The sequence below is a fragment of the Cavia porcellus genome, unplaced genomic scaffold, assembly GCF_034190915.1.
Source record: "Cavia porcellus strain 051 isolate PalLab524CR breed Dunkin Hartley unplaced genomic scaffold, mCavPor4.1 scaffold_22, whole genome shotgun sequence".
Classification (NCBI taxonomy): domain Eukaryota; kingdom Metazoa; phylum Chordata; class Mammalia; order Rodentia; family Caviidae; genus Cavia; species Cavia porcellus.
Genome location: NW_026947505.1, coordinates 28,074,455 through 28,146,543, shown reverse-complemented (window position 1 = coordinate 28,146,543; position 72,089 = coordinate 28,074,455). Strand labels below are relative to the sequence as shown.

At 39.2% G+C, this 72,089-nt stretch overlaps 1 long non-coding RNA gene across 2 annotated transcripts; it reads right to left on the bottom strand.

The window, feature by feature from the left end:
- Window positions 1-22,755: 22,755 nt before the first annotated feature.
- LOC134472080 (uncharacterized) lies at window positions 22,756-68,739 on the bottom strand. 2 transcript variants are annotated; one of them, XR_010041907.1, is made up of 3 exons: window positions 68,572-68,739; window positions 44,834-45,011; window positions 22,756-24,011 (listed from the first exon to the last, which is right to left on the bottom strand). It is a non-coding gene; the product is annotated as an uncharacterized LOC134472080 (long non-coding RNA). The 2 variants fall into 2 exon arrangements; XR_010041908.1 differs by lacking the exon at window positions 44,834-45,011.
- Between the last annotated feature and the right edge of the window lie 3,350 nt (window positions 68,740-72,089).

Here is a 72,089-nt window from a genome sequence, read left to right as displayed (position 1 = left end):
AGCCCCTGGCTGTAGTAAACTATAAATTCAGTGTGGGGTTTTACTTCAAAAGTGACTTCTTCATGGTGGGATAGAATTGGAGAAGAAATACCACGCATCTTTGAATGAGGAATTATTTTGGGAACAGGTCAATTGTTTAAGACAAAGCCATAGACTAAAGAAAAACTTAACAAGAGGGTCTTCACTGTTAGCCTATTACAAGGACTAGGTGCGAAACAACCACAAGAGGAGTGAGAGTGTGGGCTAGACACAGACTCCCTGAGAATCTGGGGCTCAGGCCAGAAAGGACAAGGGGTCCTGCCCTCTGAGGTGAGAGGTGAGGACTGGAAAGTCTAGGTTTCAGATGTGGTTGAATCCGTAAGTGTTAGAATTAAGTTCAGGGGACTGCTTAAATCTTCACCTACTACCTATAGCTAGCAGGGACCAGTAGTCTGATTGCTTTCTCTGTCTACCAACATGAACAAGCATACACCTCTGTTTGGATAGTAGTCATTGTTCTTGGAGTACTGACAGAGAGGCCTCTGGGAGAGGGGGAAACACTTGGACAGAGTCAAAGCTTGGGTGTGTGTTGGGGAGGGGGTTTTGAGGACACCTGAGGATGTGAACCTGCTGTCTAGTGAGGCAAAGAGTGGGATATAGTTAAGTAACCATGACACATGCCATGTGCTAGTGAGGCCAACATGTAAGATTGTAAATATGTGATGACAACATGCATAAAAATTATACAATGAAAATGCAGGCTGCTCTTGTGCTCTGCTCACCTGTCTGCTACTGCTATGTTGCTGATGTCTTACATACATGCATTCTTCAACCTGGGGGCCTCCTGTGCAACCCTCCCACCCCACCCCAGGCAGACTGACAGCTAGTGTAGTCAGCAGGATGTTGAGGTGAGTGGGTCCATGACAGCTGTGAAGCAGCAGCTGAAAGCAAGGGAGAACCCTGGGGAATGGCTGGTAAACAACCCCTGGCCTCACAGTTACCTGTAGCCACTTTCTTAGCAGCTTAGAAGGACCCAGAGGACTGAAAGGTAGTATGTTTGGAATTCAAGGATGTTTTGCAAGTCTTAGAATTGATACACAGACAAATTCCTCCCCTTCACTGTTTGGTTGTTCTTCACTCTCTTCTGTCCCATAAATCAAGAGGTGAATGGCTTTGTCTGGCAAGTAGACCAGCTGCAGTAGACAGAGGAGGACCTTGAGTTGCTGCGGAGCTCATGTTGTGAGGTATGAGTAGCACTGCCTTCTCCAGAAATGTTTCTAAAAGTATAAGTCCTCATGTCTAAGAAAATCCCTAGGAAAATCTCCTGGATTTGCATAGTAGGCCAGCCATTCACCAAAAGGTAGAAGTAGAGGAATCTCTAGCACAAGGAGGTAGACCAGAGGAGTTGTCTTCCTCTACCTGGCACATAATATACCTGACCTTTATGGAGCTACAGGAGCAGGCAAAAACAATTAAAGCAAAAGATAGATGAAACAGTGCCCACATGGCTACTATAGCAATGGGGTGATGGGGATAATAACATGCATAATCACAAACAGGAGATGCCCCAAATAGTCAGCATAACTAGGACCTCTTCTATGAGTCAGGTCCTGAAGGACTCATGAAAGATGGCCCAAGAGGAAGGTAATCAGTGATAAACTGGTTCATTCAGAGGCTCGCCTCATTTGGGAGAATCTGGGTGACTTGCCACTGCAACTCACAAAGTGGGTAACCTACCTAGAATTGATAACAAGAAATGGGCATGCAGCAAGTGATGTTTGTACTGCAAGACTATAGCCCAGATGAGGAATCACTACTGGCACACATGAAGGACATGATCCTGGTAAGTAGGCTGACTGGAACTGGATCAGGAACAACACTTCTAGCACTCTTTACAGATAACCAGATGCACGATGCTGTGGATGCATTGGCCAGATTGAGACATGTGGAAGTGAAGCTCCAAGGTAAAGTATAATCTGTGAAAACTGTAACAGTAAAGAAGAAAAATAAGGCAAGCTTTAGGCAACCATGGCCATCTTCCCAGGGACCCGCTGTGGATCCCCTGAAGATTGGTTGGTGTCAGGTCTGGACAAACACACTGGCTGCCGGCCTAGCTGCAGACAAGATAGTCTGGCAGCCTTTAGACATGTTGATGACTCTGTGGAGTTAATTATGCCCCAAGCAGTAATACTAGCCCATGACCTTAGGCCCAAAGACCAAAGCAGCCCCAGCGAGGCAGGAAAACATGACACTGGCTTCCTTATACCCCAATTAGGAGATAGGCTGAGGCACCCAGATAAAAGGGATCTTGAGAGACTGGAGGTCATATGTAAAATTGACTATTTAGTGGTTCCCCCAAAATGTGCAGCATATACTGGCATTAATGGGTAGGAAAGCCTCGTTAACACTAACATATAGGACCTACTACAAGTGTAAAAGGGTATATAGGTCACTATATCACATTCCAGAAGGCCCAAGTGACACTAGGTATTGAACGCTTGTCCTAGTACCTTTATGATGTTTATGTTTCCCTGGTTGCTGAGTTCATGCTGGGACAGACATACTGACTGGTACTTGGCTAGACACCAAACAAAGAGCAGCATTTCAGTTGCAAATTTGCATGACAAAAACCTCAGTCCAAGGCCATATACACTACACATACTGACTCTCCTACAGGCTGTGTGGGTTGTGTGTGCGAAGCAGTACCAGCTACCTGCAGCCATGAGAAGATAGGACAGACTGTCTTGAAGTTGCAAGAAGCAGGGCTGATCTACCCTGCTCACAGCCCTTTCAGCTCCCTGTAAAGCCCATGCAGAAGCCTGATGGGACACGGAGAATGACTCTGAATTACTGGGAATAAAGTGACTCCTCTGCTGCATGCAATGGTGCCTAACACTGCCGACTTCATGGGTCACCTCACCCTGACACTAGGTTGATACCATTATGCTGTGGATTTGCCTTTTTCTCCATTGCTGTCATACAGGATATGATCAATTTTCCTTCTCTGGGGAGAAATTCATAGATTAAAAATCACAGGATGGAAAACAATATTCCATACAACAGGAACTCATTATTCTGTTTTCAGACAAAGTGGACTTCAAGCCAAAGGGTGAGATTCCTCAAAAAACCAAAACTAGAAATTCAATTCAACCCAGCTATTCTCCTTCTGTCTTCCTGAAAGACCTGAGAACATCGTAGTCCAGTGACACATGCATAGCCTTGTTTAGACCAGCATAACTCGTAATAGCTACATCTTAGAAGTGGTAACAGATGAATGCATAAAGAAAATGTGGTATTTATAAACAATGGAATTCTATTCTGCCATAAAGAAGGATAAACTTGACTCATTTGTAGGAAAATGTACTGAGACCGTAATATTAAATAAATCAGACACACAAGCTTAAATACTGCATGCTTTCTCTTAGACTAGAAACCAAAAATGTAAACAAAGGACATAATAAAAGGCCAATAATAGGAAAAAGAGAATTCTTTTGCAAAAATGTCCAGGGATCAAGAGATGGAGAGATGATGGGAAGTACAGGAAAGGAAGGGGATAAAAAGTAAATTAGGATGTGCTATGCACATGTATCAACTTCCCACAAGGAATATAATCATTACATACTACACAGATAAAAACTGAAAAAAAATCAAAGGGAAAAAATGATAATTGCAAAACTAGAGAAAATTTTTATTTATAGATCAGGGCCAAATCAGACAGTAAGGCTGATTACGATGTTTTATTTATTTATTAATTTGTTTTGTGGTAAATGGCACAAATCATTAAATTTTCCATCTTAAGCACTTTTCTGAGTATAATTTTGCAATGTTCAGTATATCTCATTGCTGTGCAAACAATCTCCAGAATTTTTTTTATCTTGCAAAACTGAAACCCCAGAACTTGTAGAACACAAATTTCCTTCCCCTCCTTCCTTTGGCCATTGGCAAGCTCTATTCTGCTCTGTATTTCTGTGATTTTAAGTACTGTATTAGATAACTCGTCCAAGTGGGATCAGACAGTGCCTGTCCTTTAGTAATGGGCTGAGTTTGAAACAAGTTCACTTGTTAACACATACTTTCAAAAGTGGACTCTACGTCAGTTCAATCTATTGACAGACAGCAAAAAAGCTCTCATAATGAGTTATTCAGTGACCGGCTGGCCTTGTGGAAGGCAATGAGTGGCAGTCAGTGTGACCACAGGTAGGTGCGGCAATGCTGACCAGAGAGGTAGGTTACCTGCAGCGGTGGCAGAGGCCAAGACTTTTCCAGGTGTTTATACAAGAACAGTCATTTGGGCCTGAGCCTGAGACAAGCTGGAAAAGGTGATGAAATAATTCTTTTCAAAACAAAACAAATGAGCAAATAGTAAACAGACCTTGGGAATACTTTAGTAATGACACCCAAGTGGATCTCAACACAGAGTGACTCTTATCCATGTGACACCTGGGTCATGTGACTGTGACTTCAAGGCTCTGGGGAAGGGCACTGCTTTTTCTCACTGGGTGGCCAGATCACTGGCACATCACAGACCTGACATATTAAAGAAGCGGTCACTCTCTGGATCCAGTGGCATATGTTGCTACAAGGTCACCTCTTCTACACCTATAGTCTGTTTTGGTATTTTGTCAAGAGAATCTGGTCTTTGTGGCCCAAAGAGAGGAAGGCAATGATTCAGGAGTACCTAGGGTGCTTTCTCTGCTCCCCATGACTGTCTGCTTCTTGCTATTTAGGGCTATTTGTGAAATTTTCAGTGCAAATTACTTTGTCACAAGACAGCCTCATCTATAAACTCATAGTAAGCCCCTGACATACAATGCAACCTGCTTTTCTCTGTGAAGCTACCACATTCAAGCTTCCTTGACATGGAGCTACACAGAGGTTGAGAACTGGCAAACTGCCCAGCTCTGCTGTGTGGCATGGGCCCAGGTAGGGGAAAGCTCAGAGCTGCTCTCCCATGTCAAGTAAGGACATAGCATCACTTCCACATGGTCAACCAACAACAGAGCTCTAACCCAGAGCAGGAGGAAATCCTTGCTACTCTATCCAGTAAGTTTCAACCAACTCCTGAAGAAGTCAAAGGGCCGAGATATACTAAGGAGTTTTAGTGTTAGGCATGAAGTAACATAGGGCTGTTTTCGAAACTCAATTCCAATATAATAACTATAAAAAAGTCTTGGAACAGCTGCGGAAATTTAAATATCAAGTGGATATTAATAGGAAACTTTTATTAATTTTTGTTGGAACACTCTTACAATGATGATGTAGAAGAAAATATATACTGTTCCAAACTGTGCAGAAAAATGACATGACATTGGAAATATACTAAAAAACATCCAGAAGAGGTGAGCATGGTAGCAGCAGCACACCATATTCTAGTACTATTAGAGGCTGAATCGGAGGATCCAACTTGGAGCCCAGCCTGAGCAACTTAGTGAGCTTCATCTCAGAATTATAAAATGAAAAGCAGAGCTGGAGATGCAAATTAACACTTAGAACTGGGTTCAGTCCCCAGGTCGGTACAAGATAGATAAGTGTTAGATAGATAGATAGATAGATAGATAGATAGATAGATAGACAGAATAAAACAGGTAATGTCATTTGTAACAACATGAAACATGGCTGGGGATGAATGTAATTTGGCATGAAAGCCCTGAATTCACTCCCCAGTACTATAAAAAAAATGTTCAAGAGAAAGTGTGTGTGTGTGTGTGTGTGTGTGTGTGTGAGAGAGAGAGAGAGAGAGAGAGAGAGAGAGAGAGAGAGAGAGAGCATGAAGATCAACAAAACCCTGGGCTAACTGTTAAAACTAGATAATGAAAGAGTTCACCATGATTTTTTTCTCCTCTTGTCCGTGTTTGGAATATTCCCTAATAACAATGGTTTTCTCTTCTCAGAAATCCGTACTGATTAAATCACATAATAACATCAACATGTTAGGCTCAAGAGTCTCACACTAGGGCCCTCAGAGCATAGCATTCCACCGACTTGACTGAACATACCACACAGAGCACTGTAAACACAGCCGCACTTTATGGTCATGGGAGAAATTGCCTTCGGCACCTCCTGGGTAGGCAGCTGGGAATGCAAAGGCAGCTGGCCATCAGCTGCAGATCTGTTTATTAGGTTTTTGTTCCCTAGGATAAAGATTCCTTCATGACACTTTCTGCTCAAAGGTCTACAAGTTTACAAGCAAAATACACACCCACCCCTGTCGGCCCAGGTGACTTTTCTTCCTCAGGCTACCGTTGTGGCATCACAGACACACTCAGGCACAGCCAGGCACAATGGGAGGGGTATGGGAGGGGTGGGGCTGCAGAGCAGAAGACTGTCCCTGCCTGTTTGGAAAGGGTGTCATCCTGTGGATACAACCTGAGATCTTAGGCAGAACCCTCGCGTGTGCTTGTTTCTTCTTTGTCACTATGATGAGCAAAGAGAAAATTCCACATCCAACTACTTTGATCTCAGTATTTATTCTTTAAATTGCTTAAAATCTTCCTTCTGCCTCTTTTTCCTCCAGCTTTAAAATGTGCTCTCCTTTTTGCCACCTTTATGGGTTTATCTGAGTTATCAGCATCTTGTTCTGATTGCAGAGTCTGGATGAGAAAGGCACAACTATGTGGCTTAGGTGTCAGTTATTGTATTTTCTTTCCCTGAGCATCAAATCAAGCAACTCTTTTAAGCACGCATGCTTGTGAAAATCGATGCACCCTGAGGCCACAATGCCAAGTGAAATAAATCAGACACAGACGGTTAAATATCATAAGGTTTCTCACATATAAGAAAACTAAAGAATAAAGAATTTAAAGAGCAAAGTAAGTGAAAGGAGATAGAAAACAAGAAAATGCAAGGACAGGAGGCATAAAAGGGTAAGTAAAAAGGATCAAGACAGGATATGTATATGTACCAATAGCCACGATGAATATATTCATCACGGACTGCAAACATATACTACTAAAAGAATTTTTGCAAACATACAGTCATCTAGATAAGCACATATGATCTAGAGTCACACCTGCTAAAAATGTGCCAGGTCACAGTAGGTAGGGATTCATATTTTGTTCCCATTTGCAGTCTTTGGAGTGACAGTGGGATGAGTCAAAGCATTTCCAAATCATCAGGAAAATTAAAGATATTTCCTTCAGCACTCCAGCCAGCACCCACATCTATCCGGCATCACATGGAATCCAGTCATTAAATCCTGAACGCTTTCAGTACCTAAATGTCTTTCAAGGGTGAAAATGCTTCTCTGAAGACATACACAGTGGTCACAAAGTGGAACTTGATTGTAATTACGGTGGGAGGTTTAGAGATGCGGAGCCTGAATGCAGAATAGCTCACAGCATAATGGGAGGAACTGAGAATCTTTAAAAAAAATTCTTTTTGCAGGCTCATTCCTTTATGACTGAACACTGTCTGCACAGAATCATCCAGCCTGTCGTACATTTGCTTCATTACTTCTTTCACGGCACTGAGCGTTGAGGTCTGTTGTGTGTCTACATAAAAGCAAAGGCTCTGTCACTTCTGGTTGCATCTGAAACTTCTATAAAACTTCTGGCACTAGCAAATACAATATGCTGAAAAGCTGGTGGAAAGAAAAGTTTTTAAGCAATTGGTTTCTAAACATTATTAAATCACTTGCTTGATAAACTTAATCCAGTAAAATAAACCACATTTTTTCTTGAGTAAATTTTAGAATATCAAGAGGGCAAAGATGTACATAAGCACCAGCTTATTTTTAAAAAGTTTTTCTTTCACTGTTAAGAAACCATTCTGCTCTTTTGAGACAGCTAATTGTTTAAAAAATATATCACGACTGTTTAAATCAAAGCTTCTCTTCAGGGCATGTGTGCATGTGTGCATGTGTGCATATATGTGTGTGTTTATTAGTTACTAGACATTGAATATAGGTCCTCTGCACTGAGCTGTAAGTCAGCCTATTTTATTTTACTTTATTTTATTTTGTTTTGCTTTGCTTTGTTTTTGGAGACAGGATTTCACTAAGTCACTAAGTTGCCCAGATTGGGCATGAGTTTGCCATCCCTCTGCCTTTTTTATAGAGGATGCTGGGATTAGGAATGTGCTCCACCATGCTCTCAGTTCAAACTAATATTTATATTAATTCCCTTCATATTTATTACAGATTTTGTAAACCAGACAGAGTTGAAGCCAGCAAAGTAGTTTCCCTAAAGATTTGCCTGTGAACAAAGTAATTAATATAATTGAAGATGAGAATACCTGTAGATTAATAATTTGATATATTGGTACATCTATCTGATTATAAATTTAACTGTATGTGAACTTTAAATGGGCTGACGTTTATTCTGATTACTATTTTTCTATCCTCTACTTCTATCGCTAGATGACCACAAAAGTTGAAGTGACACCCAATAAAGCCCTGCCAACTGTTAACCAGTAACACTACCCTTTCATATTGATAACACCTTTTTCTCAACTAAAAGTGCGCATATAGAAGAATGGCCCCTAACCCTTTATTTCACCTTTTCCTTCAAATTGTATTCCTTAGTGGGTGCCTCTGTTTCCTGCATATATAGAATTTTGTGCCTCTGTGTGAGTGTGATAATGTTGGATGTCTGCACACGCACGAGAAAAACAAAGGTCTGGAAGAATATTCAGGGACTGTAATCCAAGTTGGGTTTGAACCTTAGATGCCATCCCCAACTGGGTCAAAATATTTAAATTCTCAAGTTCCATTCCTGGTAACATCAAATAATAACACCTAACCCTAGGATTAGTTAGCACACTGCTCCCAGAAGGTTACACATATCAAGAACATGATAAATGACCTCAGTCTTTATTATGATGGTTATTATTTTACAGTATCATCGCCTCAGTTCAGCAGACATATATTGAAAATCTACTATATGTAAGGCATTGTGCTAGATTTTGGTGATAAAAAAGATGAACCACACAAAATCTTTGTATGCTATAAGACTCTAAGCCTTTGGAGAAGACAAAAAAGGATGACTGTAGGGTCTCCAGTGATATGTTAAGTGGCACACCCTTGAGAATGTGAGGATTGGGGCATTCAGAGTAGTGGAATAATAAATCAATTAGAGGCAAGATATCAGTGATATGACTGGTGCCAGTATCTCAGAGGAGAAGCCCTACACTAGGACTGACCAGCCAATACCAACATCATGAACTAAGGTACCAAAGGTGCAGAACAAAGTGGCATGTGACTTCCAACTGAGAGCACCATGACAGGTATGTGGGGGAAGATACTGAGGGATTAGGCTCTTCATGGGAATGATCTCTTCCAATGAAGTTGTCCTGGGAAGTTCCATGAGGGATGCAGGAATTGAGTTGAGTTTTCAAGCACAGAGTTCATGTCAATATGTAGGAAATGGTATTTGTGCCTCTTATCAGTGAGATGAGTGGAATGGGAAAGACAAATGAGAGGATAAGGACGGAGTATGGGGCAGAAAGTTCAGTTGGCAGGGAGTTTTGAATGATATTGACTACCTGGCTAAAAATCTTGGATTTTATTCCTTGGGTAAGGAACAAGAATGGCTGGAGAGAAAAGTTCCAGTCACAAGGCTCCAAGGCAGACCCGTGACACCTACCAAAGGAGGTGTCAATGCCCAAAGGTAGAACAAAGACAGAGAGCAGGAGAAGGAAGGAACAGAGACAGGTGACATTTGGAGAGACTAAGCAAACAAGCTGGTTTTTCTTCAGAAGTAGCAGGTCAGAAGATGAAAAGGAGGGTTCAGATTTCTCACTGGTAATTATTCACAAGAGTAGCATCTTCAACATGAAATAATCACTCTGAGGACAAAGAACAGGTTTGGAAGTAGGATGTTAACAGACTTGGTTTCAGTGTTAAAGAGATTACAAGGGGAAGACTGGGTGTGAAATTCAGATCCCAAAGGAAGGTGATGTCAAGGGTGACCTCACCTGCATATGTTGGCACCCAACTCATTCATTCATTTATTCACTCATCCAACACCTTCTTATTGGAATCCCTACTCAGTAATAGAATCACAATGCCGCTGATAAAGCAGTTCCTGCCCCCAAGGCACATCCCGCTGAAAATCCCCCTTTCCTCTCGAGCATCTTGATTTTCAATGACTGCTGCCTCAGTTTCCTTCTTTGTAGATACCAGCTGCCAGTGTCAGCTAAGGAATCAGATGTCTCAGGCTTGCTGTGAAACACATGGAAAGGAATGAGGAATTACATTTTCTGATCATCCTGTGACATTTACTTCTTTTAAATTTAAAACAGATAGAAAAGACATTTGCCAGGACAGAAAAGCTAGTTTTCCAGATGGTAATCATATCTGAGCTACACTTCCAAGACAGTGCAGCCTGAGGGTCCTACCTTGCTGGCAGCCAGCTATTGAGGACACACTGTCTTTGTGCTAAATTCAAAGCCACTTCATTAGGCAGGTGTGACCCTAATCTCCTTGTGGGGTGAGGGGAAGGCTGGGACTTCAGAGCTACTGATTTCCACACAGCAGATTTGTCTGTGAAAACTTTCCACATCAGAACCCATCTTTGTCTCTGTGCTTGTTTTTGCACATGGATCTTCTCTTCATGCATCTGGTCAATAGTTTATTCCCAGGAGTGTGAAGTCATTGTTGGCCAGAGAACCTCAGTCCTTGGAGTTTGAACTTTAACTCCTGCATTAACAGTGATTATCTGAATTTTTTGAATCTTCAGTGGACTAGGGCTCACCTCCAAACAGGCAGGTTTGGGGGCAGGACCATGGGTAGATTGGGGTTATGAGGGAGCGTCTCTCAGGATTTTCTGTAATGGTATTATGATTTATAAACATGACCCTCATTTGTTCCATGTGTTGGCCGGAATGTCTATGGCGGGGCTTTTTCTTGTCTTTTCTAACTTCTTTTGCGTGCTTCCTATGATTAGTCTCTGCCACCTGGGAAAGCACTGTGTACTTTCCATTATGACTAGAACACTCTCTTAAAGAGCTTTTGGAAGACCTCAGTCTCTTTGTGGCATTTGCCAGGGACAAAGCTGTCTACTTCAGAGACACAAATCACTCTAAGGTGAGTCTTGCTACCTTGGAACACAGCTCCCTGGAGTGGGAAGCACTTAGCACCCTGCTGCTGTCGGATCTGAACACAGTGGGGAGATCTTCCTTCTACACCCACCTAGAGCATGAAACTTCCTCCTTAAATACCACTTCTATTTGTTCATGTGCAGGAGGAAGTACATGGCTGTGAATCAGTGTCTGTCTCTCTAGCTCAAGAGCCCTGGAGGCTGGCACTTAAACTTCTAGTCCCTTTGTCCCCACTCCTCACACAAAAGGCTCAGCACATGAAAGGCAAATGCTATTGCCCACCGTTTGTTGAACCTCAGGAGTATGTGGGTTCTTTGTGAGGCCTAGGATGAGAGAAGCAGCTTAGCACGTACCCTATCTGGCACTGTGAGACTTCAAGCCTCCGAGGCCTAAAACAGTGAGATTTGGTTATGCTGATGAATTCTAAGGATAGAAATTTGAACATGGCACAGCATAAATAGCTTATCTCTTTTCCAAGAAGTCTGGTATGTCATATGGGAAGAGTAGACTGTGTGAGACTAACTCCAACTGATGGGTTAGAGTTATTTGGGACATCTGTACTTGTATGTTTGATGTTTGGGCTTGGGTAGTACTAGCTTTAAATTTTCAGCCTCCTCAGTGGAGTGCTTATAAGAGGAGTCACATGAGTTTAGGCTTGTAATTCTCCACCAGAGTCCCTTACATGCCATTTTGGGGTACAGCTTAGGTTTCCTCCAGCATGGAAGTTCCAGGGTGGGTAGACTTCAGAGCTCCAAAAGTAAGTGTTCCAGCAAACATAAATTTTTATACCCAGCTCTAAAGATCACAGAGTACCACTTCTATCATGCTCCACAAGTCAAAATAGTCATAGCTCTCCTGCTATCCCAATCGAAGTGAAACAGAGACCCTCACCTTCGATGGAAAGAGAGCCAGAATATTTGATGGCATGCTTTAGGGCAGTCACAAGTCCAGTTTGAATGGAGTCTCCTTGGGGGATCAGAAACAGAGCCATTCGAATGAAGAGATGAGAAAGAGTACTACAGGCTGAGAAGGCAGGTGTAGATTTCTTAAAAAGTTAAATCCAGGGCACTATCTCTAATTTCCAAAAGCTTCTTAGTCCGCCTCACCTTCAGGTAGGGATAGCTTCAAGAACACTAGATGAATCAATCAGCTGAGCCACCTGGGAGCTGCTCTGTGACTAGGCATTGTCCTTCAAGCAAAATGTTAATCAGAGAATTGCAATGAATTTTAGTTGGAAACTTTCTACAAAATCTCATTCTGGTTCCCTTGGTTTCTGATTTCTCCCCAACTTGGGACCAGAGCCACAGAAGACTTTTCCTGAGGGATGATTTAAGGGGATCCCACATTCCCCCAGATCCAGTAGGGTCTAGTATGAGTCATTCTTGAATTGAAGTTAGCTAGAGAAGGGATTTGTCTTCAAAATCACAAACTCTGGCACAGGGTGGAGTTTGAAGTTTATGTTTGTCGGACCCTTTATCTGGAGATTATGGAGATTTTGATGTATAGTTGTGAAGTGTATTATAAATTAATTTCAGCCCTTGAACGTTACTTTAAATGTCTTAGACATGAACTTTATCATCCTTGAATTATGGACAACAATGACTATTAAGGAACTAGAGAAGAAAAGATTGAAGCCATTTGGGGCAGTCTTTTTTTTTTTTAACTCAAATAATTTTTAATTCCCTAAGATTTACCAGCTCTGTTTGGCCATCTGATCAGACACATCAGCCACTAGAAAAGCATTTTTCCCATTTGAAGGTAGACTGGGTCCAGGAACGTCCTCAGTGGGAGCAGCGTGACTTAGATGGAATCTCTTTTTATTACTCAGACTTGCAAGCTGAGTCTCCCAGGGGATGGTGTTAATTCTTGTGTTGGAAAATATCATAGGAATAATAGTCTAGGTTATGCCTCTAGCTGTTCTCAGCTCTGAGTGGGCCCTTACCACCTCCCAGAACTTTCAGTAAGAGACCAAATAAGTACAGGTTTGAAGTTGTGAGAAGAAACACTTTTTTCTGTTACCTCTTAAAGGATGCATTTATATTTTGAGATTAATCCAAGATAAAAGGAGGAGATAAAATCTAGAGGATGAGTAAAGAAATAGCATATAAAAGGAAAAGGAGAAAGAGACTAAGGAGGACTAGGTCAGAATGAAAATCACGTTGGAGAAAATGCATTTCCTCCAGTAGATCACACAAGAAAATGCTGGCCTGTAGCTCACACTCTGGTGAGTAAAGTGTTCTATTCTGATCTGTACAGGTGAGAGGAATAATTGCAGTTATGTTGGTAGTGTGTGGCCATTATAAAAGCCCATCTGAAGCTTTAAAATAGCTCACCCTAAGCTTCATTGTATGCTTAGGTTCTCCTCCCCCAAGTACATTCAGAGTTGGATAATTGATCTTGTGAGGCTTTGGCAAAACCATCTTGCTAATATAAAATATCCTAGCTGCAAATTATGGAGCACTTCAGTAAAAGCCATGAGAATCAGACAAAATCTTCAAACCCTTGAGGCTATGAGAGATGATCTTTACACTTCACTGATTTCCATACATCTGGAAATCTGTGTAATATTTATTTACTGAAATTTTTGGCTGTAGCCAGAAATCAGTCCCACAGGCACCTTTGCAAGTAACTCAACTCCTGAGTCTCCTCCTATGATTTGCCAGCTACAAAGCCCTCTGAAAATGCACTGACTTCATATACAGAAATGGAAAAAACAATCAGGTCTCACATTTTTCACCCAGAAACCAGTGGTTGATAAATGGTGAACTTAGAGGTATTCTTTGGTTTCCAAATAGAAATTTATATTCCTGACCTCTGAACTTCCTGGCTGAAATAGCTCTGTATCCTGGTGTGTCTGGACTAGCTCTGTGCTTGGCATGTGGTGGGCCTCTATAAGAGGTGGGGGTAAATAGCAAGCTAGGAATGCATTTTGGGGCTCATCCTGATATAGGAGCAGTAGATTGAGGAGAGCACTTGGGTTTTCATGGAAAAGATTATACCAGTGGCAGCAAAAGATTACATGCTGGGGTTCCATAGTCAGCAATGAGTAAGAGAGTTACAGAAGGACTGATTCTCTCTTCAACAAGGCCTCAATACAAGGAATGGAGCACAGCAGTAAGCCTTGCCTTGCTGACATGTGTGCATCTCTGTGCCTCATGGCTGCCATCACAACTGAACTAGGGTCAGCAGGGCCAGACCCTATCAAAGCAGGATTGGTCACTCCTGGGTCTCCTCACGTCTGGAATTTTGGCATCTGTTGGTGCTGCTGGATCCTTATTTTCTTTATTTCTAGCTAAAGCCCCACCTTATAAGGTAGAAAGGGTGTTTTCTTTTTAAAATCATTTTACATTTTAAAAATAACAATGCAATTATTAACCTTCCACTTTAAAGTTTTATTTTCTCAAGCCTCTGAGTAGCAAATTCTGATGTATTGCCTAGAAAAATACTTGATAGACCCAGTGGTTAAGGCTTAAGTGGCAACCCTGTGGTGTCTGCTTTGAAAGGTTTGCATCAGCCTTCAGAGGGGACCAAACATGACTTAACTGAAGTATCATTGGGTCCTTTACTCAGGAGACTGCCATCTCTGGGCAGGAAGGGCCAAGGTGACTCATGAATTTGCTTATCTGACTAAAGATTCCAAGCTTGGTGAATAATTCCCCTTCAACCCAGAGCAGCTGGCTCGGTTTCAAGTTGAAATGACACTGAGAGGTTCAGATGGCATCAAAAAGGCACTGCAATTGGCAGAAGCTCTGGGGTATTCGGCATGGTATCTGTGCATGGGTTTTGGTTTCTGTGGAAAATTGTTTCTAAAGATGGCCACCAAAATCCTGGCAAAATCCTAGACTTGTGACTTCATCTATCTTCCTACCCAAAGATGGAATCTTTGGCCCTTACTCTGGAACTAGATTGCTCTTTGGTTTACTTTCACCAGTGGAAGTAAAAGTGATCCCATTTCACGTCCAGCGCTAGGGCATAGTCCCTGCTGAGATTCCCTTTACCCTCTAGGACTCCTGAGAAGTCATGTGAAGGACTCTACCCTGTTGGATAAAGCACATGATGAGAGGCTCTACAATCAAGAGAGGCCTGTGCCCTGCAGACAGCTGAGGGGTGGCATATAGGCAAGCTCATCTTAGTTGAAAAAACTGCACCCTCCTGAGAGAATCAAGAAGCTTGGGGTGAAGAGGAGGAGGACAGAGACCACAGCCCAGCTGACCCACACAGAATCCCAGGCAAACAGAGTGGTTTTTGCTTTAGGTCACCAAGTTTGGGGTTAATTTGTATTTCTACAATAGATAACAGGTACAAACCAACCTAAGTTCAAGTTCCAGTTCTGTACCTGATCTTGGTATGGCAGTAAATATTTTTCAGTCTCTCCTCTCATATACTAAAGGAAAATCATAACAGCCACCTAAGAAATACTGGGTGTGCTCTGGAGTCTCTTGCCAGAAAACTCCTCCCTCCCTGAGACCTTTCCACAACCCACTTAGAGCAGTAGCCCATGCTGGCTGTGAAAAGTACTGTTAGCTCTACGGTCACTCTTCCACAGCAGACGGAACCAAGGTAGCCACCTGACCGCAGGGACACAGTCACAAGCCTGGAGAGCCTGTTCGAGTCTCTCTTAAGATGACAAACTGAAAAGGTGGAAAGTTATGTTAGAACTGAGCCCTGGAGTCAGCAGTGGAGTTAAATCCAGTATCAGAGCCACAAGATGCACAAGCCACAGATGTAGCAGCTAAGGGGAGGTGGGACTCTGAACCCCCCAGGGTAAGGTATGTAAAAGAAGCCCAGGAAAAGGGAATATGGCCGAATCAGCCCCCTGGGAATGAAGTGTCTGCCCCTGACCTCAGCATTCCCTCAGGGGAGCTTGATTTTCTGCCTATAGTTAGATCCCCTGGTGAACTCTTTTCCCAAGTTTCCATGCATAGGAGACCATTGCTTCCTGCCAACTCATCACTAATTAAATTTGAAAATTTATTTCAACATCAGACACATGTTGAATTGTCAAGACATAGTAGTCATTAATGCTCAACTCTTGAAGATAGAATAGGGTTTCTATTTTTTAATCTCAAAGTCATAGAAGGGAACATTTTTCTCTTTTTCCATATTTTGTTTCTTACCAGATTATTTGATTAACATTATTCTGGTGTCTGGAGAAATTATTTTTTTCCCACCAGTATGACTCAGAAGCCAAACTCTTTCTAAACTTCTTAAAAGAGCAGAATGCACATTTTCAAGGGGGTGATGATCAGAGTGAGAAGAGCAGGTGCTGTGGCCACTTCCACCATCCAATGCCCCCTGAAGCTGCCCACTGACAATGAGGGGACACTTACAGCCACACAGGAAAAGCTCTAGTCCTTGGTGTTTTCTGTAAATGCATTACACAGAAGATTTTTCCAGATTTGCAGGCTCAAATGGAATGCTTTATAGGTTGGCTAGAGAGCAAGAATTTTTGATCTCTGGAAAAGAAGAAATTATAATCCTTTGATAATATTTTCCTAGCATCCACTAAGCACCAAGAGGAAGTTTTCAGAGAGTAATAAACTATGTGTTCTCATTTATAGAAAGGAATCTTTCTCCTCTAGTTTAGAAACAATTCACCACTCTCAGCTAGCTTGCACCACTGCCTGGGGCAAATCCTTTCACCTTTCAGCCTCTGCTTTCTTATCTGTAATTTCAAATTGTAGTAATTATGCCTCCCCAGGGTGGTTTGATGATTGAAGTGAGTGATACTCCTAAGGCACTTAGATTGTCTGGCTGATAGCTCTTGGCTCAGTGCTCCAGGTGCTTCCACACCTCAGTAGGTGCCTGATGAATGGCCACTTTCATTATTCCTTGAGCCAGGCGATTTCTCTGCCTCCTCACTGCTTCCTCCATCTTCTGGACCCATATATTTCTGGGGCTAAATTAACTTTTACCATATCTTTTTAAAAAATCAGCCCGGCTTTTGTGTCCACCCCGATTGCTGGGGTCATCTGACCACAGACAGTGCCCTGAAGCTCCTCTCGCCTCTCAGCAGGCTCATCTAGACTTTGAAATCCAGACCAGACACCTGCTCAGCAGGCATTGTCCTTTGAGTTATCTTTCTAGGGAAGATTATTGGCCATGAAGAATCATTCATTTCTTGCCAGTTTTTCTTTTCAAATGAGTTTCTATTCAGCGTTTAGATGAGGGGAGTGCATATCTTGGAAAAGTATATTTTTCTGTGTTCCATACAAACTATTTAGCTTTATCCTTAAATCAAATGAGAAATGCAACAAAGAAGACATTGTTAAGACATCTAGGCTAGCGAGCCCTGTTCCCAGTTCCTGGACATCTGCCAGCCTCCTGTGTAGCATATGGTACCATACTGGTTCCCAACATGATTACATTGCTCTCTTTCTCTCTACTAAAATGTCTTCTCAGGAAAGCCTCTATGGAACCCGTGTCTACTCAGCTGCAGTCCCTAATTACGAATGGTATGGTCATTAGATTTCTTTTTTGTCTTTTTTTGAGACAGGGTCTCGTGCCATGCAGTTCAGGCTGGTCTTGAGCTCACTTTGTAGCCCAGGCTGGTCTCGAACTCGCGACGATCCTCCTGCTGAGGCCTCCCAAGTGCTGGGATTACAGGCATGTGGTCATTAGATTTTGATAGGTCTGAAGCTTGAAATCAAAAGAACACACTTCTAACCTTGGAGGTTTGACATAAGAGTCAAATTGATGTTGGATTGAAGAGTAGTGGGATGAGGGTGACTTGGCCTCACCAGGAGTGAAACTATTGGAGTCTCATTTTTCATCACATCTTTGAATTAACTCTTCTTCTGAGGAAATTTGCTCCAGAAATAACCAGACAACATTGTGTCCAGCCAGCTGAAATGCAGAGGAGATATAACTTGTGACTTCTATTCCACCAACATTTTTTTGTTTCCTTTAAATCATAATTTTTCATTTGACCGCATTCACTGCTAAATCTTAGAAGAATTAATTTCACGGAACTACTGTACCCTATCTTTAGGACATCCTTTCTGGATAGAGCCATGCTTGTTATTATCTTTCTCAAAGGCTTCACCATGGTATCTAATGAGTGGATTACATTTGCTCCTATTTTCCAAAGTTACCAGAGATTTCTGGGACTGGATATGTGGTCTCAACAGGATGGAGTATGAAGGGTCCTCAACATTTACACTAGCTCTGTGCTGAGAGTTAATTCTAACCTCACTTCAGGGTTTACTTGTAGACCTGGTCTCACCCTAGCTTTTGAGGCTGATTCTGCCTCCTATGAGCAACTTAACTACATTAGCTCAGGGTCCATCTGAAGCTTTCTACACTGTCTTAGAATCTAGTATCTGTCCTCTGCTTGGTTTTTGTGACTCAGTCCATTTGCAAGAGCCCCTGTCATGTTCCCTTGACCACATTCTTCTTACCTGGTCCTCTGGGAAGTCTATCTTTCTCTCCCAAATGCCTGGTCTTCAAGCCCCATGACCTTTACAATGGTTTATGTCTGGGTGAAAGTTGAAACTGTAATTTCTACCTGGTGACTCTGCACCCAGCCTGAAGAGGTTGTGTGCCTGCCAAATGGTCTCCACACTTTCTTGTTGATATCATCCAACGTGATCTCTAACAACATTTGCAAAATAAGAAAGTGCTGCTATTGAGATATTTGAGAGACTCTGAACTGCAAATCAGCCGGACTGAGGAAATGATAAGTATCCTGTCCATAAGGAGTATCAAGGGCTTAGTCTTTCATGTATTCTCCTCTAACTTTTGTATGTCAGTAATTCATAAATTTTTAGCACTGATTTTAAGACACAATCTGTGTGAAAAAAAATTTAGTTAATACTCCGAGTTTTCATATTTGGATTTGAAAACAAGAAGAGAAGTTACTATCTGAAAAAATATTTTAATGGATCCATGAACCTGATGGGGCTGTTTTGCTCAGGGATTTGGAGTGGAATGAACAAATATTTTAGACTCCACCTCCTCTGGGAGAGAAAATTGAATTTGTGTGGTAGTATTGGGCAAATCACATCCCCTTATCTCATTTTCACATTTAAACTCTGACATCCCATCAGTGCAAGACCCCATTTGGGGAAATTTAATGGATTTTTGGCCTCTGAATCCAGTTAATCTTTGGAAAAATGGACTATGTTACTGTTTTGGATCAGGGTAAGAACATGATTACACTTACGTTAAATATTTTGTTTCTGGCTTTTTGCTCAGCTTTTGTTAAATAATACCATAATGTTTCAAAAAATGGTGATATTTTACACCAAGAGACTGACCTTGAAAAACTTCAAATATAAGTATAGTTTAAGATTTGAGGTTTCATTATGAAAACATATCTGTATAGTAATGTTTTGAAACATGTGTATACCATTGAGTGTTCCACTCCATCTTATAATGCAGAGCGTCTCCAAAGGAGTACAGGGTGGTCTCTGTGGAGTCTGTGCACAGGTCCACTCAGCGCACTTGGCCTCACCATTTCACCCCTCTTTTGCTCTCTCCATTCCTATGTTATGAGGGAACATTAACTTTGAAATTACTCTGAGATTAAGGATTATGAGATCCAGTCTCTGCACACCTTTCTGAGGAGCAAAGGTGAAGAATAAGATTAAACAACTATGTGCCATTTGATCCCTCAGGAAGGTTTAGCATAATGGTAAGCATATTGCATGAATCAAACCTGTGAATTTGAGGCACTTCCTTGCCATTTCCTAGCTGAGTATCTTGGGACAAATCTCTTAATCTCTCTGAGCCTTTTTTTTTTTTTTCACCTGTAAATGTAAGGATCATATTAATCCTGCCAATCTCACAGAATTATGGTGGAATTCAAACTTGGCCATGAATGTGAAAGTTCTTTGGAAGCAGTAATCCTTGTCCTGTATAAAAGATTAAGGCTTCAAAGCCCAGAAACTGATGGTGTCTAAGTCGTTACCATGAAGATAGATGAATGCATTATCTGATGGGAGAAGGGGAGAAGGGGACTCAGAGGTTGTTGAGGAAATCAGAAGATAGAAAAAGAAGTCTTGTGGGTCAGGGCACCTCTTTTGGCAAATTTGGGAGGTCCTGTTTGTGAGATGGGACACAAAATCAGCCTTGCTGGTGACACTAAATGGCACTTCAGGCCATGCATTTCCTTGTCCTTTTCATGATTGACTGGTAAAAGCTGGCAAGATATTGCTCATCAGCAGTGAATTCACATATTCAAGCTCAAGTGTATCTACTAAGATGTAAAAATGGAGGATAGATTTTTGTGACCAAAAATTCTATGTAATGGTAAAATAATAGATTAATTTAGTCAAACTGGATTTTAAAAAATTAAGGAAATATGTTGTTTGAAGTCAGATAGGTAGCATGATAGACTATCATCTGAATGCTCAGATGGTACCTTTTTTTTAGCTGGTACCTCTACTAAACTTATGGACACAGAATCCATCCAAGAGAAGAAAGCTGCTCAGAAATCTCACAGAGTGGTTGCCAAAGAGTGAAGCACAATCTAGGACAGCCAAGCTGAGAATGTTGGTGAGGCAAGGAAGGAGGCTGACCCGAACACCTCCAAAATCCTTTCATGGCCACCTCAAAGATGCAGGTACTGGGGAGAAAGCCAGGAGCACCATAGCACTTAATGGGTCCTGAGGTGAAGCTGGCCATCCTAAAGCATGGGGAGCAGGGTGAGTGGGTTTTAGCTGTAGGAGTGTTGCAGTTAAGCTATCAGTCAACTGGGGGAAATGAAAATAAATCTTTAAGACAACAATTATTCAGACCTACGGTAATTTTTTACATTTTGATTGTGAGTGTACAATAATAAATCTATTTCTTTTGAGTAGATGCTTCCCCATTGATAAAAAACACAGAAAGCTTGATTCTAATTCAGAGGAAGCCAATGGCACTTTGTGAGAGGTATAAGAATACTGAATTTTTGAGCACTTTAAGGAAAATAAATCTCTTTTTCATAGATATGTTGCCTGTACTTACCAAATCTTATTTGACATAGTAATATTGTAACATGATGAAAGTAGAAAGGAACTTTTATAATCTTGAAGATGCTTAATTAAGAGATACTCAGAAATATTTGTAATTAGCAGACTTTCTCAGCAACATTAAAACTGGTTGCCCATACCTTTAAAAAGAGTATATTGTCCTCACCTTTGTTAATGCCATTAATCTTCTTATACTTAGCATAAAAAAATCTAAGCCCAAAATTTATTTGTGATTGACAGATTTTAGGTAGTAGGGTATAATTTAATATTTTTATTTTTTTAAACTTTTATATTGAATTTAATTAATTGGGATGGGAATCCTCTAGGGCTTTCATGCTGAGCTCCATTGTTGGCTCTTGTTTTATTTTTGTTTTGAAAGTAAAGTCTTGTGGGGCTGGGGATTTAGCTCAGCAGCATAAGTGCCTGCCTTGCAAGCAGGCAGTCGTGAGTTCGATCGCCGGTACCAATAAAAAGGAAAAAGACAAAAAAAAAGTAAAGTCTTGCTAAGTCACTAAGTAGTCCAGTCTGGGCTCAAAATTGTGATTCTGCTGCCTTGGGATTTCAGAGTGCTAGGGTTACAAGCATAAGTTATCTATCACACTAGGCAATTATCTTACTTTTAAAATCAAATTGTGCTTAGTTTTGACAAAAATAAAGTACATTTTCTTCAAAATTCAAATTACACAGTAAAGAAATTATAGAAATATACAATAGGTAGAACACTGACCTCCCTCTTTCTTCACTGAGCTCAAGCTGGTATAAAGATTGCTTCTATGACCTCAGCCCCTTTCTCCTATTAGGGACCCCAGGTGTTCAATAGAGATTGTCTACTGTGTGTGCTCAGCGCTGGATAAGGTTCTGAATGGATTAAACCCATTAGTACATGTGAAGATTACATTTTCCAAGGAAACTTGGAACCCTGTCACTCTTCCATTAAGTGGTAAAATCTAAATACACACCCTTAAAACTACATACACTTTTGTGTATGTAGCATAAAATATTACGCAGTGAAAATGACATTATATAATTTCTGGGTCTGAATCATAACAGTTCCAAACACCTAGATCTCATTCTCTTAGGCTGTTGATTTGGAAGGAGTCTGACTTCCCTGAAGCCTTAATGCTGTGGGGAAGCCCACACTGGTGCAGGTGGAGACACCACATGGAGAAGCCTCATGACCACATAGAAAGTGCTCATGCTCAGTCTGCCCTCCAGCACCATCTACTCTCCATCTGTTCCAGCCACAATCTGGCTGCAAATCCATGAGGGGCCCCAAACCAAAGTCACCAGCTGAGCTCACCCAATTTATATCCCTCAGAAACCATGAGAAATATTAAGATGATTGTTGTTTTAGGCCCTAAGTTTTGAGAGACTTTTCATGAAGCATAGATAACCAGAACAGTAGCTCTCCTCTCTTATAGCAGGATGGACACATAACCTCCTCCAGCCTAATCAAGGGTCAGCCTCAAGAGATTTGGTGAGAAAGTTAGAGCACGGATATTTTTTTATCTTGGGCTGGAACCATTTGTCTACAGCAAGAGAAGACAACGTGGGAGTGAAAACCACACACAAAGGACACAATGTAGAGAGGGATCATGATGACATCAGTGAGCCTGAGACAATTTGAACTGGTTAGCATCCATTATTAGGAGTCACTTACACTAAAAAACAAAATAAATATATATGTATATACGTGTGTGTGTGTGTGTGTGTGTGTGTGTGTGTGTGTGTATGTAGAAAGAGAGAATGAGTGGGGGGGGCAAGGAAAATCACCATACTGACCTCAGAATTAAATGTTTTATTTGATCTCCAAGTCTTTCCTATTTTATTTCCAATCTGTGACTGACCAGATCCTTGAAGGCTTCAATGTTAGGGACCTCAACACCACCTGGAGCACCCATTCCATCTCTAAGCGAATTTGATTTCTGTGTCTCTACAGTAGTTTCCATGTGATAGAATGGAAAATTTCTAGTGCTTTATATAAGAGGGTTACCTATTTAGCAAGTTCATTAGGATAAATTTTACATATTTAAACTGCCAAAACAGAGAAATGTAGACTGAAGTCTCTTCTAGTCCCCTGAATTGACAATTGGCTGTATATTTTGTATCCTGAGTGCACTGACTCATGGATAAACTTAAATCAGCACCCAACAGGAAAAGGTGCCTTTAGTCTCCTTTTCCTGATCAGTAGTGAACTCAGTCACCTGGACAGATCATTAAGATCATGATAAATATGCCAACAAATAGCCTGGGAATGGGAGAGACAATTGATACTGCAAGAGACATCAGGATTTCCAAATCTTTGATATACTAAACAATTACCAAATACAATAAAATAAAATTTAAAACTATTATACACAAAGTGCTGCCTTTCTCAAAATCAGCTAGAGGTGTATATGACAAATAAAAAGTGACTGAATTCAGTGTTAACATGAAGAGAAAGATTTAGTAATCTTACTTGTCAAAAACAGTAGATGTGAGACCAAAGGGTTATGTATCTTTGTAATCTTAGGTGGTATCAACGGAAGCATAGCGTCCAAATCAAGGTTGGGATTATCTCCTTTCTCCATGCTGGTCAAACTTTTCCTGGGTGACAGTGTTCCCTTTATGAATGCCGTATGCTTAGACGAGACTGACAGACAGAGCTCACTTAGAAGCAAACGATGTATGGTGGGAAAGTTAAACCTTATCACAACAGAAATGATTACAGGATATGGACTTTTGCCCAGAAAGAACTACAATATCTGGACTGCTGGAACATCTGATAAGGTCACATTTTATCCTTTTGAGGGAAGGGAAACACCACAAAGGAAAATCCACAGTTGGCTTCTGGGTCAGAACTTTAAAGCTAGAATTTCTAAAACACATCTTCTTTAATCTGCAGTTCTTAGTCTTTATAGATTTGGGAAACACCACTGAAATGCTGAGGGACTCTCCAGAAATCTTCCTTATAAAAGCCACAGCAACTTCATAATTTGGAATTTTTTCAGGTTTGTGGATTCCTCTGAGGTTCACAGATCCCATGCTGAGGATCTCTATCTGGAACAATGAGAGACCGAATGGGTTAATCTTGTAAATTGTTGAATTAACAGAAAGCACATAAACCGCATTTATATTGTGACATTAGATAACCTCCTGGTACTGTACATTCATTTTCCTCTATTTTCTCTTTCCTCTACCTGTTATCTCTTTGCCAAATAAATAACTATTATAATGTAGATATTGCTGAATATTGCTAAGAGTAAAATGGGGAACTGGGCATGGTGGTGTAGGGCCATAATCCCAGCAGTTGGAAGGCTAAGACAGGAGATTTCCATGAGTTGAAGGACAGCCTGAAATCCACAATGAGTTACAGGCCAAACTGAAATACATAGCAGGACCCTGTCTCCAAAAAAAAAAAAAAAAAAAAAAAGAAGGGAAAAAAAGTATAAGGGATTCTTTGGTTGTTTTTTTATCTTCTTACCATGAGAGTGAGATAAAGAGCCTTTAAAATCCCTTCCTCTCAATTTTCTTTCATATTTTAAAACATATTCTTTTCACTTCTTTCTCTTTTTATCTTGTTCTATTCCATCTCTCCTTCAGCAAGAAAAACAGCGATGGTATGGTGGGGGTGTCTGAGATTTTGGGCGCATAACCAACCAGAAGCTGCATCTGGTCAGGGACACTTTCCTAACCTCTGACCCTCCTTCCCTCAGTGTCTGCCCTCCTCCAATTAGCACCCATCTTTATCCCAGACTTCCAAAGATTCTTGGATGTGCAAATAGAAGTGTCTATGCATTAGCCACACTGACTTCATGAAGAGCAACATTTGGCTATTGAGAAATGCTATCAATCACATGGGTCTTTTTGAAAGATTTAATCTGAACTTTGATGAAATATGCTAAGATTTCAATGAGGATATATACTAACTTGAATTATAACTCAGCTTGGTTGCTAGTCTTTTGTCTACTAAAGGATATTAATTTCTCATGCTGTATTACCTCTGTGTTTTTCATAGAAAATGTAACATTGATTTATTTCACTGACCTGCCTTGTGCAAAATATTGTTGTGTGCTACTCCCATGATAGATAATAATAATAGATGATCAGCTCCTGGATAAGTTAGCTTTACTTAATAATCTTAGGGATTAAAACAGGCTGCAGAGGCAGCTGCCAAATTCATGTCTTACCAGCTGGATATGTAACATTGGACAGTTGTTCATCTTTTCTGGGTCACAGTTTAGCCACAAGCAAAGTAAAAATTATAGTATTTAATGGGGTTTGGTGAGTGAAGTAATTTATGTAAAGCACTCAGTCCAGTATCTGGAACATACTAAAAATAAAGGTATTATTTTAATGAATGTGATCATTACCTACAAATTTGAGTCTCAAAAATTTTATCAGGAAGGAAAATTTATATCAAGCTGCACTGAGTTTGCAGATACCGACCCCCTACAATTCAGCTTTCATATGAACTTTCTGTGGCACTGCAGAGTATAAGTTCATTGCAAGAAGTAAAACTTAATGAAATTCTCCAAAAATCTGATTACTGTGAATTTATTAGAAAAAATATAAATCAATGAGTTTAAACAGTTTATTGCCAACTTCTGGATTTTTCTTCATGTTCTGTTGCCTAGATGAACATGTTCCAATTTGTATGGTTGTTTCAAAAGAAAAGCTGACCAGACTTCCTTTCATTTATTAATGTCAGGTGCAACTAAGCTGCCTTAAGTAAATAAAGTACTCACTCTTTCTCACCTCTCACTTTAATCCATTCCATACTCCTTGTTCATTTTATTGCTGACAAGAGCACTATGGTTTTGCTAAGGTAGCAGAGTCTGATACTTGCTCTGGGTCGAGTACTTTCAGTGACTAAAGTGTGTGGTGTATACAGATGTTTCCACTGCTGGGGCAGAGAATTTAAGATTGTCTTCAGTATATGTGGAACCTTAAAAAAAAGTCACTCATCTAAATCAGAGAGCATTTTGGTGAGGCTTGAAGAAGGGAAAGTACTTTTTCATCTGTGTTTGTAACTTATAGAAACACCATAGTCTCTAGGATGGGCTCAGAAAAGGCTCTGTCTGGCCCACGGCAACCTTGGCTCCACTTAGAATAAAACCCACATGGAGAAACATACAGAGGAAACTATTTGGGAGCGGGAACTGGGTGTGTTTCAGACATTAAGTCTGCAAAGAAAAATCTGTGGACTTTTCTTTTTTAAAGAAAAATAAGCGCCTGGAAATGAACTTTGAGAGAAATCTTTTATTCAGGAAATCTGCCCAGAAGGGGGAAAAAGACACAATGAGACGGAATCCAAATTGCAATGCTCACCTCCCTATTCTAGGGACAAAAATGAACACAGCAGTTGAAAAATAGATCAAATAGAGGCAACTGGTAGGTTGAGTAGAAATGGAAAGATGATTGCTCTTCATGCCAGTAAATGATTGCAATTTCACTCTGTATGTGTAAATAGCTGATTTTAGATAGATAGATAGAGAGAGAGAGAGAGAGAGAAAGAGAGAGAGATTATATATATGATTATAGAGATAGATAGATATATTATAGATAGATAGATAGATAGATAGACAGATGTTATAGTTGCTTCTATTTTGTTCTGTTTGTGGGCTGCTCATGGTCTCTCTCCATTCAGTTCTTTTCTGCATAGATTCATATCTTATAAGAAAAAATAGGAATAAAATAAAAAAGTTAAATTAGTTCCTGCCTACCATGATGGACACCAGAATCCACAGAGACATGCAACACAGACTAAGTGCAGCTGCTAGAACATTGTGTTAGTTGCTTTCCTGTTGTTGGAACAAAATACCAAATACCTACAACTTAAAAGAGAAGTTTATTTGTCTCACAGTTTCAGTGGGTTCAGTCCGTGGTTAGCTGGTTCCAAGCAGAAACAGTATGCCGGAAGAGTTTGGCAGAGGAAAGGGAAGCTGGGAAGCACAGAGAAAATGCAGGAGCTGGAACAACAATATATCCTTCAGGTCACATCCCCAAGAACAGTTTTCAACTAAGCTATATCTCTTAACAACCCATTCAGGTATGAACTCATCAGTAGATTAATCTATGGCCTCCATATCCCAATACAATGCCTACACAACCCAATCACCTCTTGAAAGTCCACCTCTGAACGTGAAACTTTTTGGAGGCATTTTAAATCTAAACCATAACAAACTTTCTTCAGTCATTCCCATCTTTGAACATCAAGTGAGCGCAAATCAATGGTGTGTCTCTATCTGCCTCTGAGGTTTTCAGGGATCAGCATATGCTTCTGAGGCTAGATCTTCAAATGATTTTTTTTCTCCATCCCTAGTTCCCCCATATCCTGTTCTACCCTTTTTGCTATTAATTGTAGCAACTAAGTTTCCTGTGGTCTCAAGGGCAATTTCCAAAATTAAAGTAGTGATGATGATGTGCATGTCAAAATACTATTGTGGAAATGAAACACCACCACATTTGTTTGGATACAGGACAAAAATAACCAATTATCAAAATATATGCTACAAAATTTTAAAAGTAGAACTTACTGATCACTCAGTCAAAACAAGTATTGTGGATGTGTGGATGTGTGTGTACATGTATGTGTATTCACAACTTCAAAATATTTTCATCCTTGCTGTGTACTATGATAATATCACCCAAGGGAATGTCTTGTTGAGAGGCAGTTTCCTGGATTTAACCTTTCCATACTGCCACAGAGTTTTAGGAGTGAACTCAGGCATTCAAAATGTATTGTACTCTGAGGGACCTATTTTACATACTGAAGTTTAGAACCATTGGATCTAAGATGCCTGAATAGTTTGGTCAATTTAGTGACACCACCAAATCAAATTAGTTAGCCTGCCTTGCAATTAAAAGATTCATTTATTCATTTATTAAGTAAATAGTGTACAATCTACATATATCCTTGTGCATCCTTGTGATGACAAAGTGTCTCCCACCTAAGGTTCAGAGACCAGAGAGATGATCTTCATATACCCTTCTTGTGTGCAGGTGTAGGCTGTTAATCCCTTTTCTGGGGGTGTTCCTGTTTACCACTGGATCACCTGCTTTCACAGAGCAAGGGTGTATACACAGGACCAAAACAGAGAAAGGTATCCCCAAAGAGATCTTCCCAACACAGGTTGGAAGAACTTCCTATTCCCTGCAAGGAAATGTTCCCAGCCAAGGCAACTCCTATGTGACTATGCAGGAATCCAAGACTGTTTGTATAAGAATAACTTTCCTTCAAAATAGCTACTCATACCTCCATACATATTGAAATCAAATAATAGAAAGCATTATGGTAGCCATTGTTGATTTCCTATTGTCTTGTTTTGAAGTCCCATAATGCTTTAATTCTTTTGTTTTGATTGGTTTTATACTATTTTGTTTTGTTTGAATTTATTGTATGTGAAGGTATAGACAGTTATTTCAAAGAAAACAAGAGACATTACTGTACCCACTGTTGAATTCTTGTTGTTTTGTTTTGAAGTCCTGTGTTACTTGCATTTTTCTGTTCTAATTTGTTTTGCTTTGTTTTGTTCTCTTTAAAATAGAAAAGTTTTTTTTTTAAAGAATACCTTTCTTAACAAAAATTAGGTATGAAGAGCAGCAATGTATTACTCAAGTGTTTCAGAGCTCCCTAAGATTTCTAGAATCCCTCTGGTATTAGCTTCAGAGAAGATGGCATCTGAGGCATGCATTGGAGGATGGTAGATAGTGCATGGGAAAGAAAAGAAGATCAAAGAAAGAGTGGAGAAACATGACCATGAACCTTGACTAAACCGAAAGGCCTTGAACAAACCTGGGAAAGCCAGACCTAAAAGAGTAAGAGGCAATTAGATCAGCTATGGCTCTGAACTCCAAAAAAGAGTTGGGGACCAATGGAAGGAATGCATGAAGTTTACTTGGATATTGTGATGAGTTGAGTTGTGTCTTTCCAAAAAAGGATTCTTGAAATTCTAGCCTCCAACTTTATTTTCAAATAGAATTATTGCAAGACAAAAGCAAGTAAATATAAAGTCATCAGGATAATCCCATTATGACTAATCCAGTTATGGCTGGTGTCCATATAAGAACACAGTGGAGATGTGAGGAAAACCAGGAGAATTCCATACATTGAAAGAAGTTAGAGTGATGCATTTATAAGTCAAGGATTGCCAGAAGCCACTAGAGGCTAAGAGAAAATCAGTGAACAGTTCTTCACTTAAAGCCTTTGAAAATAGCATGGGGTTGCCTATGCCTTGATTTTAGACTCAAGGCTTCTACAAATAAATTTCTGTTACTTTATGCCACCTACAGTGTATTAATTTGTTATGGTTGTCCTGGGAAACTACTTTTTACATGTTGATTGACTGTATTCCTTTGAAATGGGGCTGCTGTATTGCTATGGGCAGGGTAAGGAGTAGGATATTGCTCTGTAGCTATGGGAACAGATGTTGCTCAGATAGATGCTTTGGAGAAAATATAATAGTAGCTTTCATGGCATCAGCAAATTTAGTCATGAGGAAATTATGGTTATAACTTTGACCGTGCTTTCTCTTTGATATGAGAGAAATCCCATGAGTATTTAGTGCAATGTTGACTGTGCTTCCTCCAATAGTGTATGAGGTTCTAAAGACCTCAATCCATATTATTTTCCATTTTCATAATTTTCATCCTTGCATGGTCTTTCTCAGCCTCCAGGAAGCTATAATTAAACACTCTTGTTGAATATATACTAAGGAAAACACATTTTTATAAGATTGACATTCAATTTAAAACAACATGACAAAGTAAAAATAAGGAATTTAGCGTAAAGCTTTTAAAATTCATCATAAATGGATTGCTCTTTGCAAGGATTCAGTATAGCAGCCCATGTTACAAAATTATTGCCAATTCAGACACAACCGGGCAAGTTGTGTGAACATCAAAACAAGAAACCAAAACCAAAATAACTGCTTTACATTAAAAGTGGAAGTACATTATGGATCTACAAGCAGTGTTAAATGTCTTAAAAGTGAATCTGAAGATTCTTAGAGCAACAAAACTTAGGTGCACTGAAAAAAGTAATTTAAAAAGAATGTTTAAAGGAACTGTAGCAGTGATCAGAAGCAAGGTGCAACTTTGCAGGACTTCCTTATGCTACATTGTGGCCACCATTTTTGTTTTTAGCAAGTCATTCAGGAGTCCAAAGTAAGGAGTTAATTCATTGTCCATCTGTCCCTTGTTTGGGAACTCCCAAGAGTTAAACACAGCTCCAGAACCTGAGATGTGCTGTAGAATCAAGGCTGGCAATGCAGTGACTGGGAGCCTGGTAACACACTGTTCAGTAAGCCCTCTGAAGAATGTTCTTTCTTGCCCTTATGCTTCCAAGATGCATTGCTTCAGGAGAGGCCCATTTCTTTGGCCTCAAACAGCAGCAGTGAGGAAAGATGGCAGTCCCACCTTGTGATGGCTAATCTTGGTTATCAGCTTGACTGGGAGATGTGTAGAAAATCAGTAAAGCATATTCTGGAAATGAATGTGAAGATGTTTCAGATAAAACTGACAGAGGCCATTGAGTAGAAGAAGGAAGACCTGCCATAAATGTGGGTGACACTATCCAATAGGCTGGGGCGTGAATGGAGCAAAAAGCAGCAAGGTGATGCTGCTCACATAGGCTTGAGATTCTTGGTAAGCTACTTTGTGTGTGTGTGTATGTCTGTGTGTATGTGTTTATTGATGCTGTCATCACCTGCAGACATCAGTCTCCATATTCTTCAGCCTTTGATTATGGACTTGTACCCAGAGATTTCCCCTGGACTCTTGTCTGAGGCCTCTAGATTCTTCAATTGAGCATCTATTTATTTCCCCAGCTGTCCACTGTGGGACCATCCATACTCCAGTTGCATAAACCAGTCTAATACATTCTTTTACAGCTACATACACATTCACTTGGCTGTAATCCTCTGGAAAGCCCTGGCTAATATACAGTCTTTACATACCAGTTCTGCCACACAGTTTCCTTCACACACTTCTAGTTCCAGTTATCAATGTGCAGACAGCAGACTCCACGCTGCAACAGGCCCCCACTGGCTTGAACTTCAGCACAGAGAGTTTAAGGTGGACACAGAGAAGGTCTGCACAGTAGACAGGTTTGGGGTCCGGTCCTGGCTCCTCCAGAGCCTGATCATATGGTATTAGTCAAGTTATTAAACCTTCCCTGCTTAGATTTTCTTGTTGGTAAACTGGAACAAAGAACAGCACCTACCTGGTAGGATTTGTACAAGGCTTAAATCAGCTTCTTATTCCAGTGCCTGTCACATAAAAAGTGCTTGATAAATATTAGCTAAAATTACTGTGGAACTCTCAGGAGGCTTGTATTTTGGTCTAGATCAAGGAGGGACAGCGGTTTAGAGAAAGCACACAAATAATCGGTGACCTAGCTGATAGCTAAGGGCGTCCCCTACTGAAGGTTCAGGACTGGGAAACAATGAGAACCATACAAAGGGAAGAGGAGTTGCCCACATCCAATCACCAAACACAGCCAAAAACCATTAGAATTGTGCCATGCAAAAACATAGCGGTCTCACAAGATGGTAGGAATTGTTTCCTGTTACATTGTTCAGAATAGAGATTAGGAAAAAGTTGCTGTAAAAATGTCAACTCACTTTCTGACCCACCCATGGTGTGATTCCTTGGGAAATAAAGTGGTACTGGGTTACTGGGCATGTGGAAAATGGGATAGGAGAGATTTCCACCAAAACTGAGCTTGATTCCAGAGAGTAGAAGAAATCTTCTTCCTCCTGTGTCCTCTTTCTGCTTGTCTTTTTAAGAAAATGAATCATGAACAAAAGGAAGTCTGGTGCTACGACAGCTGTGTCACTGTGACCCCTGGGTGCTGGCTTTCTTTTCCCAGAATACTTCAAAGGTTGTTTACAGTAGGGGAATGCAGAACCTGACTGTCTTAGGAATGGGAGTGTATACAGACTGCTGAGTTTATATGGGGGTGGGGAGGGGTACTGGCTATAAGTTTTAGCCTTGTTCTTAGCATATTCTGAGCTTATCACTTTAATTTTCAAACCCATCATTTTGTAGATCAGCAAAATGATGCCCGAGAGGTCAGTGTGCCCAAGGTCCTGAACTAAATGGCAAATCTGTGAGTTGCTGGAAGATGATGCTCATATCTCACCTGACTCCTTAGCCCACTGTGAATGGATCCTGCACCTCCAGCACGTTCCTGCCTAGGGCCTGCTACCTATAAACTGGGGATTTCCTTCAGCCCTCAAGAAGCCACCTCAGTCTCACATAGGAGCTTCAGCAGTTTGGGATGACTGAGGGCTACCATCTAGTGATGCCACCAGGCTGGAGTTACAGGCCAAGGCATAAACACCAGGGCTAAGTGGTCTTTAGAACAAGAAAGTTTACAATAAATCTTTACAAGTGAGACAAGACTTACATAACTTGCCTCAAGTTGCTCTGTCATATTTGTTACCAAGCTTCCTCTCACCAATTTGCTATAATCAAGTGCCCTAAAGCCACAGAGGGTCTCCATCAGGATTAGGTCCCTGGTACCTGCCATGGCAACTTGTTTGTGAGCATGAATCTTCCTAGCTTCTCTCCCTTATTTTTCTCTTCCTTCCTTTGTGCTTCCTGAGAAGATTCCCTCTTGCATTAATGAGTCATACTAAGCCAAAAAAATGATCCCCCAAGAAGGCTCCCCTGCCTCAACTATGGATGGATGACAGTGGTTGGTGATGTATCCACCTGGCTGGGCCACAGAGCCCAGACACTGACGAAAGAGTAGTTAAAATGTCACTGTACAAACATTAAATTTTTTGATTAACATTCAAGTCAGTATATTATGGAGGGGTGAGTGTGTGCATTTCTTAGGTTCTTGGTATCCCAAGCAAAGAATTGAGCAAGACACACAGAAGTAGAAGTGAAAATATGGATTTATTAGCAAAGATACATTCTCAGAGTAGGAATGAGCCAGTGAAAAGAGCTCACATACCTGAAGAAGCCAGGCATCAGAGCCTATAAAATGGTGATTTTTACAGGAAGGAAGTAACTTTGTGATGTGGGAAGTAATTTACCCTCATCAGTGAAATTTCCTCCTTTCTGTTGAATGGGGAAGTTTCCATCCTTATAAGGACTTTTAAGCAACTGTCAAGGCACTCAAAGTCCACAGGATGGAGACATCAAAACCACAATGTAAATGAGACTAATTGCTTATAATTGAGTTGGAGACACGTTCAGTTCTCTAAGATATTTTCTAGCATGTGCAACCCAGGTATGGCCTAGTTATTAGAGGTGAGCACTTGTGTTTTCTTGAGAGCTTATCTTGGTTCTCTAAAAGTCTATATGCATGCACTCTCTTGCCTTTGCTGGCTGTGATCCAGCTATTAGAACTTGTCACTATCTGCCACTATGGGAAAGCTACTTTATTCTATTTCTCTCTGTCCTTCAGGTTCCCTCCTCCCTAAAATTTTTCCTCTCTTCCTCCTCCCTCAAATAGACTCTGAGTAAGCATTCTTCATTGTAGGAGGGGGTGGGCCTCATCCAACCAGCTAAAGCCTGAAGGGCAGAGACTGTGGTTCTTGAAGAAGCCAGTCTGACCCAAGACCATAACATGGAACTTTCCTTGATCTTCTAGTCTGCTACCCTGCAGTATTCACACCCGAAACTCATCTGACTCTCCTACTAGCTAACCTGCCTTGCAGATTCATGTGGCACAGCCATGGGAGCCAGTTCCTTACAATGAATCTCTTTCTCCCTTTATCTACATATGCACATTCACATCCTATTGCTCTATTTCTCTGGGGAACACTGACTTGATTGCCTGTTTTCTGGACTACCACAACACTCTTATATACCTCTGATCTGATTGGTTTAGTTTTATTTCTGTCAGCATATATGTGCTGCATTTATTTTATTATGCTCTTTTCTGTTATTTAATCTGTTAAAACATATTTTTCTCTGCTAAGCTGAGCCCCAAAACTGATGCTAGCAGTTTTGTTCATCTTTTGCCTCCAATATGAGACCTAATCTAAAGACCTTCACAGATGAATGAGATGGAATTGTTAATTGTTGCATGAAGAAAGAAGGATTTAAATACTGGACAAAGATAAGGAATGATTTTAAAGTGGTCACTGTCTTGTGTCCTGTTATACATCTTGTAGATGATCTGGATGGCTTCAGCAGGTTTATCCCTGGTTGCCACCATTAGCAGGCATCCTTTGTTCATTCAAAGTAGTCTCAACATTAAGACAACTATTCATGGTTAGCAGAGCACACATTTCTGATGGAACTCCAAGCTCAGTAACTACGCTGCTATATTATCTAACACCTTAGCCTGAAGCTGAACTCTGATTAACAGAGGACCAGGAAAGTCAGGCAGTACAATCTGGATTTTGTATGGTGTCAACTTAAAACATTTACAAATGACTGGAGACAGGCATGGCACCTCTACTGCTCTCATTTCACAAGTTTTAATTAAGAAAAACACAATAAAGAAGGCAGGCTCCATCCTGATGCCTGATCCTGTGAGGCGATTTTCTAGTCCTGACATGACCATGTCAGGATTTCTTATCCTGGGTTGTGGTAGCCTCAAGGGAAATTAATATCTGTACCTACTCTTTATCCACAACTCCACAGAAAACTAGGTAGAAAAATATTTTGAGATTTTGGTTTTCCTACTGATTTAATCTTGGTTTCCTGAAACTAAAGCTATGCAATCTTTATATTGTCTTTTTAGAAACAGAGCTGAGGGCTTTGTTTGTTTTTTATACACAGTAGATTCTTCTTGACAAGTATGTTATAGAAAATACAACCCAAAAAGAATGTGATGAAAACTGATTGAAGTTCAATTCCTGGGCCTTCTTGGTATGGGAAATACTCATTTTGTCTCTAAATAATAATACTAAATAATACTAGCCATTCTGGAACATTTACTATGTGCAAAGTCCAGTTCTAGGTGCTTTACATGATAGCTAGTTTCTGTGCTCAATAACTGTTGTTTCCAGATGGGGAACTGAACCACATGCAGCAACGCTCTACCTAGCGGGAGCCTGGATATTTACCTTCTGCTCCTTCCTGTCTATGTGCCCCTACCTGCCAAATCTCAAGCTTTTCTAGAAGCTCATACATCCCTCTCTATCTGCCTACCACGTTATTTCAGGGCTCCCATTCATTGATGGGTTTTGAGCAAGCCCAGGACCAACTGGCTGCTGGCTGGAGACATCAGTCCCATACTACAGGCATCTTTCCATTGGGTGGTTCATAAACAATGAGAGGGCACTCCATAAAAGAAACAACAATCTTTTTATGACCTAATAGCAAAAAAAAAATCTCATTACTTTCATTACCATCTATTCATTTGAAGTCATTAAATTCAGTCCACATTCAAAAGAAGAGAATTATACCCAGGTGTCAGTATCAGAGGAAGTATGGACCATTGGAACTATCTTGAGCCTGTGTCTCATACACACCTTTGTTTAAAACAGTGAGCTTCATTGATTTTAGGACATAGTCCTGATGAAGGTTACAAGGGCAATGCTCCTGTTTCAGACATCACCACCTTTCCCATTCTCCTTCAAGTGATAGGTGAGCCATTCTGCATTACTGTGTGCTCTTCTAATTTACAAAAGGGATTCTATGGACTCAGCATCATGGAAATGATGAGCAAGAGCATTCTTCTCTTCTGTAGAGTTCAGTTGCCATTTATGAGAATATTTCAATGTCAGATTGCTTCATGATTGTGAAACATTTTATTTTACTGCAGTTATAATGAATTGTAAAAGCCTTACAAGCCTACAAGTTACACTAAGTTTCCTTTGTAGCAGTTTATTCAGTAAATCTCAGTTGCTAAGTGTCTTGGCTACTTTTCTCTCATTGCTGAGACAAAATACCTAACACCCAAAATGAAAGAAGGAAAGGTTTGTTTAGCTCACAGTTTGCAGAGGTTTCAATCCATAATTAGCTAGCTCCAAAGCAGAGTGGAACGACAGAAACAACAGTTCAAGGCAGCAGAAGACAGAAAAAGCTAAAAGAGAAAAAAGAAGGCAGAGCGAGTCTCTTTTTCCTCCCTTATGTTGTAAGCAGGCTACATCCTTTGAATGGGTGTAACACTCACACCATCTCCCTGCCTTCCTCTTGCACAGACTGAGGACTTTTACAAAGTAAGGACACTGATCTTCTGTTGAATCACTTAGTTAAACTTCTGACCTTTTCAAATTGACACAATGAAAAACATCCTAAAGAGGTAAATGCTTGTCCTCTCCCCGAGAAGGTAGAGCTGCTGAGTTACTTAGTTAAGCTTCTAGATTTCTCAAGTTGACACAATGTACCAATCATAATGCTAAGGATCCATGTTTAGAAAAATCACCTTAGGAAGTGTGTTTATTGTGTACAGCCTTGTATATCAAATTAATTTTATTATTTTCTCAGTGTGTGAGACATATTCCCTCTTAGATCCAGTAGGGCTTAGTTTATGTCTTTATTTTAAATCACAAAAACAAAGGTAATCAAAGAAGTTTGCAATTCTCATTCCAAACACATTGCTCACTCTTCAGTCTACAGGTGATAGAGAATGGGACACGTAGTGGTGGATTTTCATTTTATAATAAATTAATCCACAAATAAATAAGAAGCAGAAACCACCTCTTTAGTTGCAGGGATCTTTTATACTTCATAGGAATTGTCATCTTGAGTCATCAGAAGACTTAGCAATCAGCACAAGACTCCTGGCAACTTCCAGGTCTGGATTTTCAGAAGCTGCCCCATAGGTCTCAATCTGCATTCTCTTTCCTGCTGGTCAGGGCTTATCTTCCCAGAGGATCCAAAGTCAGGATACATTTACCAAGCATCCATATATCTCAAGCACTCTGTAGTTGAAGACAGAAAAGTAACACTAGAACCCCTTCCTATACTCAGTATTAAAAACTACAGACAAGACTGAGGAGACACCCAGCCTCTCAAATGTTGCTAGCCCTTCATACTATAAACAACACAAGTGAGCATTAAATAAAGTTTCCAGAGTTGTCTTTTCTCCTAAAGTTCCTTTACAATTTCCAGTTGTTTTCCACCCTCAATGAGAGCCTTGCAGTGATGTTTTGTGGCTTCTTTCATTTCTTCCATCCCAGCTTCCAAAACCTCAGGATCAGCATATCAGGTGATGTGTGCATTGGATTAAATAGAGCATTACAGAACTTTCCCCGAATCTTCCTTGGCTACTTAGCTTCTTTTCTGATGTACTGCTTGTTCCAGGCTTCAGAAAACAGCTTGTTCTTTTATCAAATATCAGCTTGTAATTTCTATAATCTTCGTTTCTGATAGATCTCAAAATGCTTGAGTCTATTTGTTGAACATATGTCTTAAAATTATCATGCTTGTATCATGTTGTGTGCCAGGCTGAGGTCCTTTAAGGGTTTGAGCAACTGAGCTGTAGAGTAATTTTGGACTCTGCTTTACATGATTTGAAGCAACACAAGGGTTCTGCTTGCATGCATGATAATTAGATACAGAAAACAGTCAGTAATCGGAAGAGAGAATGGAGTTAATGCATCTTTACATCCTATTATTGTTTGGAGGGAGACAACATTCACTTTGTTAATATCTCCTGTTTCACAAAGTGTGGAGGATCACTTGGATGATTCTCCTTAAGCAAAGAGCAATTATTTCCACTTTAGCTAAACCTGACCCTCTCTGCATGTACTGATATAAACAGAGCTGGCTAGCTATTTCCTTTTCCCTTCAGTTGCCTCTAAGCAATGTAAATAGAGCTAGCGAGGTACTGATGCATAATCTATAAAGTTAGCTGATCTTGTAATCCACAAACGAGCCCCCAAACTCGAGTTCAAAAAATGAGGCAAAAACATATTTTAAAAAGCAGCACTAATTTATTTTATCATGGGCCCAGTGACACAGTGCAGTTTGAGATTGCAAAAGCTGTGTGTCGCTCCTCTATACTTGCCACCTTTAAGTGTGTATCACAATTTACAGAGTAAAGGGTTATGGGCATGGATCAGGAAATGAGAAAATCCTTGATCCACTAAGGAATGAGGAAGACCTTTGTTTCTCTTTGCAGAGGACAGAGAAGTCACACAGGAATTTACAATTCCTTACAGAGGAGAGCATTGATTAATATATCAATTAGTTCACCCAGAGAAAAAGAAACACACACCTAGAACAGTAGGCCACATTACAGGTATTTTGGTATAATACAAATATAAAGAAGCTCTTTTGCTAGTGTACAACAGCTGACAGCCACTGATTCCCTGTCCCATGACTGCCAAAAGATGGTTGAGCCAGGCAGGTGGAAAGAGAAACCACCACTCCAGGACTGTCAACTAGGTTCAAGCCTCTAGATAAGAGGCTATGACTTCCCAGGGTAGAAAAGTTTGCACATCAGAGGTGAAGCACCTGCTCTCAAAACAGTAAATGCTACTACCTCAATTGTGTTGTGCAGATCGTCTTTCTGCGTATCCCTCTCTCTGCAGAGGTGCTTTCAGGCCTCCTAGCTAGCCCAGCTCACAGTACTCAGGTATTTCCTTCCATTCTCACCGTCACTCATCCTCAAGCCATTTCCTTCCTCATGAAATAATAAAATCTAGGTGAGACCCTGGGTTGAGGCCTTTGTTCCAATGAAACTTCATCCTGGTCAGACCAGGACCCTCTGGATCCCCAGAGTTATAAATCTGTGTTAGTGTCTTTACTATCATCACAAGTTGCACTAGATGTGGAGAACTGGGATTAACTTTCTAGAATTCCAATAATGTTTCCATGGGATTATAAACTCAAACTTTCTAGACTATGAGGACAGGAAAGGGCTCTCTATAACATGGTTCCTGTCAAGATTAAATAATGTGAAGTATGAAAGACACACCACAGTTGGTCATGTGACATTTGTTTGCCGTGTATGGTTATATTTATGCATATTTGTATAATTATTTACATGTATGTTTTATTATTGTTACTGCTAATATAGCTTTCACTTTGCGGCTTTTAAAAGAAAATAGTAAAGTATGATCTGAAACTAGGTGAAAGAAAGAAAAGGTATTAGGATACTAAGAACCACAGTCTCAACTTCAAACAGTAAATGTTTTAAAAAAACAATATAACAAAGTTAAGAAAAGAAAAAAGCACACAGTAGGGTGATAGAAAATAACTCTACATATCAGTAATCACAATAAATGTAGATGGAGGCTGATGGAAGCCTTGCTGGGCCTGAAAGAAAAAACAAGACAGTTTGCCCTTCTTGTGAGTCAATAGAAGCCATGCTGGGCTTCTCTTGTTTCTCAGAGGAGAAACAAGCCAATTCACCCTTCCCATGAGCCAACTGGTGCGTGGGCTGGGAGAAAAGGACACTGCTCCCTTATGCTACCAACCTCTTCCTGATAAGCAACCAGCTAATTTGGAGGACACACTGAGCTGATAGCAACTGACATACAAAATCAACTTAATGCTTGGACTGTCTGATTGACTTTGCAAGCCTAAAGCCAGTAGTCTGAGCATCTATTAAAAGCATAACAATATGCAGTATAGCAAATATGGGGGATTTCCTTCTGTCTTGTTTTTGAAATCCAATATTGTTTTTACTGTTCTGTTCTACTGTTTTGTTTTATTCTGTGTTCTGTTTTGATTGGCTTTATTCTGATCTGTTTTGTTGAGTTTTATTATGCCTGATGGTATGAGTAGCAATTATAAAGATAACAAGAGGCATTACGGTAGCCATTGTTGATTTCCTATTATCCTGTTTTGAAGTTCTGTATCTCTTTCACTGTTTTGTTTTGATTGGCTTCATTATATCTTATTTTGTTTGGTTTTATTCTCTTTAAAATTAAATAAATAAATAAATACAGATGGAGGTGAGAAACAGATAAGCAAATAGGATAACACAAGCACAAAAACAAGTTCCATATATGCTATAGATAAAACTAAAATTAAAACTTAGAGAAGTAGAAAGATGGAAGAAAAATGAAAAGTATGTACTAGGCAAATATTAAAAGAAAGCATGTATTAGCATCCAACAAAAATTTTTAAGACAGAAAATTATTAGAGATACAGAGGGTCACTATATACAAAGCCAAACTCAGAAACTTATAAAACTATCTTATAAACTTTATACACATTTGATAAAATGTTCACAAAATGTGATTTTATGCTCAGAGAAAACTGACAAATCCATCATATTTTTCTCAATTATTGGGAGATCAAGCAAAACAATAGAAAACCATAGAAAAATTTAACAAAACAATCAAGTAAATTTAATGGACCCATAGAATCAAAAATTAGAAAATATACAAACAACTCTACATTCTACACTTCCAAAACACTTAAAAAATTTAGACCTCGGGGCTGGGGATTTAGCTCAACGGCATAAGCGCCTGCCTTGCAAGCAGGCAGTCGTGAGTTAGATCCCTGGTACCAATAAAAAGGAAAAAGACCAAGAAAAAAAAATTTAGACCTCATACTAAGCCATAAGTTAGCTCTTTATGCATTAAAGAATGGGTTCATGAATAATTTATAATTTGATCTTTCTATAATTAAGTTGAAATTAATAACAATAATACAAGTTTAAAAACCTAGATATTTGAACACTTTAAATTATACTTTTGAATAATGTTTCACACAAAAATCACATTTAACTTGATAAATGAAAATTTAGAACACTGAATACAAGATGATAATGAGTATTGTAAAAGTCAATATTCATGGAATATTACCAAAGCAATATTTTTAATATACACACTGTGTTTTAAAAGCTTACATTAGTAAGAAAGCCATAAACTTGAGGCACTAAATACTCAATTTAATAAGTTAGAAAAAGTTAAGTCCAGTGGAAAAAAGGCCTAAAGGATGAATGAGCAAAAATAAATAAGTACATATGTGAAAAAGAAACAGAAGTTCTTATGGCTCTTTAAAGAGGTAAATAAAATAGGCAAGCAGTTTTGCTGAGATTGGTCAAAATATACATATATGAAGAAAAAGAGAAGGCACACACACACACAAACACTGGCCATCATGGCCTTCCTTACTGTAGCCCTCTCTGCTTTCTCCAGGGTATTTTTCAATATTATTTTTTCCTCTTTAATTCCACCAAAGTTAACTCTGAAGAGCCAATTTCTCCCTTATTCTTCAGTTTTACTTTTTCAAATAAACTTTGCCACTGCTTTAAAATTGTAAGAATGAAAAACCATGAATACAGAAAGAACAGATACATTTACCAATAATGATATGGACAGTATTATAAAATGAACATGAAGAGAAGAGAAACTACACCTTCCCATGAAGCAGGCTCTGCTATGCTGATTGGTAAGAGCCTCAACTAGAAGAAAAACCAAGCCTTCCCATGAGCTCAACTAGCACATGGGCTGAAAACTCAGAAGAACATCTCAAGGACTCAGGCAGTTCTTGAGTCTAGTAAAGATGGCAGATAGAGAACAGTAGACTACAGAGGCTCCCTGAGATAGTCAATTTAGAATTCAACATAATACAGCATGGGGAGTCCTGAACAGAGGGAGATGAATCCTCTCGACCCAAAGTGTGAAGAACCAATCAAACATATTAATGCTGGCTCTACGATTGGAATAGCTAAAGGCTTGGGGCTCCTGCTGCAGCACCTGAGCTCACACAGTGGTAACTTACTGAGCCATCTGAAATCCTGCCACTTCAATTCACTGGAAATACACTTGCACTGAGGATGGGAGTCAGCAAACTGAACAGAGAACTGAGCTGGCAGAGAACCTGCATCAACCTGCAATGAGTGACAGGAATAAAACCTTTCCATAGGAAAAAGGGGGCTCCAACAGACAACATTCTGGGACCAGGCAGACTGGTGAGAACAAGGAGCTGCAGTGACTTCAGTCATCTTCCCTTCTCAAGTGGGATTGGTGGGGAGTGCTTGACCTGGGTCATGCACCTGACTGAGACCCAATAGGCTAGCCCAAACCAAGTCCTGACTGCTGGCAGTGCACCCTAATGCAGTGAAGCCCTCAGCAGGTTGAGGGCTCAGTATAGGCTGTCCTGGTCAGTACCTCCATAGTATACTGCAGTGGGTGGGAGCACCTAGTCAATGCATTTCAGACAAACTGTAACTAAGAAACAAAGAAACTGGGTCCTCCTATATATGCCTATATGGAAGAAACAGAAAATGTGAGAAGACAAAGACCTGGAGAACATTGATCCAGGAAAGGTAAATGCAAAGGAGATTGAGGACGGCAAACATGCAATATCAGATATGGCACCAGTGGACATAAAGTGGTATCTTCAGGACCTCACTGATGAGTTCAATAGTGAAGTATTTAACCAAGTAAAGCAAGATATAAATAGAATAATGAAATGCTAAGCACCTCTCAAGAGAAAATAGATGGAAGAATGAAGGAACACAACAAAAGGGGAGAATTGTTTGATGAAGAAAAATAGAGAAAGCATCGAATACATGAAGCAGGTTCAAAGAGATTACCAAGAAATTTAAAACTCCATTGAAATCTGGCAAAACTGCTTGAAAGGAACTAAGGATAGGTTATCTTAACTGGAGGACAGATTTGCAATTTGGGATCATGAAAGGAAAAATTTCTTAAAAATAACAAGGAAACAAGCAGTAACAATACAAAGGCTAGAAGATGATAAGCGGATCTATAACTTAAGAATAAAGAACATGAATGAAGAAGCAGGGGTACAAACAAAGGAACTACAAAGGCTATTCACAGAAATAATCAAGGAAAACTTCCCAAGCATAGGAAAAGAAAAAGATATTCAGAATGTATGAGGCATATCCAGTCACTTACAACCAAAACAGGACTACACCCAGGCATATAATAATCAAGATCCCAGAAATTCAATATAAAAACAGAATATTAAAAGCTGTCAAAGACAAGAAACAGATTACATATAAGGGAAATCCCATCGGAATTATGGCAGACTTCTCCACACAAACCATCAAATCGAGAAGAGTGTGGAATGAAGTATTCCAAGCCCTGAAAGAAAATAACATCCAGCACAGATTGATGTACCCTGACAAATTGTCCCTAGAAATTAATGGAGAAGCAAGATGCTTCCAAGATAAAGAGGAACTGGGGGAATTCGCAGCCACCAATCCAACTCTACAGAGAATACTGCAGGACATTCTAAAGAGAGAGAAAAGCACCAGGATTCCAGGAACTGTGGTTGAGAGGCCCCAAAGAATGGTGCAAAAAGCAAAATGAAGAAGACAAGCAAATAACTAATGATAGAAAAAGAGCACAACATAAATGAGCCAGAGAAGGTTGGATATAATTTCTAATATAGATGGCTTAGATTCACTAAATTAAGGGAAAAAAGAGAAAATTGCAGGCAGAGTAGATCAAGAGGTACGATCCACTGAGATGCTCTTAATAGGAGATATAATTAACCTGAAGAAGGGTATATGGGCCAAAAATCAAATATGAGAAAACAGAACTCTATGTGATAGGGAACCAGAGAGTAATAGGGGAAACCAGACCAGTATTTATGGATAGGTTGGAAAGGCAGGCTTCAATAGCTAAAGAAATACAACCACAGATCAAGTCCAGGAGTGAGAAAGTTTGGAAACACTTAGATAAATAGCAGGTTGCCCACCCAATATAAAACTGAGGGTGTTGGGGAGACCCAAAAATGCACAGTGCAACCTGGAGGAGTGAAATAGGAAGAATCGTCTTTTAAAAAAGACAGCAGAAGATATTGATAATAGTGTATCAGAAATTAAAGCCCATATTACTCACACCACTCTGCTTAGATAGAACTTGTTCCATCCCAGTTTGTATACAAACACTAGATCTGAGGGCACAGACAGCTATCCCAAAAATATCAGGATACAGCACATCAACCATCTTTAATTTCCAGTTAACTTAATCTGGATCCCTGTATAACTTATACAGTTACATCATGACTGATCTTACTTAAATCTGGTTTGCTTGATTGCTGCTTGTTATTGACAGATTTTATTCAAAATTGTTAAGGTTGATAGTATCAAGTCAGAGAGTATAGACAACTAAACTGAAAATGACAGTGATTCACTACAGCACCCATTCTGGTTTGATTACTACCTGGTTTTGTAGTTCTACACTACCTACAAAATTGTATTTCTATTAATACTGTTATGTGCTGATATATGCAATTATAGTTTATCTGATGATATAGCCAATTCTATTGATAACAACAAGAGACAACTCAGTAACCATGACAGAACTCCTTGTAGAGCAGTCTTATATGTCTTTTTAGTTTTATGTGTCTATAGGAATATGTTTTGTTCATCCTGCTTTGTTCTGCTCCTCCCTCTAATATAGAAAGGATAGAAATACATGTTAAGGGTCATACTTGCATAAAACCTATAAACAGTTTACGAGAACTGATCTTATGACACATGATGAAATGAACAAATACTTTGAAGGAAAAAAAGGCACTACAGGACCCAAAGCTAATTCTGCAGTGTCATGATGTGAAATCCAGCAATACTATTATTCTTTCTTCAGAGTGATTTTAGTCTGCTTTGGTTTGTTTAATCTCAACATTAATGTAGATATGGATAAATGTGTGGATGTTTAAGTGTATAGGATTGATAACCATATTACTAAGATTTTATTAGATAGTTGAACAGAACTATTTGCAGCCTCCCTGTTTGAATTCACATCTATATGTTTCACTTTTGTATCTTGAACAATTGTTAGTAAGAGGACAATATGTAGACATCAACTAGTGATTTATTACTGTTTATTTTTTCTTTGAAAGTATGTACTATTTCTACCCATCTTCTGTTTTGTTTTGTCTTTCTTTAAATAAAATATAAAAAAAAAGAACATGAAAATCTAGATGAATTTATCAATTTCTAGATAATGATAACATCAAAATTTACTCAAGGAGGAATAGAAAGCTTTGATAATTCTATCATATTTTAAAAGCATAAATCTCACCTTGTTTTCCTTCTGTGGAGATCCAGATGATTTCACAGGTTAGTTTTAATAAACTTTTAAATACTTGTTTATCAAATATTATACAAACACACCCAGACAACATGTAAAAGGGAAGACTCTCCAATGTTGTGTTTTGTTTGTTTGTTTGTTTGTTTGAGGTCCAGTGGAGCCCTCTCTCCTGATGGGAGAAAAAGAACTGCTCAACTACTGTAGCACATTTATTTATATACCCAGGAGGATGATATCAACTTCAACCCCTCTGACTAGCAACCTGTTTGCCCGGCTGTCCTGGGTACCTTGCCTTCTTGGAGCTGGAAAAGCTTGTTAATTTTGCTTATTTTGGCCTCTCTGTGTTCTCCAGGCTGGCCTTGATTTAGTCCCCCATGGGTGATTGATCTCCGGCTTCAGCCACTCCATACATCTCTTTTTCTGTTTTGTAGGTGCAAGTCATGAGGGGTCAGTTGAAGGTGCAGGAGCTGTTTGGAGAACTCTGTAGAAGGCCTTTTCACTCTTAAACACTTTTCATTTTAAATGAATTTACTTGTTTATGCTAAATTTTTTCAGTTCAAGGATTTTAAGTTCTTGCATTCAAACTGTAATTCAAACTGTACAGTCTGTTAATCCATAATCATAGTCAGTTACCAGTGTAACTAGAAATTGTCAGAATGTGTTAGTGATTTGAATTTCTTTTATAACTAATAAACGCTACAGTATTGTTTTACACATTTTGTGGTTATATGTTTCTATTGAATGGCCAAGACCAAGTTAAAGTGAGACCTGTATTAATTATAATTAATCTCTTGTATCTATCAAAGTCAGGTAAGTCTTCTCAGGAATTGCCTTTAAACTATGCACAGTATCTCTTAATACTTTTGTCAGTGTCACCCATCTGGATGAGTCACAGCCATTGCTTGGCAAAGTTGCTTTCTATGAAAGCATAGACTTTTTTTGTCTCTTGGTGACTCTCCTTAGGCACACTACATATTGTTGATCACTTTTCTCTTCTTGGTCAAAAGACCAGGAATTCACTGAGTTATAGGACATCACAGCATCCCATAACTTGGAGAGCTTGGGCCAAAATATTGGCTGTCCTTTTAGCCTATCTGTCTTTCTAATTTTTTGGTCTCCAACTCTTCATTGATGTACATCAGAAGAAAAGATGGATAACAATCTTTAGAGTGTAGTACAGTCAGTGAGCTGAACATTATTATCTTATCTAAATAGCAAGCACCTTAGAAGATAAGATGGAACTGTTATTTTCTACTATTCATGGATAGTTTAACATTTGAATACGTAGGTCCATGTTCAGGTGCCCTGTGTGGTATACCAGTACAGCTCTAGATGTTCCTGGTAGGGAGGATGGGACAATAAAGAAAAGAGACAAAAGCTGAGGTCAGGTGGAGCCCTATCTCCTCATGAGATAAAAGGAATTGCTCAACCACTTTAGCATGTTTATTTATCTTGAGTGTGTTTTAAGAGACACCTTTATGACTAAAGCCAGACAAGGTCTGTATAAATGAGAGTGTTAAGACCATCCTGCTCATGAACATGGATGCAAAGCTCCTAAATAAAGTAAACCAATGCAAAGATAGCATTGGAATAAAAGAGAAAACACACCAAAGTTTATCTCACTAGTGCAAGGATGGTTTATACATATATACATATATACATATACATATACATATACATATACATATACATATACATATACATATACATATACATATATCTTCTGCATCTCAGAAGATAAAGACAAATCCCTCAATAGGAATTTTTAAAATTGCAGTAAATTAAGTAGTAAATGGAACTTCCTCACAAGGTAATAAACATTCTTCACCAAAATTATTACCAAGGCCATTTCAATAGTAAAATGCTAGAGTCATTAATTTTAAATTCAGAAATAAAACTAGAATACATAATCATTTCTGTGATAATAAAATTATATCTTGATAAGAAAATAAAGACATAAAACTGCCATTACTTCCAAATGATATCATTCACCCTACAGTAAAAGCCTCAGCAAATCTATAGAAAATTCATTAAAATTAAGAGCCATTTTTAAGATTACTAGATTTAAGATCAATATAAAAATCACATTTATATATGTTAACAATAAACACATCATATAATATAACAAAAATAAGCTAGCTACTACAACCTCAATGAAGTATCAGAAAGATATCTGAGATGTGCAAAACTGTATGAAGAAATATTTTAAATGATTAAAAGACACAAAGACCTATACAAATAGAGAGGTATCATAATTTTGGTTCATAAGGCTATTCAATAAAGAAATCAATTGCTTCACATTTCCAATAGATTTCTAAGGAACATAGTGTTTTCATTCAACTTGAATGGAAGACAAACACTACAGAATAACACACTAACCAAAAAAAAAAAAAAAAAAGGAAAACAAAGCAGATAAACTTATCCTAACATGTATCTACATTTTATTTTTTAGAGACAGGATCTTACTCTGCAATTCAGACTGGACATTTTTATGTAGCTCAGGCTGGCCTCAAACTCACAGCAATCCTCCTATCTCAGCCTTCCGAGTGCTGGGATTACAAGCATGTCACCATGCCTGCCTCCTACCTACATTGTAAAGTCAAGATAAGTAAAACAGTATGGGATTGGCTCATTGCAAGACAAACTATCCATGGAATAGGACTGAGAACCAGAAAACAGTTCCACATGTTTTTGTGGGGCTTTTTGAAAGCTAAGATATGATAGACGTGGCAGTGCAGATTACCACAATAAATGCTATTGGAACAATGTATTATCTATATGAGAAAAAATGAAATTGAATTCCAACCTTACATCGTACACAAAAATCAATTCCAGATGATTTAATACTTAATTATGAGAAGCAAAACACTCAAACTTCATTAAAAAAATTGGAGAATACCTTTATGACTTTGGAGTAGAGAATTTTTTAAAAACAAGAAATATTAATAAATATAAAATGCTGATATATTCAGCAACATTGAGATAAAGGATTTTTATACATCAAAATATTTCAAAAAGAAATGAACCATATTCTAAACTGTTTTTTAATAGGCATGGACAACAAAAGATTATTAGTTTTCGTATTTTAAAAATTGCAAGTTGGCAAAAGAAAGATAAATTGAAAGAAAAATATGTCAAGAATGAGTATAGAAAGTAGAAAAAGATAAATTCACGTATCAAATATGGTCAACATAATTTATAATCAAGAAAATGTAAACTAAAAGAAAGTGAGATAAATTTTGACTGAATGATATTATCAAAAATATCAGTACATTTGAAAATATTAATCATCAAATAAGTAACCAAATACTATATATATTTAAGAGTATAAATTGACATTACTTTGGAAAACAAGTTGATATTACCTTATAAGGTGGAGAACATGATAAACATGTTTTCTAGGCCAACAATTTTAGGGGTGCACATAAATGAACCATAGAGAAACTCTAACTGAATCAGCATGGTACTGGGTGTGGAAAGCCCATCTAAGGATTGCTGCCAAAACCATGAAAAAGAGCCCTGGAGGGGACGATTATATGCTGATTCTCCTGGAGAAGCTTACCACACTGGTTTTCCTGATATGAACTCAGTTGTGCTCATCCTCAGAGGAGCTCAGTTGGTAGCTGTTACTGAGGATGGCTGCTATTCTCTTTGGGGGAGCACTGGTCCTTACCTTGAACATTGCTTCCTGGCTCCAGGACAGATCTCTCAGCCTGCTGGCACAGAACCTTCATGCCACTGGCGTAGACTTTCTAGCTTCACCATTGACCTTTGGGCCTTCCCAGTGCAGATCCTTGACACAGACTTGCCTGAGACATTGTCATGGGCTCCAGGCCTCCAGACTCATGTAGGATATTGCCATGGAATCTAGGCCCTCAGTGAGATTCATCAGGTCTCAGGTGTGTGAACAGATCTAACTCATTTGCATTTTACTCTTTGGGTGAATATTATAAAATAATCCTGTAGGTTACACATCCTTTATTTCCTTGCAAACCCTGATTACAACACTCTTATACACATACACTGGGAAAGCTGGGGCAAGTAAATTCTTAACGATGTTATTCATAAAAGCAAAAAAAAAAAAAAAGAAAGAAAGAAACTGTAATCAACCCAAGTATTCACTGTCAGCATGTGGGAAAATAAATATATTCTGTTTGCATATGATGAAATATTATATAGCTAGGATTATGAATAAATTATAGCAAAACATAGCAAACAAGTTACAGAAGTTTCCATTCATTATAGTATCATTTTCTTTTTCTTTTTCTTTTTTTTTTGTCTTTTTCATTTTTATCGGTACCAGGGAATAAACTCACGACCGCCTGCTTGCAAGGCAGGTGCTTATGCCGCTGAGCTAAATCCCCAGCCCCTATGGTATCATTTTCAAAGCTCAATACTAACAAATGTATTTCCTTTCATTTGCATGTGTCCCCCAAAATTTCATATGTTGGAAATTTAATTAACAAATTCACATCTTGATGGTATTTGGAAGTGGAAAGTAATTAAAGTTAGATGAGTTAATTAAAGTGATTTATGAAATTAGTGGCTTATAAAAAGGAGACGTAGGTTGTTCTACTCCCTTGTCATCACACAACAGAAAAGCCCTCATCAAATGTTGACAACTCACAATTAGACTGCTCAGTCACAAGAACTAGGAGAAATAATTTTTTTCTTTATAAATTATCAAGCTTATGGTATGCTATTGTGGCAACAGAAAATGGACAGAGATGATATTTCTTAGAGACATATACACATTTTTTTCCAAATCCATTTTATTCAAGCATAAAAAGAAAAAAAAAGAGGAAAAAACCAAACTACAATAAAATTTCAAAATACATCAATCAACGGGCAACAATGGTACATACATTGTGCATTGTCATCCCCAAAGCATTCACCCAGAGCACAAGAATATATCTGTATTCAATTGTCTGAATACCAACACAAATCTTTCTCTTCAGTGAACTTAGAGAAATCAGTAGTATAACTATCTGAACTATTTTTAGATACATATACATGCATACATACATATGTTTTTTTCTTTCAGTTTCTGACACTAATGAAACAATACTATATTTACATAAGCGTCTTTTTCATTTCACTAATGAGTATGCTCTCAAGTTGCATCCAATTACCTATTAAAGTCTCCAGTTTATCCTTCCTTATGGCAGAGTAGTACTACATTGCATAAAAACATCACAACTTTTTATCCATTCCTCAGTTGAAGGGCACTTAGATTGTTTACAAGATTTGGTTATTACAAACTATGCTGCTATAAACATGGGTGCACATATATCACTGTGGTATGATGTTTTTAATTCTTTTGGGAAGATAACCAGGAGTATAGCTTGGTTGAATGGAACCTCTAGTCCTGGTTTTATCAGGAATTCCACACTAATTTCCACAGTGGTTACACCAGTCTATTTTCCCACCAACAGCAGAGAAGGGATCCTTTTTCCCCACAGCACCGCCCCCCCCCCGCCCCCAGCATTTGTTATTGCCTGATTTCTTGATAGTAGCTATTCTTTCTGGGATGAGGTGGAATTTCAGTATTGTTTTAATTTGCCTCTCTTAAGTGACCTGTGATGTTAAATATTTTTCCACATATTTATTTACTGTTTATATTTCTTCATCTGAGAAGTGTGTATTGATTTCATATACCCATTTGAGGATTGGGTCTTTAAATCTGAGAGGACTGATTTTTTTTTTTTTTTTTTTAGTTCTTTATATGTTCTTGATAGTAATTCTTTATATGAGGAACATCTGGCAAACATTTTCTTCCACGTTTTGGGTTGTCTCTTCACTATGTTGGTGACTTCTCTTGCTGTACAAAAGCTTGTCAGTAGGGTGAGATCCCAGTTGTTGATTCTTTGTGATAGTTCCTGTGCAACCTGGGTTTTGTTCATAAAGACTTTGCCTACACCAATGTCTTCAAGAGTTTCTATCTACTTTATCTTCCAGCAGATTTAATGTTACTGTTCTAATATTAAGCACTTTGATCCATTCTGATTTTACCTTAGTACAGGTTGAAAGGTATGGGTGCAGTTTTAATCTTCAGAGTGTGTAAAGCCAGTTTTTCCAGTGAATGTGTTTATTACCTTTGTCAAAGACAAGTTGGATTTGTGTGTCTGGAGTTGTTTCTGCATCCTCTAATCTGTTCCATTGATCTTTGAGTCTGTTTTAGTTGCCTCTACGACACTTTTTTTTTAAATCACAGTAGCTTTATAGTATAATTTCAAGTCAGGGATTGTGATACCCCCTGTCTTGTCTTTATTGCCCAGGACTGCCTTTGTTATTCTATTTCTCTTCTGGTTCCAGATGAATTTTAGGATTGTTTTCTCTAATTCTGTGGGATATGCTGTTGGAATTTTGATTGGTATTGTATGAAACCTGTGTAATAGTTTGGAAGTACAGCCATTTTCACTATATTGGTTCTTCCTACCTAAGAGCAAGGAATGTCTCTCCATTTTCTGATATCCTCTTCAATCTCCTTTTTCAGAGTACTGCGGTTTTCAACAGAGGTCTTCCACATCCTTCATTAGATTGATTCCTAGTTATTTCATTTTTTGGATGCTATTTTGAAAGGTGCTGTTTCCCTGATTTCTCAGGGAATTTGTTATTTGAGTACAGGAAGGCTATTGATTTTTGAGTGTTGACTTTGTAACCAGCTACATTACTGAATTTGCTTATTAAATCTAGAAGTCTTTTGGTGGAGTTTTTGGGGTCTTCTAAGTAGAGTATCATGTCATCTGCAAATAATAGTTAACTGCTTCCTTTCCTATCTTTATGCATTTTATTTCTTTCTCTTGTCTAATTGCTCCAGCTAAAGTTTCCAGGACTATGTTGAATAAGAGTGGAGACAGTAGACATCTTTGTCTTGTTCCTGATTTTAAAGAGAAAGCTTTCAGTTTTTGTCCATTTAGTATGACGCTGGCTGTTGGTTTTGTCATAGATGGCTTTTATCAGAGTGAGATAAAGACCACTTATTCCAATTTTTGTAGGGTTTTTATCATGAATGGGTACTGTACTTTGTCAAAAACTTTTTCTGCATCTATTGAGATGCTTATATGAATGTCCTTGGCTGTATTAATATGGCATATTACATTTACAGATTTATGTATGTTGAACCACCCCCACATCCTTGGGATGAATTCCACTTGATTATGGGGTATGGTCTTCTTGATTTGCTGCAATATACTTGCCAGTATCCTATTGAGGATTTTTGTATCAATGTTTGTTAGGGAGACTGGCCTGTAATTGTCTTTCTTAGTTGGCTTCTTTTCTGGTTTTGGTATCAGAGTCATGCTTGATTTCAGAAATGAATTTGGGAGTATTGCTTCTCTTTTAGTTTCATTAAAGTTTGATAAGTGGTGTTGTTAGATCACTAAATTTCTTGTAGAAATCAGCAGTGAATCCACCAGGACCTGGGCTTTTCTTTGTTGATAGGTTTTTAATTATATACTTAATTTCATTGATTGATATTGGTTTATTTAGGATTTTTATATCTTTTTGATTCAGTTTTTGATAGTTCCTGTGTATCTGGGGATCTGTACATTTCTTCTGTATTTTCCATCTTATTAGTATACAGGCTTTCAAAGTAGGTATAGGTGATTTTCTGGGTTTCTGCAGGGTCTGTTGTGATTTCACCATTTTCATTCCTAATTGCATGGATTTGAGTCTTTTCTTTCCCTTTTTTGATAGTTGGCTAAGAGCTTGTCAGTTTTATTTAATCTTTCAAAGAACTAACTTCAATTCATTGATTCTTTATATTGTCTTTTTAGTCTCCAGTGTGTTAATTTCTGCTCTGATCTTTATAATTTCTTTCCTTGTATACACTTCTATTTTAGCCTGTTGTTCTTTTTCTAGAAGTTTGAAGTTCAACATTAAGTTGTTTGTTAAGTTGTTTGCTATTTTCCTGATGTGGATATCTATTGCTATAAATTTCCATCTTAAGACTGCTTTCATTGTGTCCCACAAATTCCAGTATGTTGTATTGTTATTATCATTCAATAATACATACTTTTTAAAATAAGGAATAATCAGCACAAATTTTAAGACTTTTGTTATCACAAACCACCCAATCAAGAAGAAAAATATTGGTTTTTTAAAAAGATATTGACAATTGCCTGGTTTTTATTGTTTCTGAAGTTGATTAACAAATATGCCTTATAGCTAGATTTTTCAACATAAGTCAACTTTGAATACATTACTTTCTGTTAATGAAGCATTACATCAAATATTAGGCAGAAGCCAAATCATCTGCTGACTTGTTGATCATATTAAAAGTTTTAGAATTTCTTTTTCCTACTAAATTCTTACTTATTTCCCATGAGATTTTTTTACTATCTGGACAATCACAAGTCAGGTCATGAACCAGATCACTGTGGCTTTATGAAATTCTTTTGCTTGAAAAATGCCACCCCAACTTTTTCTTTGCTTAGCTCCAAGATCTAATTTTTCAGTTGACAAGATGAGGTATTTTCAGGGCAGATTTTTTAAAGAACTTCTCATAGTACAACCAAGTGTCACTGATTCTCTTGATGGACGGTTGATGACTACCAAAATGTTCATGGCTTGGAAGTTTCCTGGAGCTTTTTTACCTGAGGGAAGGATTCTCAGGTCTTGTATAAAGCCAAGTCTCAGTACTTGTGAGGCAAATGTGGGTGTGGGACCTGTTTGCTCACTGAACTATGCCTGGTGAGATTTGTGGCCTCACTGATTTTTCTCTTTGCCTCCATTTTTCTTTCCTTAAATAATTTGAAATATTAGCAGACTCTTTGGAGCCACTGAGATTCACACTTAATAAAAACTGTTGGACATGTGAACTAGTTATGTCTACAGAAGCTTGTGGGGATGGACAGTGGAAGATTTCATGGTCAGTTTCCCCTGCCTCACCTCCATGCCAGGTTTGGGTCAGTTTGGCACCTGCCGTCCAGAGAGCTACGCCATGATGATTCATCACAGCACTTACAAAACTAGGATTGGGATTATTCCCAGCTGTTGGCCAGGATGGAAATTAATACTGTTGTATGCACTTTTAAAACTAAGTGAATAAACTCAGAACTCTGTTAAAGGCTGTTGTTTGCATGTACACAGGCCAGTTTTCATCTGTGAATAATTCAGCAACTGGAAAATGCTAAAACTCACAACTGATTCATGGGACCAATGAGTTATAAATATAATTTAATGAAAATTTCTCTCTCTCTTTCATAAACACACACACACACACACACACCACACACACACACACACACACACACACACACACACACACCACTGGAACATTCAAACCACTTCAATGCTCTGTATTCAGTTCCCTGAGATGACATTTTGATATCAACGACACAGTTAGACCATGTGGGTCTGAGAAGGGAGCCATAACTAAGGCCCCATCGGAAGTAGAAGACAAAGCAAGTAGAGGCATGGCAGGGAGCGGGTCCACCTAGGGTTACTGAGTTTTTCTATCTCAGTTTTTCATTCTGATCTCCAAATCTGTCTCTGTACTACTCCTGGGCTTTAGGTATCAGGTAAATGTAAACACAGTGACATGGTTAGGAGCATGAGTTATGGTCCACTGTGTAGGAGACCAGGTAATGAGGATCAAGGCCTAATTTACATTCTCTGCAAGCACAAAGAGGAAAAACAGCAAGCTGTTCTTTGGCAACATGAGGGATGCTGGTTTGTGGCAGGTTCTAAGGAAAAGTCAGCATAGCTGATATCTGGTTGCTTACCTAGACATATGCTATAGACAATAGGAAGCAGATGAATCTTCATCTATCCTAATTGTTTGTTCCTGTTCCTGAGGAAATAAAAGCAAAGCGAGCCAAAGGCTCAGAGCTCCTTGTTTAAGAGAGGTAGGAGCCCCCTGGCTCTCCTTTTAAACTAATTCTGTGCCTCTTTGATTTTCATCCTAATTCACCTTCCAGTCAGAGAACAGCATTCCAAGCAGGCTTGGGTTCCTACACCACTGAATGCATTTCTCTACTTCCATAGCTTTGAGAAAAGTACTTAATCTTTCAAGGCTTCAGTTTTCTCATCTATAAAATGAGAATACTCATAATGCTAGAGATTGTGAATATTGTTTTTCTTCATGAAAATAGACTTATTACAGGGCCTATACACATTTGGAGTGTAATACTGGTTGGTTTATTTTTGTAGAGGCTGGCTCGTGGAAAAGCTTTATACCTCTCTCCCATTAACAGTTCAGAGGAGGATTCTTTGGGCCAGGTATTTTTTTTACCTGCGGTTGCTTGAGTCCACAAATACAGAAGATCAACTCTAGTTACATTTACGAATGCATGTTATATTTCATGCATGTCTTCATGTTACTAGTTTAAAGTCCTTTTATTTCAGTTTGATGAACACTCTTTAGCACTTCTTATAAGGTAAGTCTAGATGAACTCTCTCAGCTTTTGTTTGTTTTAGAAAGCCTTCATCTATCTTTTCTAGGTGAAATATTCTTTTCTGATAGTTTTTTTCTTATAACAGTTTGAATATATTATCCCATTCCCTTGGCCTAAAGGTTTCTGCTGAGAAATTCACTAATAGACTTATGGTTATTCACTTGTATATGATGAGTCTCATTTATCAAGTGCTTTCAAAATTTTCTCTTTTATTTTTAATAGTTTTGTTATGACTTGTCAGTGAAGTCCTCCTTGGGTTAAATGTTTGAAGGTCTTTAAGCTTTATATACCTGGATGTCTATATCTCTCTCCAGATTTGAAAAGTTTTCAGTCATCATTTCTTTAAATAGGCTTATGCATTAGTCTATTTCCTATTGCTATGGCAAAACACCTGAGACTAGATATTTCAAAAAGAATAGATGTTTATTATAATAGATGTTTATTTAGGTTTTAGAAGCTGAGAGTCCAAGATGAGGGGTCCTCATCTGTTTGGCCTTTGATATGGGCCTGAGAATGGATGACATCACAATGATGAAAACATTTGTGAAAGAGATCACAAGATAGATGGGAAGTCAGAGGAATTTGGAAATCAGGCTTGACATTTTTTATATTAGCATACTTTCACAGGAACTAACCAGAGTCTTATAAGAATGTATTAATCCCTTCCAAAAATAGCTCCCCCTGACCTAATCACATTTTGTGGGTCCAGACTTTTAAAGGTTCCATCATTCCCAGTACTGGTATGCTGAGGACCAGCTCCAGCAAGTGAACATTTGGGGGACACACTAATATTCAAGCCATAGCAGTTTTATTCCTTTATTTTTTTCTTGTCCTTCTTGAATTCTGTGTATTTATTAAATCTCCTGATGGTGTCCTGTAAATTCCATAGCTTTGTCTTTTTTTCCCCATTTGAGTAGATTATATCAAATGATCTGTTTTTGAGTTTAAATACTCTTTTTTTCTGATTGATCAAGTTTACTGTTAATGCTGTTAATGCATGCTTTAATTATACTCACAAAATTAGTTCTTAATTACTCATTGGCTCTTTATGAATGTTGCATCTTTATTGAAACTTTCATTTTTCTTTACGCACTATTTTCCTGATACAGTAATTTTTATTTGTCCACTTGTATTTTCTTGTAGCTTGCTGTGCTACCTTAAAAACTGAGGTGTGTGCCTGTGTGAGTGCATGAGTGTGTGTGTGTGTGTGTGTGTGTGTGTGTGTGTGTGTGTGTGTGTCTTTTGCTGTGGATTGAACCCAGGGATCCATACACACTGGAAGCCCTCTAGTGATTCACAGCACCAGCCCTAAGGCAATTTTATATTTACTTTCTTTAGTGTTCATTACTGAAAAGCTATTGTTTTCTTTTAGTACTGCCATTTTTGACACTAGTAAATGAACTCTAATGTTCCTCTTCTTTGAGTTTTCATGTTCCTTGAAGTCTTTTGTCTCTATTTTTGCTGACTAGCTCTTGTCTGTTGGTCTTTTTTAACTGTCTTTAGGAGAAAAAATTTTACACCAGTCAACCCAAACCAGGATCCTGAAGTTCTTTCAGGTCTTTTCTATGGGTGTATCTGCTCTACATGTCTTGTTTCCTTTGCGGTGGAATTTTTTAAGTAATGTAATTCTTCTTCAGCTTGTGAAGCCAGGCAAGATGCTGAAAGCTCATTTGTTTTCCATGGTGGTGACTTGAAATATTCAACACTGTGTGCCTGCTTCCAATCTGCAGTCAGGCTGTCACTCCATGTGTGCTCAGGAGCCATCTGCAAAGGTCAGTATGGGACACAGACTGGGGTTGGCAATGAGGGGGAGAGATTGATGCATGCAAATCATTGGACAGCTCCATAGGCCACGTGGTGTAGGGTCTGCAGGTGAAGCATCACAAGCAGCTTCTGGTTCAGTCTGCAAGGTGTTTGAGATCTATCATCCTTGTCATGACTTTAAATATGGGTGCTGACTTTCCATTTCTTTTCCATGCTGTTGACCTTTTAAAATTACTTAGCTCTGCCAGTCACCTCAGTATTGCAGGTGATTGTCCTGTTCCAGTTCTGCCCACCACAATCATTCCTGAAGGTTGGGCTGGGTAAAGCAGGCATCCTTTCTGTAAGTTATCTGGGCTTCCCATGACAATTCTGACTGTCTGGAGTGATTTCCAGTTTATAGCCTTGAAGGCTATTAAAAGTTTGTGGACATTTCCAGATGTTTCTGTTCCTTCTTGGTGTTGAAGTTGCCTGCCAAGTTTGATAGCAAGGAGAGCAGGTCCAGCTGAGGCTCACAGGAGAGTCCAACAGACTGAGAAAGGCAGCTGATAAGGAGAGATCAGGGAGGAACAAGCATAGCTTCCAAAAGGTTCATACCAGGATTATCCACAGCTCATCAGTCACTAAAGAACAAGTCATCTAAGGATCACAGCAAAAGCAAATTGCAAGAAGGAAGCATTTGAAGGAATGAAACAATTTTCTGAGATGGAAGGGTGCTTTGAAATGTGAGTAATGGCATGAAATATGATGATGGTGGTGATGGTGACTTATTGCTAAATACCAGCAACCTCTTGAGTACTGTGCATTTTTATACTATGTCCTCATAGGATTTTATAAAACTCTAATGATCTGCTTTTAATGGGTGACAATACAGAGGCTCAGCAAGATAAAATATCTGCTTATCAGCTACAAGAAATGATCTCAAATGATATTTCTCCCATCCAGGCTAAATAAGACTTATTCAACATTCTTGTTTCTGCAGTATCCAAAGCCTGAGAGTTTACCATTAGACATACAGCAATGTATTTTCACTCAGGCAAATAATCTGAGTAATTTTAAAGTGGTTTTCCAGAGGCAGGGCCAGTGTTTCATCTTGCCACTGAAAATAGTCATCATATAATGGTTACCTGAGCTCAGAGAAGGAGTTTGTGACTATTTTTCAGAATGGAGCTAATATTAGAAATCCATAAATATTTGCTTTGATTTTTAAAAATTTTGAATATTTATGTTTTAGGGCTTCATAATATGCAGTAGATACACGAAGACCAGAGGTGGAATGAGTAAATACATAGACTAACTTGGTCATCCTACATTATCCCCATGATCTTGATGAGGAATTAAATCTTTAACATGTTAAGTGTCCAACCTCAAAAGCTAGGAAATAGAGTACAAATCTCATACCAGGCACCTGTGTTTCAAACTATGATGTGTATGTGGGAGGTGATATATCACAATGTCATTCTGAATCCATTGAAACATGCTAGTAACATGAATTAATGATAAAATTCAAAAGAACAGCAATTCTACAAAATGCTAGATCTGAACATTTGATAGCATATTCTTCTTCGTGAATACACTGGTGTTTCTAAGCAGGAATTTGTTCTCACAAACTGAACTATCATTTTGGCATATCAATAGGTCAAAATAAACAGCTTCTGAATTTGGATAGGGAAGGTACTAAAGCTCATTCACTTTAGAGTACCATCCAATAAAGCTTCTGCAGTGACCTTGCACCATATCTGTACACAGTCACAGAACTAACCCACCCAGTCTCTTAGTAAACAACTTATGCTGTAGTACTGAGTATTCCTCCAGATTTCTATTCCAAATAGTGACTGTGGTAGAATCCAGCTGGTGTTTATCAATGTCATGTTGCCAAAGAGCAAGTGAGGAAATCAGGAAATTTCACTGATAACGACAGTGATGGCATGCTCTGTGAGAAGCACAGAGCTCCAGCCCCTGTCCTGACTCCCCAGTATGTGCAATCTCAGCCCCAGTCCTACATGTTAACCTCCTCACCTCCTCCTGTTAACCGCCTACCCTTAGGGAGCACTCACATATTTCTACAGCCTTTCTGTTGCTTCTGCTCATCTGGGCCCTTCCTCTCTGTCTTGAATTACTACCCAGTGTCTCATGGCTGAATATCTACCTTGTCTTTCCCATATGATTATGACCAGTAGAGTGGTGAAGAGGTACATTCAGAGTGCGTTCATCAAGCTAAGACAGAGGGTGCTATGGTGACACATAAACTCTAACACTATTGTGGTTCTCTCTGTCATATGATGCAATCTTGGAGCCCCTCTTTAATTTACACCCTCTAGAACATATGAATTCCTACATTTCTCTCAAGATGGGGACAAATATGAAAGAAACTCACTAGCTCTTAACTGCTTCCACCCAGAAGTGACACCCATCCTTTTCGTTATGGACCATTGACTAGAACTAGACATATGACCCCAAACTTATTATAGAGGGAGCCAGGAAGTGCAGAGAAACATGTATACCTGTTGAAACTCAATTTCCTGCTATAATTACTAGCTGTTTAGCTGTAGATTGTTACTTTTAACTTCCCTGAACCTCAGTTCTCTTAACTTAGAGAGATGCCTTGTAAGTGTGGAACAGGGTTGAGTGAAATAATGTTTCATCAAATTTTCCTGGCCTAATGTCTAGTTTTCAGTAAGTACTCAGTATACTTAGTAAATATAACTGTTCTGATATGATATAGATCTAAGTTTAAGGATCATATTTTCTATTCCAACAATAATCCTCCCTTACTGCATTATCTAGTAAGATGAAAATAAAATAAAATGTACCATTATTTAATTTGGGAGGATTATAGAACACACACACAAACACATGTGTACCTAAAAATGAGCACATATACTTCTCAGCTCTTAAGATATTCATCCAACCACCACAAATATTATTTCAATGTGTTCAGTTTATTACATCTTCTGTTAAGTGCAGAGGCACATGCATGGATGTGATGCTCTTTAATTGAAATGATCTTATAGGATTGTGAAAGAAAATGACTTGATATACTAAAAGAAATCAAAATATGATACATGTAAAATAATACCTTTCACACACAGTAAAAATGTAGATGTGAAAGATACAACATTAACCTTGAAAAAAGTCAGAGAAGTATTCACAGAAGGGAGTGTTGGCTCTTAGAGAACAATGGAAATTCACTTAAAGAAAAAAGTAAGATGCTGAATATAATCAAATTTAGTATCTACATTGGATATCCATTGAAAGTAGATTTTATCTGCTACTGTTAAGATACATTTCTGGGAACAGAACACTCATTAGCTAGCTCACACAGGGAAAATGCATGCTACAAATCACTGTGCCTGGTGAAGAAACTGTTTATATTTATATTGAAACATCACATGATACCCCATTGACGTCTCTAGTTTTTCTTTTCATATTAAATAAATTTAAATTAAAAAAGAGAAATTAGTAAGATAGAGCAAAGCAATGAGTACTCACTGGCTTTGTTTAATTAACTCAAGAACTGTTTTCTGAGGAAAGTAAAAACATTAATGCAAACTATTTATAAATATAATAATGACTTATGTAGTAGGAAATTTGAGATACAGTAGATTATACTACTATATATGCAATGTTCATGAATACTCTATAAATTTGGCAATAATGCTTTAAAAGATATCCTTTCTTACAAGAATAATAAATAGTATATATCAAATTTAAAATAAAAAGAATTAAAAGAGAAAAGCATGTGCATACACATAAAGACAAATATATATATTATATATAATTGACCTCTTAGTTTTATGAAATGTCCACCTTTATCATTATTAATTCTTCTTGTTTAAGCTCTACTTTATCTATTACTACAGGTTCACTAGCTTTTTTGTGCTTACTATTTGCTTGGCCTACTGTTACAACCTTTTAACTTCATCTCATGTACCTTTCAACATAAAATATCCCTTACACATATCTGAGAGTTGAATTTTTCTTTATAATCTGGCCTGACAATCTTTGTTTTTTAACCAGCATGATTTAGTCCTCTTATATTTAATATAATCATTGATATGTTTGGCTTTAAAACTTCTACATTGCTAATTCTTATTATATTTTCCTTTTTGTTGCCTTCTTCTGTGTTAATAAAATATTTTTACTATGTCACTCTGTTTTTGAGTCATAACTTTTTAATTTATTTTTAATTGTTTCTCTAGAGATCATAAGATGAATCTGTAATCTCTAATAATCTACCATTTATGTGCCACTTCACTTTGCACATTTCACATTTTACAAATATAAAAATGTTACAGCCTTTCATCTTCCCTTTCTGTGCTTCTGTGTCCATTATTTACTTTACATGTGTTACATGGCACATATCAAGGTGCTATTTTTGTTTTAAATTACTCATTATGAAAATTAAAAAGAAAAATGCTTATTTGGTCTTGAAAAATATTTACCTATGTTTTCTTGCACTTTTAATCATTCTTATAGCTCTTATACCTTTCATTTGGCATAATTTTCTGTCACATTAAGTTACTTCATTGAATCCTTCTCGTGATGATGATCTGTTGGCAATGAACTCTCAAGTTACATCTGAAAATGTTCTCTGTCTCCCTTTCTCTCTCATCTCTGTTTCTGTCTCTCTCTTCCTCTCTTTTCTCTGTCTCTCTGTCTGTCACACACACACACACACACACACACACACACACACACACTCCTCAGAACTTTAAAGAACTCATCACTCCTGCACACAATTATTTCTGTAAAGTCAGCCATCATTGGAATCCTCTTTCTAAACGTAATAGGTAATTTTCTTTCTCCACATTTAAGATTTTTTTCCTTATCTTTGTTTGGCTGTGATCTTTCTTGTCATGGCTTTATTCTTACTGTGCAATTTACTAGGCTTCTTGACTCCATAGGTTGGTTGTTCAAAGTCCAAATTTATGGAAATTTTTATCATTTTTCTTAAGCTTTTTTTCTTCTTTCTTATTCTACCATCTTTTCCGCTAAAGCCCTAGAGTAGAAACTTCTACACTCCAGCTGGGCTGAGATTCCTGTGTCTTTCAGAACTATACTTCTCAAGTGTCTTTGCCACGCTCTCAATCCTAGACAGCTTAGCAGCACTTTCCTCAAGGTCCCTTGCAACAGTATACAGCCAAGTCCCTGGCCAAAGACCCCAAAGAAACATCAGATTTAACCCTAGCCAGCTCTGTAGATATCACTGCACAGAAATAGGGTCAAATGCTTTTCTTTCAAGGAGAGCCACCAGAACAGAACTTCCCAGGATATTTCTTTTTCCCCTTAACTGGCTTTAAGCACTGCAAATGGATCTAGCTGGTATTGATGCATAGTCTGACAAGTCAGTGATATCCTGCTTATCAGTGAGTATATATGACCTAGGCTGAGTGACACAGCACTGTAGGCTGGGACTGAGCCCGGAGAAAGAGGCTATGACATCTCAAAGGCATGAAGATTACACATCAGAGCTGAAGCACCAAACCCTAAACATGATATACTTACCCAATCTGTGATATGCAGGTAACTCTTTCTGCATCTCTCTCTGTCTCTCTCTGTCTCTCTCTGTCTCTCTCTGTCTCTCTCTCTCTCTCTCTGTCTCTCTCTCTCTCTCTCTTTCTCTTTCTGTGTGTGTGTGTGTGTGTGTGTGTGTGTGTGTGCCCTCTTTGCCTCCCTTCCCTCTGAAGTAGCTCTCTGATATCCTGAGATCTGAACACTGAAATCTGCTCTCTCAGATCACCTGGACCTCACTACTCTTTTTGCTAAAGTCAAGACACTATTCCCAAGCAAGCAGCCAAAAGGAATGCAGGGCTCACCTCGTGTGCTTCCTCCCTCTCAGGAGCCCTAATCCTGCATAGTACTCAGTAGACAATGCCTTAAAACACAGTCCTTCCTCATGTATTTTTCTGGTCTCATCATTTATGGTGGAGAGGTAGTTCCAGCATCAGATACTTCAATCTGGTCCAAAGTAGGAATTTCTCTATGTGTACATTTTAAGTGCTTATAAAAAAAGAGAAAAATCAAGAAGCTATAACCTTAAGGCAAACTCCATTAACTTTAATCCAATTAAAATTGAAAACACTATTTTATAGGTAATATATCAATGTTATGAGTTTTTAAACTGTTTAAAAGTATCTATTATATGTTTTTGCACTTGGGTATGGGGAACTGGGAAGATCCATATGTGCTACACCTTGTGCATATTTTATTTAATTTATTTTTCATTTTTGTCTTTCTTATTATTTTAATTTGTTAGGATGTGTGTAGTACATAGAACATGGTTACATTCCTTGTGGGAAGTTGGTACATGAACATAACACATCTTAATTTCTTTTTGCATCCCCTTTCCCTTCTCTCATTTTAGCATGAGTTAAAGAATCTTGATTTCCCTGGAGATGGTTCCAAGAATGAGGTGAGTATTTCCTCTAATCCTAAAATAAGATCATAGGTGGGCCGGTTCTGAAATGCTTAGACTATCACAAAATTAATGACTCTAGGAGAGATGACTCCAACAGTTTGAGAGTTTAAGGTCCAGATATAGAACGAAGTTGCTGTTACATTTCAGAAGGAACACGAAAAATGACTTGAAGAGAAGCCAGTTATTTATTTTATTTGCTTAAGCTATATGAAGTGCAAGTGTGACTAACATCCCAGAATACCACAGAGTCACTATCCAACCACTGTGAGTCACACAGGAATCTTCCAAGAAGTTCTTTATTAAATGTTCTCTGCACTTCAGTGATCAAACCTGGGCTCTCCCAGGATATCCTAATGGGCTAGCCACATTTCAAGCTGAAATCCAACAAAGGCAATGAAGTTTTAAAAGAGTTCATATTTAAAGGGCTCATAAAAAAAGATTCCATAAAAAGATGTGCTTATGCTGCCAAGTACATTTTTTAAAAGTCTACATCCTCAGCATAAGTAAGAGGAAATGTCAGATTTCTATGATTAGTTGATTTATAATTTATCCAGTGTCCAATTTAAATTATTCTTTCCTATTATAATGCTAAGATTGGTCTAGGCAGGATGTTCCTGATCCTAAGGGATATTTAGTAACCAAAGGTAAACCCCTCCTAAGGTTAAATAGGATTAACCTAAGGCCAGTGTTGAAATGGGAGGTTTTAACGCTGTGATTTAGAATCTAATGCACCTAGATTTCATACTTAACTCTGACTTTGTACAAATTAACTTGACCTCTCAGAGAATCATTTTCTCATCTGCAGAATGTTGACCATAAATGCACTGACCTCTCAGAATTCAAGCAGACTTCAGTAGGACCATGTTTACAACCTGCACACAGCTCCTGAAGATCTGAAGGCTCAGTAAATGGCAGCGATTATACAGATGAAGCATGCACGCTCCATGCCTTCTCTGTAAGTCAGTACACTGCTAACAAAATAAAGCTAATACTGTGGGTTTCAGCATTTAGATACTAATCGATAGTAGGTGAGGCATAAACAAGTGTGCTGTCTGTCTTCCCACCCATAACCTCATCCTGCATCCTCAGAGATCCTTGTGCTCTGCAACACTTGGACAGTCTCACAGGTATTCAACGTCCAGTTAGGATCTGTCAAGGTCATCTTGAAATGTTTGTGTTGTCATGTTAACCAGACATGTGCAAACACAGTTTGGGGTAAGGGCAAAAGGCAGTTCATTCACACTGGAATTTTAAACAGTGAAACCTTTGTTAGGTTGGAGAGGGATCACACCTTCAACAAGAAAGACTCAAGAAGGCAGGGGCTTTCAGGAAGATGAATAACCCCAACCCCTCCATCCCAGCTAGATGTCCCAGTGAACTGCTGTCCAAAGGATGCTTTCTGGAAAGGGTGACACTGGAAAGGATTGATTTTATTGGCCTGAAATTTGTTTGTGTGAGTAAACTTAAAACCCACAAACACTGAATGTAATTATCCATTGCCTGAGCATTCATTTAATTAATTTAGTATGTGTAAAATTAAAACTATTAGCTACACAGATTGTCTGGCTTTGCAGGGTTGTGAAAAATATGGAGGGAACTTCAGGGGCTCTTGGCAAGCCAGCACCCCCTTTCATCTGTGGTCAGTTCCCTGTTGGTCTATGTGGGCTAAGTCTGATGTGGGTGCTTTGTACTGGATTCTTTCTCTGTGCTCAGGACTCTCCCTGCTCCTCCTTTGTTCTCACATACTCCAGACAGCCCATAATATCCCTTTCTGGCAACTTTGTGGTCTGGGGTCTGCCTGCCACAGCATGGGCCAGCCTGTTTCATTTCCCCATACTATGGACAGTGCCTCCTTCTTCCTCAGCAAAATTCTGGGTCTTTTGGTTCATTCTAGAAATTCTTCTGGGTATCTAACTAGGTAACCAATGATAAATGTGGTATAAATGCAGTAAAGAATTACCTGCCCCACGTCATTAACATGTTTGTATGTTAGGGAGGCTTCTGGGAAGCCTTGCTCTAAATCATGACTCCCTTTCCTGGCCTGGTGCAAACGAACTTTAAGAAGGTGAAGGGATAATTGTGGGGACTTTCATGAGTCCCTCACGTTATCCCACATGTCCAGCTGTATACAGACACACTCACATCAGAGTCATTTAGCCAGGCTGGCCTCTTGCTTCATAGCCCTGGACTTTCAAGCTACTCCTTCCTGGGCATGTGCTTCAGCCATGCACTGGCAGCCACCAGTCTTCATCTGTGGCAGGAAATGCTGGGACATTGGCCACACAGTCCCTGGGGCTGGGGATAGGTGGAAATGGGGAGGGAAGAGGGTCCCAGGACAGACAGTGGGGCTGGGTGGCTGCTGGAAGAAGGTGGCACTGATGGCCCTGAGAGTGAGGTCACCACCTTCCCAGGAATAATGGATGGGAATGGTAGACTTAAGAACAGAAAGTTGCTTCTTTCTCTCCAGATAAGATCTTTTCTTGGCAGTTGCCTGGCAGACCTTGTCTGTTAGTCATTCCCTGGGGCCAGAGCATTGTCGTCCCCACAAAATGGTGTGAGGCAGAGATGACTTTGATCAACTGGATAAAGCGTCACAGTTTAGCCTTTCTCCTGCTTTTCATCCTTCCAAAAATCTCAGTTGATGTTGGAAGTAAAATGAACATGTTTCTCAAATGACCTGTCCCTAGGTACCCTTTCAGTCTTCCCCACATGTTGGGCCAGGAAAGGATACAGAGGGGCTGAGTATGCTCGTACTCTGGCTGTCCAGGCCTGAACAACCAGGTCTCTCTTCCTAATAGCCTCTGGAAATAAGGTTGTAATTCCAAGCCACCATGCAAGTGTAGTGTTTCTGTGAAAAGACAACATGTGTTTCCTCTGAGGTAAGATCACCATTAAAGTTGGGTCAATTCCAACTACATAGCTATCCCTTCCTGTCACTGCCTTGTTGCTTCTACAGGCTTAGATTCTTTGACTATGGAACCAGGATCCTTTAGTCCTATGCTAGTATTTCTTAGGGTCAGCGGACATGTTCAGTTACATTACGATGCTGTGGAAACCCTTTGAATTTTCTTTCAGAGACAGTACACGTCAGGCACCATTACTAACAGTGGAAGCAGGCTATTCACTATGTCCCTTTCACAGTACTCGGGCTCCTTTTCTCAACTGCCATTTTATATCCAAATCTTACCTACAAGAGGAGAAAATTTTAAAATACTCGATGGTGTCTTATATACAAAATTATGCTTATCATAGAAGATTTCAAAAACTAGAGAAAGAAAACTTCAAAATTTCTTTTGATGCTCTTTCTTCAGGAGCGTTTTGGTGAAGCTGAAATCTAAGGCAGAGAGATCCCCCTGGGAAATCAAGCCTAACTTATGACAGGTTCATAATGACCAATCTTCTCTCTGAGGGCTTACAGGTGCTTGAGCAAACCAAGTTACCACAGTGGGAAACTGGCAACATGGAGAAGAGACTGAAGGACAATGCAGTTTTGAAGCTGGCATTCCGCAGTGTCCATTGCCAGGGACAAGTTTGAGACAAAGCCCCAGATTTGTAATTCTGGAACCCAGAATACTTGTGATTCCTGATCACAGGACAAGCCATCCATCTCCTTGAGATGTCACCAGTTTCCAAAGTCAAAGTGCTCTCAAGCATCTCAATCAAAAGATGTTTTTGTGGAGGCCAGAATAACAAAAGAAATCGCTAAGCCATCTCTCCTGGCTGTGTGTGTGGCTCCCTTTGCCAACACAGCCTCCAGGCGGGAGCCACACTGGAGAGGCCAGCAGTGACCTCAACCCCAAGCCCCAGCTCTTCTAGCCAGCTCCCTGGATCTCAGGGCCTCAACACCCAGAGCCCTGAACCCAGGCTTGTGATTCCTCACAAGGTACTTCATCCGAGCCTCTGAGGAGGCCAGAGGTGGAAACTTTATTAACTCACTGTGGGGGCTGTGCATTTTGGAAGCCAGGAAGTTTTTCCCGTATATTACAATAGTAAAATAATTGCTACAGCTATTGAACTTTTATGCTAACCACACGAGGTCCAGACATCTGCCCTAAACTAAGCTGGAGAAACTTTAGTGGAGATTTTTCCACGGCCTCACAGCTTTGCAAAACTAAGAAATGTCCAACAGCTGCCTCAGCCATAAAGCTACCACAGGAATAAAGACATTTCAGATAGAACAAAAATGGCTGATTATGAGATTTGAAGAGGCCTTAATAAGTGGTGGTTTCTTTTGAGTAATGTTACATAAATAAGTTATCAGCCATTATTAAACAATGAAAAACTGATTGGATGCAACTACTTACACTGGGTGGGTTCATCTCCCTTACCTAAACTCAGTTACTGTAAAGGTTAATCACATCTACAAAATGCCTTCGTGGCAACACCCATATAAGTATCTGACCAAAGAGTTGAATACTGTAGCCCAGTCAAACTGGCACATAAAACTAATCACCGTATCTTATATTCCTTTTGAAATAATTCTAAAGCTCTTCTTGACTATCTGAAGGCACCAGGACCTTATAGGTACACTTGTCTGAGCTTTGTGGGCAGGCAGCAGAACTCACTGAAAACCATGAGGAAGTAAGCTAAGGTTATCTCTGCCGGCCCAGGGTCCACACAGCTGTGCCCCTGCCCACACTGGTTGAATTAATGTCATTCTACTAATTGTGAAGTTTAATAAAATTTTCACTTTCTGAAATATTGAAAGTATCACCAGATGGGATGCCAGGAACTCTCCCCCAAAGAAGAAACACCCATCACCACCATATGGAATAGATTCATCAACTCTCCTTCCAGAAAAAGAATTTCAGGAAGCATCAGCACATTTGTTAGACACAAAAGAACCAGGCTAGCATTCTGGGAAGGAAGGCAGGAAGAGTGCAAGGTTGAGCATAGCCTGGGCACTTGGTGACTTAGAATACCTTGTCTCAACATAAAGAATAGCTCAAAATAAAGGACAAGCCATCCATCTCCTTGAGCTTTCCATGAGTAACAGCCAAGGGCCCAGGAGCTTATTCGGCCTCTGTCCATATGGTGGTTTTTGATGGTGTCAAAAGAATGCAGTAATGGTGATTCAAGGCTGAATGATTAAAGCCATGTAAAATGCAGTAGAGCTGGACTAGAAGATGTAAGGATTTGCCACTTACCTGCTCCCTCAGACATCCACTTTCACAGGACAGTGTGAGAAGCCCAGCTAGAAAGGATGGCTCAGGAAATTCCTGCCATAGCCCCTGGCAGACTGGAGCCAAGGCAGCCTGGGGTTGGAGCTATCTGCTTCTTGAAGGACAGGCTCTGTGTTTTGCCACTTGTCTGCCAGCCCTCAAACAATGGGAGTGCTGGGCCCAGAGCCCAGCCAGCCGTGCCCTTGCCCACAGAGGTCCTGTGGCATTCAGACCCACCCTTTCCTTCTCACTTGAGCTGCATATCTCCAGTGGAGTTGGAGCTGACAAAGCCCCTGAGCTGTGTAACTTTGGAACTATTGTTGGCCAAACTTAGAGGAAAAGATGATTTCTGGGGTTCCTTTTGCCTTTCTTAGAACAGCATAACTATAACTCTTGATCCTTTCTCTGTTTTCTGAATCCTCCCCATCTTTCTCCTCCTTCCAGAGTGAGTACAATTCCATATCCAGCCAAGCCTTCCCAGGCCACTCCAGCTATGGTGCAGAAAGGAGTGTATCAATTAGAAAACAGATGACCTTAAAATGAAATTAGAGGTTGCCTGGTGGACACTGTGGCATCTGTCTTTGATCCAGTTGGTTTTGGCTAGCCTATCTGAAGATGAACTTCTGACTTACAGGCATCCTTGTCTGCAAAGATACACAAGATTAGGGTTAGTCCAAGCAAGTACAAGATTGAGGCAGGCTAACACTCTGGGTATCAGTGTTTTATTTTTCACCTTGTCCCTTATGGTTGCAAAGCAGTTGCCACAGCTCCCATATTACATCCTCCTCACCCAGGTATATTTAATGTAAAGGGGAAAAAAGTGTGATAAAAAAGTTATTTATTTTTATAACAGAGAAAATATTTTTCAGAAGATCCTCCCAGTAAACTCTCTTTTGCCACCTCCTCACAAGATTTGTGCAAATAACTATCTCTGGATGCAAGAGTCTGAGAAAATGTTTATAGCAAAGAGGGAGCATATACAAAATTTATCCCATAAGAATAATAATACAGAAAGAATAATACAGTATAAGACAATAAAAACAAATAAGTTGAGAAACTGCTAATAAGTAACTGATCACTGTTATGGTTTATACACTGTGTCAACTTGAGAAGTCTAGAAACATAACTAAGAAACTCAGCAGCTCTAAATTCTGGAGTATAGATGACAAGCCATTGCTGTTCTAGAATATTGTTCATTGTGTCAACTGAAGGTCAGACAAAGGTTTAAGTAAGTGATTCAGGAGGGGACTATGGTCCTTAGTTTGTAACAGCCTCAGACTGTGCAAAAAGGAGGGCACACAGATGGTGTGAGTGCTACACCCACTCCAGGGTAACAGCCTACATACAATAAAAGGTAAATGAGGACGACTGATGGCTGGTTCTTCAGAGGAGCTCCAGTCTTCGCCTTCAGCTTGGATATGGTCTCCTGGATTCTGGCAGAGATTGTTTGGTCTCTGCCTGGGTCTCTTCGGCCTTCATCATAAGACTCTTCAGTGTTCTGTCATAAACCCATCGGCCTCCTGATACAGACTTGCACAGGACACTGCAGTAAGCTCCAACCCTTGGGTGGGACCGTTAAAATCTCCAGTGTGCAGACGTCCTCTGCACGCTCCCTCATTTCACTTTGTGGCTGACCACTGTAAGCCAATCTTGTAATTTCTTATACATTTGTATATCTTGTGTTATATCTATTTCTCAGTAAACTCTGACTGATACAGTCACACAGACCAAGGGGTATAAGGAAATGCAGCTCAAAGAACCCAGAAGCTAACTCTGGTAAAGTGTCTTCTGGAATGAAATAAGATCTGAGACTTGGTCCCTGTGGAGAGAAGGCACATTGAAAAATTGCATCAGTAAAAAAAAATTTTTTAAAAAGAAAATTTATATCACTATGAAAACCAATACAGAGGTTCCTCAAAAAAACTAAACATAAAGGTGCCATTTGATTCAGTTATACCTCTCCTAGTATATTCCTAAAAGAATTCAGACACTGTGAAGATTGTTCTTTGTGGTTCCGAAGCATAGCTCACAAAGTGTGAGCAATAAATATGTGTGTTTCACTTCGGGAATGGCCTTGTGAGGTCCCCTTCCTCTTCACAACAAGCTAACTGATGAAAATATAGAAGACCACAAAAGTCACCAAATTCCAGGGCCTTGTTCTAAGGGCATACAGTAAAAGCAGGAATCTTAAGAATATATACAAAAATCTGTGAGAATACTTCTGTTATGTGTTGTGTCTATCTGTCCCCCCAAAGCCTCATGCAGTCAGAGATTAGGCTTTTCAGAGGTGGCTGCAACTAAGTGTGTGATGCTGGGATTAAGAGTGTCTGATCAGTAAATTATCCCACTGATTAGTTTGGAAGTTCTGTGTGTGGATAATGGGAAGGCCCACCCTGGGTGTGGGTACTATCTGCACTAAGTGTGTGTAGCACTAATAGAATATTAGGAACACAAAGGGGACAAGTGTTGCCACTTGTTGCTTGCTACCTTCTATTTGCCCTGTTTTGCCATGGACTGTTTCTCCTCTGCCGTGCCCCTCTTCCATTCCAACTTCCCTTAGAGCCAGCCAACTATGAACTAAATCCTTCACAAATTGTGAGTTACTGACAAACCTTGTCTCCTTCAATTTTGGGTGTTACTTTGTCTTAGCAATACAAAAATAACTAAGCCAATTGAATGGCAATATCAACCATGGCCTACTTCCTCCTCCCAGCTCTGTGACAGAAACCTCCCTTCCAGGTGTCTACAACCCAGAAATGAGGTGCTGCTACATTACTAAGTTTCCTGCATTCCCCATTATGGGAGAGGCATGTTGCCAGCATCTCTTGTCCTTTCTGGATAAGTGTTGCAAAAGCTTAGTTCAAGGCAAAAAGAAGCCCTCTTCCACCCAACACCATGGTCATGGCACACTAAGAACACTGGGCCTCATCAACTCGCACTGCATCTTACGGATAGGGCAAAGGCTCCACAGTGGGAGACACAAACTGGGGAAAACAGAGTCCACCTCTCCATCCAGTGCCCTGATACTAAAAAAAGGAGAATCACTTAGAGAAGTATGCACTGTCCACCCTAGCTGAAACACACAGGTGTGATTTTGGTTTTGGTTTTTGTTTTGTTTTGTAATACTGGGCATTAAACCCAGAGATTGTTGAGCTATGTCCCTAGCCTTTTTTGCATTTTTTTTTGTTTGGTTTTTGGACAGGGTTTTGCTAAGTTTCCCAAGATAGCTTCAAATTGCTTCAGACTCCTTCAGAGCTGAAATTAAATATGTGTGTCAGCACCACGACACTTAGAAGTTTTACCTGAAAGGAGTCATGCCTTCCTAAAATATCATTATTTGAAATGGAGTGTGAACAATTTCCACCTTAGAGACACTCTCATAGCAATAGAGGATTCAGTAGTCAACAATTAAGAGGAAACTTCATCGGAGATTCATAAACATAGACCAGCTAGTGTGTGAGAGAACTGGGGAAAGAGACAGCTATGAAGAACCCTCCTGGAGT